The following is a 56,599-nucleotide window of genomic DNA, read 5'->3' on the forward strand; positions in this document are numbered from 1 at the left end:
TGAGGCAAGCCTACCAGAAAACCAGAGAGGCGAACGGCCGCTCCGGGTCAGAGCCCCAAACATGCCACTTCTGTGATGACCTGCATGCCATTTTAGGGGGTTCAGCCACCACTACCCGAGCCGTGTTGTTTGACTCCTTCAATGGAGATGGAGGCAATACGGAAGCAGGTTTTGGGGATGAAGAAGATGATGATAGCTCACAGCAAGCAAGCGGAGAAACCGGTTTTCCCGACAGCCAGGAACTGTTTCTCACCCTGGACCTGGAGACAGTACCCCCCGAACCCACCCAAGGCTGCCTCCTGGACCCAGCAGGCGGAGAAGGGACCTCTGGTGAGTGTACCTTTTAAAATACTATACATGGTTTAAAAGCAAGCATGTGAAAGGATTACTTTGCCCTGGCATTCGCAGCTCTCCTGGAGGTACTCCCAAAGCCTTTGCAAAAGGTTTCTGGGGAGGGCAGCCTTATTGCGTCCTTCATGGTAGGACACTTTACCACTCCAGGCCAGTAACACGTATTCGGGAATCATTGTACAACAAAGCATTGCAGTGTGTGTTTGCTGGCATTCAAACAACATCCGTTCTTTATCTCTCTGTGTTATCCTCAGGAGAGAGAGAGATCATTCATGGTCACCTGGTTGAAATAGGGTGCTTTTCTTCAGGGGACACTCAGAGGAGCCCATTCCTGCTGGGCTGTTTGCCTGTGGCTAAACAGAAATGGTCCCCGCTGTTAGCCACAGGAAGGGGGGAGGGTTGAGGGGGTAGCCATGCGGTGGGGGGAGGCAAAATGCGACCTTGTAACGAAAGCACATGTGCTATGTATGTAATGTTAACAGAAAGGTTTACCCTGAAAGAGTGTAGCCACTGTTTTATAAAATGTGTCTTTTTAAATACCGCTGTCCCTTTTTTTTTCTCCACCAGCTGCATGTGTTTCAATGATCACAGGATCTTCTCCTTCCCAGAGGCTAATGAAGCTTAGAAAGAAAAAAAAATGCACTCGAGATGAAATGTTCTCCGAGCTCATGCTGTCCTCCCACACTGACAGAGCACAGACGAATGCGTGGAGGCAAATAATGTCAGAGTGCAGGAAAGCACAAAATGACCGGGAGGAGAGGTGGCGGGCTGAAGAGAGTAAGTGGCGGGCTGAAGACAGGGCTGAAGCTCAAATGTGGCGGCAGCGTGATGAGAGGAGGCAGGATTCAATGCTGAGGCTGCTGGAGGACCAAACCAGTATGCTCCAGTGTATGGTTGAGCTGCAGCAAAGGCAGCTGGAGCACAGACTGCCACTACAGCCCCTGTGTAACCAACCGCCCTCCTCCCCAAGTTCCATAGCCTCCACACCCAGACGCCCAAGAACGCGGTGGGGGGGCCTCCGGCCAACCAGCCACTCCACCACAGAGGATTGCCCAAAATAAAAGAAGGCTGGCATTCAATAAATTTTAAAGTTGTAAACTTTTAAAGTGCTGTGCTTAAAGTGCTGTGTGGCATTTTCCTTCCCTCCTCCACCACCCCTCCTGGGCTACCTTGGTAGTCATCCTCCTATTGGCGTGATGAATGAATAGAGAATGCATGAATGTGAAGCAACAATGACTTTATTGCCTCTGCAAGCGGTGATTGAAGGGAGGAGTGGCGGGTGGTTAGCTTACAGGGAAGTAGAGTGAACCAAGGGGCGGGGGGTTTCATCAAGGAGAAACAAACAGAACTTTCACACTGTAGCCTGGCCAGTCATGAAACTGGTTTTCAAAGCTTCTCTGATGCGTACCGCGCCCTCCTGTGCTCTTCTAACCGCCCTGGTGTCTGGCTGCACGTAACCAGCAGCCAGGCGATTTGCCTCAACCTCCCACCCCGCCATAAACGTCTCCCCCTTACTCTCACAGATATTGTGGAGCACACAGCAAGCAGTAATAACAGTGGGAATATTGGTTTCGCTGAGGTCTAAGCGAGTCAGTAAACTGCGCCAGCGCGCCTTTAAACGTCCAAATGCACATTCTACCACCATTCTGCACTTGCTCAGCCTGTAGTTGAACAGCTCCTGACTACTGTCCAGGCTGCCTGTGTACGGCTTCATGAGCCATGGCATTAAGGGGTAGGCTGCGTCCCCAAGGATACATATAGGCATTTCAACATCCCCAACAGTTATTTTCTGGTCTGGGAAGAAAGTCCCTTCCTGCAGCTTTTGAAACAGACCAGAGTTCCTGAAGATGCGAGCGTCATGCACCTTTCCCGGTCATCCCACGTTTATGTTGGTGAAACATCCCTTGTGATCCACCAGAGCTTGCAGCACCATTGAAAAGTACCCCTTGCGGTTTATGTACTCGGCGGCTTGGTGCTCCGGTGCCAAGATAGGGATATGGGTTCCGTCTATGGCCCCACCACACTTAGGGAATCCTATTGCAGCAAAGCCATCCACTATGACCTGCACATTTCCCAGGGTCACTACCCTTGATATCAGCAGATCTTTGATTGCGTGGGCTACTTGCATCACAGCAGCCCCAACAGTAGATTTGCCCACTCCAAATTGATTCCCAACTGACCGGTAGCTGTCTGGCGTTGCAAGCTTCCACAGGGCTATCGCCACTCGCTTCTCAACTGTGAGGGCTGCTCTCATCTTGGTATTCATGCGCCTCAGGGCAGGGGAAAGCAAGTCACAAAGTTCCATGAAAGGGTCCCTACGCATGCAAAAGTTTCGCAGCCACTGGGAATCATCCCAGACCTGCAACACTACGCAGTCCCACCAGTCTGTGCTTGTTTCCCGAGCACAGAATCGGCGTTCCACCGCATGAACCTGCCCCATTCGCACCATGATGCATGCATTGGCAGGGCCCATGCTTTCAGAGAAATCTGTGTCCATGGCCTGATCACTCACGTGACTGCGCTGACGTCGCCTCCTCGCCAGGTATCGTTCTGCTAGGTTCTGGTGCTGCATATACCCCTGGATAATGCGTGTGGTGTTTAATGTGCTCCTAATTGCCAAAGTGAGCTGAGCGGCCTCCATGCTTGCCTTGGTATGGCGTCCGCACAGAAAAAAGGTGCGGAACGATTGTCTGCCGTTGCTCTGACGGAGGGAGGGGCGACTGACGACACGGCTTACAGGGTTGGCTTCAGGGAGCTAAAATCAACAAAGGGGGTGGCTTTACATCAAGGAGTATTTCAGGCAGGACTTCACGGAGGGTTCCAATAAGAAATGGTGCACCTAAGTTATTGTTCTTATTGGAACAAGGAGGTTAGCCTGGCCTCTGATTGATACATGACTAGATTTACCTCGCTGCAACTTCTCTGTGAGTGACTGCAGTGTGACCTAGAGGAATGAGTCCCCTAGACGGGGGAGGAGGCAAATGAGTACAAAACAAATCTGGTCTATTTCTTGTTTTGACCCACTCCATCTATCTTTTACATCTTTGGCTGGCAGCAGACAGTGCAGAAGGACTGCATGCCATCCACATCTCTTGCCTGCCCGGCAGAAGATGGTACAATACGACTGCTAGCCATCCTCATCTCTTGCCTGCCTGGCAGAAGATGGTACAGTACGACTGCTAGCAATCTGTATCGCCTGCCTGCTCACCATAAGACGGTTCAATAGGACTGACTGCAGGACTAAAGAGAATGACCTGGTCAAGTCACTCCAAATTTAGTCCCTGCGCCCATGTCTGCCCAGGTGCTCCCAGCCGACATGGCCAGGAGCACCTCGGACATGACGAGGACGGCTACCAGTCGTATTGCACCGTCTGCTGCCAGAAGGCAATGGGTTGCTGCTACTGTGTAGCAATGCCATACCGCGTCTGCCAGCAACCAGGAGACATACGGTGACGGTTACCTGAGCGGGCTCCATGCTTGCCGTGATATGGCGTCTGCACAGGTAACTCAGGAAAAAAGACGTGAAACAATTGTCTGCCCTTGCTTTCACGGAGGGAGGGAGAGAAGGGGGGCCTGACGATATGTACCCAGAACCACCCGCGACAATGTTTTAGCCCCATCAGGCATTGGGATCTCAACCCAGAATTCCAATGGGCAGCGGAGACTGCGGGAACTGTGGGATAGCTACCCACAGTGCAATGCTCCGGAAGTTGACTCTAGCCTCGGTACTGTGGAAGCGCTCCACCGAGTTAATGCACTTAATGCACTTAGAGCATTTTCTGTGGGGACACACACACTCGAATATATAAAACCGATTTCTAAAAAACCGACTTCTATAAATTCAACCTTATTCCGTAGTGTAGACATACCCTGAGTTGTTGTACATATTTGCAATACTAATTGTTCTTGTTTCAGACTCTTCACTTGATGCTGCTTCATTCTAATTGATTATTTCCTGATTAGATAAAACAAATAATCTTAAAATTCATTTACTTACTAATACATTGGGAGCATTTTCATTGTGGCTGTTACTCACTTGTAAGACTGTCTCTCTTTAAAACAATCAACACGTTTTATTGATTACTGTAACAATGACTCTCTGATCTGGTTTCTTTGAGTAGGATACATTGAAGATGCCTTTAGTGGCAAACCACTTGAAAAAGCAACACTTAGGTCATAAAGATCAGCTAGTATTTTCTTTTAAATGTGAATTTTAATGCTAATGAAAAATGCCACATTGATAGTGCTAGAGCGTAAGGTATTCTGTAATCCACAAAAAGTGCGACCCGGGCAGCAATAAAGCAAGATTTACCACCAACGCGTCTCTCTCCTGACAGAGGTGTCATTTATATAATTGAGTATGGTGGTAGAAAGGGGTTGGATGCCAAGTAATTTTCAAAGTAAAATTACCAAAATAAAACAATTATCAAAATTAATAAGGAGAAAACAATTAACTAGATTACATTATTCGTTGATTCTCCTATGACTAGTTCAGGAAAACCAACTCAAAAGATGGAATTATTGATGATTGTTATTGAGATTGCATTCAAGGAGCAGTGTCATAAATATAAAGGGAAGGGTAAACCCCTTTGAAATCCCTCCTGGTCAGGGGAAAGCTCATCTCGCCTGTAAAGGGTTAAGAAGCTAAAGGTAACCTTGCTGGCACCTGACCAAAATGACCAATGAGGAGACAAGATACTTTCAAAAGCTGGGAGGAGGGAGAGAAACAAAGGGTCTGTGTGTCTGTCTATATGCTGGTTTTCTGCCGGGGATAGACCAGGAATGGAGTCTTAGAACTTTTAGTAAGTAATCTAGCTAGGTATGTGTTAGATTATGATTTCTTTAAATGGCTGAGAAAAGAATTGTGCTGAATAGAATAACTATTTCTGTCTGTGTATCTTTTTTGTAACTGAAGGTTTTGCCTAGAGGGGTTCTCTATGTTTTTGAATCTAATTACCCTGTAAGATATCTACCATCCTGATTTTACAGGGGGGATTTCTTCATTTCTATTTACTTCTATTTTTATTAAAAGTCTTCTTGTAAGAAACTGAATGCTTTTTCATTGTTCTCAGATCCAAGGGTTTGGGTCTGTGGTCACCTATGCAAATTGGTGAGGCTTTTTATCCAACATTTCCCAGGAAAGGGGGGGTGCAAGTGTTGGGAGGATTGTTCATTGTTCTTAAGATCCAAGGGTCTGGTTCTGTAGTCACCTAGGCAAATTGGTGAGGCTTTTTACCAAACCTTGTCCAGGAAGTGGGGTGCAAGGTTCTGGGAAGTATTTTGGGGGGAAGGACGCGTCCAAACAGCTCTTCCCCAGTGACCAGTATTAGTTTGGTGGTGGTAGCGGCCAGTCCAAGGACAACGGGTGGAATATTTTGTACCTTGGGGAAGTTTTGACCTAAGCTGGTAAAGATAAGCTTAGGAGGTTTTTCATGCAGGTCCCCACATCTGTACCCTAGAGTTCAGAGTGGGGGAGGAACCTTGACAAGCAGCCACATAAATTTCACCAAGGATTCTTTCTCCTCTACACTAAGGGATGCCCCAAAATAAACAATTGAACTTGACTTTGAAATAAAGAAATGTTTATTTAAATCAAAATGATAAAAAACCCCAAACAATTAAATCAACAATGATTAGGCAAATGTGATACACCAGATAAAAAGGTAAATAAAACAAGTGATTAGCAATAAGTAACAAGCAATATTTAAAACAACACAATTGTAAAATATAAAGTACAATAACACAAAATTGGCTAACTGTATTGAATGGACTAGTAGTATACAACTGAGTATAAAATTCAAAACCTATAGCATCAACCACAGTGGTATTCACTTAGGATACTAACAGCATCAACAGATAGTCTTAATTACAATAAACAAACTAGCAGCAAACATTATTAACATCATCTAACAACTAAGCTTAATACTTTGTTATATACTATTCCTTTAATGAAATAACTAGATTACAGAAATTATAATTCAACTTTACAGCAAAACTCTTAAACTAATGAATGAATTAGGATGAAACTAGATTGAATAGGACAATTTAATTGAAAGTAGTGTTAACTTAAACAAAAGCTAGTAAAACCATTACTACTTCTATTACTTCTGTCTTAAGAAAATAGTAGTCTGAGGCCTGGTCTACACTAGGAAATTAAGTTGGTGTATAACTACGTCGCATAAGGGTGTGAAAAATCCTCTTGGCGGGGGTGGAGTACCTGTGCTGACAGGAGAACTTGTCCCATTGGTGTAGGTAGTGTCTTCGCTGACGTGCTGCAGCTGTGTTGCTGTAACGGTTTATGTGTAGACATACCCTGAAGTTAACCATAATTCTTAAAGCAAGTTCACAGTCATATGACCATTACAGCTCAAAATTAAGCTGTGTTTAGAAACATGTACCTAGCTGGAAATATTACCATGATGCATACAAAGCTGAAGTACCAGAATCGCCCCATGAGAGATCGGCTACACTACAGCTGATGTCGGCAGAACTTAAGTCACTTGGGGTGTGAATAAAGCACGCTGCCTCCTGAGTGACATAAGTTACACTGACATCAGCGCTGGTGTGGACAGCGCAGATATACCTCTACAAGCGGCAGAAGCTAGTTTTGTTATGCCGGATAGGGAGAGCTCTTTCTCATTGGCCTAGGGCGTCTTCACCAGTCGTGCTGCATCAATTCAGCTGCGTCACTGCAGTGCTGTATGTGTAGACATGCCCATAGATACAACAGCCCAGAGCAGATCAGATGAGTCAATAGTCAATTTACAACTCTAAATGTTTAGAAAGCAGTTTGATTAAGCAAGGTATTAAAATTAAAGTTAGTTAAACAGGTTGAGGGAGTGTTCGTAGAGAGTATTGAAGGGAGATCCTGGAGTCTGAGTTAATTGGCAGAAGAAATTATTAAAGGTAATACTATGCACTTGTTTAAACACTGCAATACTTTTCTGTATTTAAATATTATAAAGTACCCTGCTTTTGGTATTTAAAATAGACAAAGTTAAGATAGTCACTAGTTAGGTTGCCTCATCAAGATTGGAAGAAGGCTAGTGTGGAATGTAAGGTATAAAAATACATTAGATAACTTGTTAGTTAAAAACACACACTGTTCTCTCATTGCTTCTCTCACCGACAAGTAACTTGTGTTATTGTAGCCATGTTGGTCTCAGGATTTTAGAGAGAGAGAGAGAGAGAGAGAGAGGTGGGTGAGGTAATATCTTTTATTGGAGCTTACACAGAACTCTTTTTAGGTCCGGAGAAATATACGCAGAGTGTCACAGCTAAATACAAGGTGGAACAGACTGTTTAGCAGAAGTAGTTAACAGTTATAGGGAAGAAATGGGGGGAAGGTTATATAGATTGTTGTAATAAGCCATAAATTCAGTGTCTCTATTCAGTCCATAATTTTTAATATCTAGCAAATTATGAATTTAAGCTGCTTGTCATTTGAAGATGTTATACAGGTTCCTTTAAGGATAAGGACTGATAGGTCAGATACAGAGTGATCGTTCTGTGCAAAATATTCACTCACAGGTGATACGGTGTTTTTGTCTTCTATCATTTTTCTGTGTGAGTTCATTTGAGAGCATAGTTATTGCCTGATTTCACCTACATAGTTGTTGTTGGGGCATTTAGTGCATTGGATGAGGTACTCTGTGATAGGCATGGATCTTGAAAGATGTGTTGTGGGCAGTGTTGATCATTGTAGCTGTGCAGATGTGTCTACAGGTTTTGCATCAGTTGTTGTGGCAGGGTCTGTTGCTGCTTTGAGTTGGTGTGTTTGGGGAGCTTGCTTCTGAGCTTGGAGGCTGTTTGATGGCCAGAAGTGGGGGCTCAGGAAAGATTTATTTCAGGATGTGGTCCCCATCAAGTATGGGCTGTAATTGTTTGATGATACTCAGTATGAGTTTCAGTGTGGGGAGATACATGACAACTAGAAGTGTGTGGTCAGAGGGGGTTTTATTTCAGTATTGTAGCAGGTTTTCTCAGGGTATTTGGGTGGCGCATTTCACAATACAATCTACTTATCTGGTGGGATATCCTTGTTTGGTGAAGGCAGTTTTAAGTGTGTTAAGGTATATATCCTGGACTTTCTCTTCAGAGCATATTCTGTGATATCTGAGTACCTGGCTGTAGCTAAGAGATTTCTTAGTGTGTTTGGTGTGGATACAGGACCTGTGAAGGTAGGTGTGGTGATATGTAGGTTTCTTGTATATTGCTGTCTGTAGGATTCTATTGTTGAAGCTGATTGTGGTGTCCAGGAAGTTGATTCTAGTGTGGGAGTGTTCTAAAGGGACTTCACTGGTGGTGGTTGAAGTTTTGGTGAAAATTTATGAGGCAATTTAGGTTGTCTGTCCAGAGGATGAAATCTCATTGATCTATCTCAGGCATATCACTGGTTTCATGGTGATTTGTCCAGAAATCCTTCTTTAAGTTGGATTTGCTAGATACTAAAAATCATAGGCTGAATAGAGACACTTGATTTACAGCTTATTATAACAATCTATAGCCACTTACCTCCCTACACCCAGATTTTTTTTTCCCCTTTCCTCTCCTCTCCTCCATGACTGGGCCACTTCACCTTCAATGGTCCCTTGTTGTAATATGGTTACTAGTATGCTAACTACTTATGCTAAATGATCTGTTACACCTTGTATTTAGTTGTGACACTCAACATTTCCAAGACCTGAAGCAGAGCTCTGTGTAAGCTCAAAAACTTGTCTCTCTAACCAACATAAGTTGTTCCAGTAAAAGATAGTACCTCAACTAACTTGTATCTCAGGTAACTTTCACTCACACATGCAAGGCAGCAAAGCAAAATTAACCATTAAAAATGAATTTCTACAAAAATATGATAACTCTCTTAACTGTACATGTTATGTACTTATCAAACCAAAGATTTTAAGGTTAGCTCTCAAGTAGTAAGCCAGATAATTTTGTAAGCCAAGTGAAGTGAGCTCAGCACTAAACACCAGGTGTGAACAGTAACTCTCACAGTTACAGGTGACAGCATTGGCACCAAATCAGTTTTAAGTACAACGGTGTTTGATTTAAATCCTGTAACTTAGTCCAGTTATGTTTGTAGGAGAATTTCCCCAATTTTAAGCTACTTTAAGGCTCTGTTTCATTTTACATTTCATGTCTACTGTAATTCTATTCTTTGGCTTATTTGGAATCAGGTTATCTTCTAGTATCTGTGGAAACTGATACATTTATGACTTTGGTATTTTCCAATGAAGAGGATTTTTTACCAGCCTAAGAGTCTTGTTTTATGGAATAGGGCTGAAATCTAATGGGTTCAGTGTTCTAGGAAAACAATAATTATGCTCTTCAAGGCCAAATTCTGACTTCCTTTGAAGCCAGAAATAACCCATGGAATTTTAGCAATAAGCATTGATTTCCTAAATCTTTCTGCACATTTAAGCAGGTGGAATTTCTCACTCTTCCTTCTGTTGTTTGGTGTGCAGTCTTCTTTTTTGTGGTGGGACTTAGGATTCTGTCTTCAGGGAAATCTCTTTCCCCAAGATGCTAATAATTGTGATTCTGGATGTTAGTTTTCCAGGATCTAAGATTTGTTCTTAGTGAAGGACTCTTAGTTTAAAAAAAAAAACCTCTCTGAGTTAAACAAACACTTTTATTATGTGGAATGTCCAGCTCATTGATCTGCTGAAGGTAGGCTTTGCTGGACAAAGATTTGAGCTTGACAATCCTTTCTGTGTATAAATCTCTCCTTTGGTTGCACTGGGGAGCTTGGTCTACCCCAAAAAGCACATATTTGGCAATTTTCCATTGGCCCGTTTTCTTTTGGGGAGGTGGTTGTTGATTAACTGGATAGGTCGAAGTGTCATGGCAAGTTTTCTGCCCATCCAATAGACGGCATTCAAGCCTCACACAAAGTTCCTTTCCAAGGGCTTCCAGCCTTTCCTTGGAATCCTTAATGTCTTCTTTAGCATAGTTAATTAAAATATACACTAAAAGAATACTTCAAAGTGTCTTTTGGATCACATTTTGTTTCTAGTTCTTGAACCACCATTTAACAACAGAATAAAGCTTTCTCATATTGTAACTAGGTAATTATCTTCCAGAAGTTGTATTCTTCTTACTCTTAAAATTTTCCTCAAATTAAAGTTATTCCAGCCTACTTCTAAATGTGGGAAGAAATTACCCCCCATTTGATTCTAATTTACAACTTCCAGGTTCATTATAAAATCAGTATCTTAACTCCAAATGGTTAGACTAGATTAGCTGGCTTTAAGCATTACCCCTGATACTTCAAAACACTAGCAAAACAACAAGAGTGCTCCTTCTTACTAATAATGGCTTCTAGTGTAATTTAACAGTTGCTCCACTTAACCTTTTTATACCATGTTTCTAGATTTATTAATATGTGAGCATATACTACAGTTCTATATACCAAAATCATCTTTTTGTTAGTAAAAAGATATTTTCATATATATGTTTGTGGTAGTGTTGTAGCTGTGTTCATCCCAGGATATTAGAGAGACAAGGTTGGTGAGGTAATATCTTTTATTGGACCGACTTCTGTTGATGAGAGAGATGAGCTTTCAGGGGTGCTGGAACTAGGGATGAGACCCACACCCTCTGGCTTGAAGTAGTTTCCATCATGTACAGGGTTTACAGTTTTGTTCAATGGCTTTCAGCACCCCCCCACTATAAAAATTGTTCCAGCACGACTGCAAGCTTTCACAGAGAAGCTGTTGGTAAGGAGAAATGAGTTTCTCTGTGAAAGCTCATCTCTCTCACCAACAGAAGTTGGTCCCCTTAAAGATATTATCTCACCCACCTTTCTATATATATATATAATATGAACTTATTCAGTGATACAAAAACTTACTTTATTAGAAAAATCTTTGTTTGATCACTTTAAACCAGGGGTCGGCAACCTTCGGCACGTGGCCAATGTAAACAAAATGTCTTGCAGCCCACCCGCGGATTACCCTGATGGGCTGCATGCTGAAGGTTGCTGACCCCTGCTTTAAGCCTTAACCAAAAAGTCATAATGTGATTTGGTCTTAGAGTTTTATGGCTCTCTAGGTGGCTAAAACATTCGTTGTTTACTTTTGTTCACCTTATGAACTAGGGAATGTTGTGAGATTACTTATTAAGTAATTTATTTATTTGCACATTGCTAATTGTGATGGAATCATTTAGTTTGCTCCAAGTGAAGAAATAAGCATTTCCAAAACAATTTCGGAGATGTTGATTTTAGAAACACTTGGGTTTATAGTCCCACTTTACTGGGACCTTGACTCATTAACAAGGAGATATTGCTGGAATGGGAACAGAGAAAACAGATTGTAGCATCCTTTGTGAGTAGGTTTCTGTGTCACTTATGAGGAGATTAATTGAAACATTTGTTTTGATATTACCTATATTTTGAGAACTCTTTGGCATGTTACCTTTTGTTTCAGACTTCATTAGTGATTTAGTTTAATACAGGCTTATTCAAGATGTTAATAGAAATCTAGATGAAAGCGGGGAAGGACAGGTTACTCTTTAAGGATCTTGAATGTGTGGAGATATGAAGGCCTGGTCTCCACTGCAAAGTTAGGTCAACATAAGATGACTTGGTGTTGATCTAGTTGTGCATGTGTCTATGCTTAAATTTGTGTCCCACCCTGGGTGGCGGGTGGAACCCCCCTTTGGAGAGGCTAGCCCTTGGCTCCGCCCTTTCTGCCTGTGCCCTCCCCATGGCTGAAGCCCCCAAACTCCCTGCGGCTGGAGCCACTAGCCCCCTCCACCCAGAGCACAACCCCCTCCCTGGGCTACAGGAGCCACAGGCCAGCTGCAGCCTGGAGCATGCCACCCCACCCTTGGCTGCAGAAGCCCTGGGCTGGCTGCAGCCCCGAGGCACTGCCCTCCCCTCCGGGCTGTCTGAAGCCATCTGTTAGAAGACACTTTTGATATGCCCCATGCAGGTTCTGGGGCAGCTGAGGAGGCATGCCTCCTCAGCTGCCCCAGAACCTGCATGGGGCATAATAAAACAAACCACCTCCAAACTCTGCAACCGGGGGTCTGGCAGCCACGTCAAGGGAGGCAGAACCTCCCCGGCTTATTATTCCCACCATCCATCTGTCCCACCATGTAAGTGCCCCATTACAGTGAGGCAGTAAAACCACCTTCCTGAGCAGCGGTGAGCCATGGTCAGTGTATTGAGGTCAACACAGCATGAGTGTAGACTCTGCAGTACTTATGTCAGTCCTCTAGCAGCTGTCCCAGAATGCCCAACACTGACCACTCTAGTCACAATTGTGAACTCCACTGCTCAGGAGTCACAGACACCAGAAGCCGCCTCCTCCCCCCCGTCCCCTTTTAAAGCCCATTGAATTTTTGTCTTTTCCTGATTGTCCAGCGTGGTGAGCACACCTTGCAGCTCTCTGTTGTTGTGAGGAGCTGACCCTGCCGGCGACACGCTCTGGCTTAGAATAGACAAGATATTGGATCTCTGCTGCCTGTGGGCAGAAGAGGCTGTCCACGCACAGCTATAGTCCAGCCATAGAAATGTGAACATCTACCAGCAGATTGCATGGGGGATGCAGAAGGGCTATGACAAGGACCAGCAGCAGTGACGTGTGAATTGAAGGAACTGCGTCAGGCATATCAGAAGGCCAGGGAGGCCAACACTGCAGTCGATCCAGTGCCGAGCCACAGACCTGAAGCTTTTACAAAAGGCTGCATGCCATGTTTGGCAGAGACCCCACCTCCACCCTGCAGACCAGAATGAATACCGCAGACCAGACTGAATACCACAGCCCCCTGGCATGAACCGTGAGGAGATGGAGGAGGAAGATGTGGGACATACAACCAAGGGATCAAGTTATGCCATTAGCCAGAACCTGTTTGAGACTCTCCCACAGTCCAATCAATCCAAGCAGCCAGGCATGGGTTAGCCCAATGTAGGGAAAGGAAGCTCAGGTAAGTGTAATTGTATTTCCCATTGCAATGACATACTGATGGTGCCCCCAACTTAACAGGATTCATTAACTTTCTCATACTAGAACAGGTTGCAATACAACAAAGAGAGGAAGAGTTATCTCCTTTTCATTCCCCTGTAGAGTTGGGCAAGATGGGTCATGCAGAGCAGTTTGTTTGTTTATATACACAGGGGTGTTCCTTGAATCCTCCTGAGAGATCTCAATGAAATTTATGTGACGGTACTCTGCAGTCCTCTCCCCACTGTTTCTAGGGTTGGCAGTCTTATTTCTTTCTCTGCGGTAGGATGCTTCCCCACACAGCAATCACTTCAGCAGGCACCATTGCAGCACGCAGCAGGCTAGCAGCATACGGGCCCAAGCGGCTCCAAGAAGCCCGCAGAAGCTGTGCTCTCTGTGCCCTAGTTACCCTCAGGAGTGAGATATTAACTAAAATCACCACTACCTGTGGAAAATGGTGCCAGTGTTTAGTGCCATTGTCCTATACTTATAGTTTCATGTAACCAAGCAATTCCCTCCTCTTTTCCCTCACCCCTGGTGGGCCATACTCACCATGGCTGATACTGTGAGTGGTGCCATACACGAGCACTCTGACGCAGATGTGTCAATAAGCATGTCTTGGTTAAAACTTTAAAGGGAGCAAGGGAAGGGGGAGTTCAGAATCTTAAGTTTCACTTTCCATTGTGACTATACTGGTAATACTGTATCTGTGTTTTTATCCGAAGCTGCTGCTGTTGCAGCCTTTGGGGGTCCCTAGAAATGGGGGGGCCATCAGTATTAGAACCATGTCCCACCCCCCACTTGCTCCTCTCTGCCCACTTCCCCCATTGCTTGCCCATAAGGCAGGAAAAAAATGCACTCCCACTTCTGTAAGTGATGGGGCCATGGCCCCCCTGTTCAGATGCCCCTTAGCTGAGTTGCTCCAGCATCAGCACATACAGCCTCTCACTGGTTTGGCTCAGCTGTGGGACTCCTCCTGGTGTGTGTGGAGAGCCCAGAACAACTCAGCTAAAGGGTGCCTGAATGGGTGGGAGTGGCATAGAAATGTAGATCTTTCTGTGGCAATGTGGTCTGGTGCCAAAAGAGGGACATTAAAAATGTATGTGCAGGGGCCAAAATCAGACCCTTTAGGCACTCCAAGTAATTCAGCCCCTATGTCTATTAATCCTAGGAACTTCTGCCAAGTTTGTAAATCGGGTAATGGGTGCTTTTGTCTGACTATGTGAATATTCATCCACCAGTACCTAGGATGAGATCACCCAAACATTTTGTAGAGGACCCAAGCAGGTGATAACTAATGTTGATCATTAAATCAAAGCTGGATTTGACTTGGTGACCTAGAGGTGTGTAATCGCTGTGAAATATGATGGACTAGGTGGAGCACTGTTCTCTTCTCAAATTTCTGATTCTCTGAAGGACTAGGATTGCACATCTCAAGCACTAAAGTATTCTCCCTGGCTCATAATACAAGAGTAGAGGGACATTTAATTATATGAAAAGGTGGTAAATTAAAAACTTATAAAAGGACTTTTTTTCACAGGTGTGGTTTAAGTGTGAAACTTACTGCTTTAGGAAGTCACTGAAACCACCAATTTAACCAGATTCAAAAAGAGACTGGACATTATTTATTGTAACTCTGGGTATTTTTAATAGCCATATAAATCACTATGAAAGAATTGGAAGAGATATTAAACTCATGCTTCAGGGTTTAAACCAGTCTCTATTGGAGACCAGAATGAGACCTGTGTTAGGGGCAGATTATCTCACATCTGCCTACTGCAAGGCTCTTACACTTTCCTCTGAAGCATCTGGTACTGGCTGCTGTCAGAGACAGGATAGTGGACTAGATGGACTTTGGATCTGATCCAGTCTGGCAATACCAATGTTAATGCATCTTGCACATCCTGGGTACACAATTCTTTAGTGACTTTGCTGGAACATGTTTATCCTCTAATTATGTGGGGGATAGAGAGGGTGAGGTTTCAAATGTTCACCCAGGATTTAACATGCATGTGATCTTCACACCTTATCTGCATTACTCCTAGGACTGATTTAACAGTTCTTCATCATCATCATGTAAGACTCCTCTTAATCTCCAAATCAAATAGTAGATAACAGTAACTGACATCTTTCTGCCATTCAGTGCATAGCGCACTAACATTGTTTCCTCCTCCTTAACATGTGAAAGTCCTGAAACTGGCTATTAGATGCATCTGAACTCAGAAATAATACAACAGTAGAGGATATGGGAGCAACAGCGACATTTTGTCACATTGCACGGAGCCAGAAAGGGCTCTATGTTTCAAAAGGTTTGTGCTAGGAGCTTTAATTGCAACAAAATACCAATTACTGAGTACAGTACTTTCAATATTAAAATGAGAAGTGGGGGAATCTAAACAATGTTTCCCACTGGTCAATAGGGCAGTAAAAATAAAAGTAAATGAAGTGATCTCAGATTTCATGGATGGATTGATACCTATATTTTAGATTTTAAAATACCATGTAAAATTATCTGAACATATAAGTCAGTCACAGCTCTGTGATTCTTGCCTTCTGTCAAGGTTCCTCCCCCACTCTGAACTCTAGGGTACAGATGTGGGGACCTGCATGAAAAACCTCCTAAGCTTATCTTTACCAGCTTAGGTCAAAACTTCCCCAAGGTACAAAATATTCCACCCGTTGTCCTTGGACTGGCCGCTACCACCACCAAACTAATACTGGTTACTGGGGAAGAGCTGTTTGGACGCGTCCTTCCCCCCAAAATACTTCCCAAAACCTTGCACCCCACTTCCTGGGCAAGGTTTGGTAAAAAGCCTCACCAATTTGCCTAGGTGACTACAGACCCAGACCCTTGGATCTTAAGAACAATGAACAATCCTCCCAACACTTGCACCCCCCCTTTCCTGGGAAATGTTGGATAAAAAGCCTCACCAATTTGCATAGGTGACCACAGACCCAAACCCTTGGATCTGAGAACAATGAAAAAGCATTCAGTTTTTTTACAAGAAGACTTTTAATAAAAAATAGAAGTAAATAGAAATGAAGAAATCCCCCCTGTAAAATCAGGATGGTAGATATCTTACAGGGTAATTAGATTCAAAAACATAGAGAACCCCTCTAGGGTTCTTAAGTTACAAAAAAGATACACAGACAGAAATAGTTATTCTATTCAGCACAATTCTTTTCTCAGCCATTTAAAGAAATCATAATCTAACACATACCTAGCTAGATTACTTACTAAAAGTTCTAAGACTCCATTCCTGGTCTATCCCCGGCAGAAAACCAGCATATAGACAGACACAGACCCTTTTTTTTTTCTCTCCCTCCTCCCAGCTTTTGAAAGTATCTTGTCTCCTCATTGGTCATTTTGGTCAGGTGCCAGCGAGGTTACCTTTAGCTTCTTAACCCTTTACAGGTGAGAGGAGCTTTCCCCTGGCCAGGAGGGATTTCAAAGGGGTTTACCCTTCCCTTTATATTTATGACACCTTCACTCTGGGTTATCAACATACTCTTAAAAGTTTTTGTACACAGATAATTATATAAAAGTACCTGAAAATTGTAAATATACAGTGGCCAAATTGAGTCATCCCTGAAATAATGAAATATGAATTCAGCCATCCCTGAAATGGCTTCTGTCTCATTTTAAAAGTAGGATTAAATGTCCTCGGAAGGATACCTGAAGGAATATTTCATAAGTGGTTCCACACCCACAGGGGAATCCTGAAATGCAGTGTTTCTCTATTGACTCCTTATCTGTGGGTACGTACTAGGCTTGTGATGAGGTGTTTTGGGCAGGTAGCTGACATGGATATTTTTTTAAAATATCACATTCAGATATGAGGAGTTGAGAGGTGCGACACCTATTTGGATTTTGCTGATTGCTTGATATTTATATTACTGTAGCATCTGTGATTATTGAGCCATGTTAATACTAAATCATTTTTTGTTTGTTTTAAAGTATTTAAGATACTCAACAGCTTTCAGGCATGAGTGCTTTTATTCATTAAAATGTGGTGTAACTTGCAAAAATGTTTAAAAATTAGGTTTAATTGTAGATTTACCAACCTTGACGGTATCTCTTTAAGGTAATTCCTGTATTCATGAAGTTTTTCCATTTCAACAGTTAATTTTGATACATTTCTGATTATTGCTAATGTAACCCCCTGGTCAGTGTGTGTTATGAGGTACACAGGCACACAGAGGGTAACAGAAGGTGTTAATAAGTTACAGCCCTGATCTACAGCACCTAATTCAAGTTGCCAAGACTCCTGCTTTCAGCTCTGGAAATCCCCCTGGTTCAATCTTTAGGTTGGTGAAGATGGCTGCCATCACACCAGCCGTATGGTGGGTATAGTTAATGACATAGCTCAGATCATATTGTTAATGGATGCGTTACATATATATCTGCTGTGGAGCCCATTTCAGGCTTAGAGAGAGCCATATGAGCAAACCTCTGTTTGCAGAGAGTTTCAGTAGGGGACTGTACAGGTGCAGAGTTCATTGTAGGAGTGGAGCCTTAGTTATTAACACCTAAAAATATTAAAATTGACTTTTATTGTCCATGCTGAGATGGCTGACAAGTTAAAAAAAAAAAGCATAAATATGGTAAAAAGTAAAATAGAGACTTAAAAATGGTCAATTTAAAAAAAAAACAGTTAAAAGTCTTGTCAGGCTTGAGAGTAGAAAAGTCTGAACAGCATAGTTTCACTTTGGTTCATAGCCAATTTGTTTCTACTATTGTAAACTATTAAATGTCAGGTTTACAAATAGAGAGACAAGGTGGGTGAAGTAATACTACAGCCAAAGTTTTGTTTTAAAGTAATTGTTTATACTCGCACTAAAACAAACCTATAAAAAAAAACTTCTTCTACCAGTTCTAAAAGCATGATTTTACCATGGCCAAATTTGAGTTGCCCCTTAACTTGTATGGGTTTACAATCAGATTTTCCTGTTTTAAAAAGTGTCTTTCGCAAAGTGTGAGGGAGAAACAAATGCACTGTGAAACTGGCCCCAAGGTGCTCTCATGTGCACAGAGTAAGCTGTAGCTCACGAAAGCTTATGTGCAAATAAATTTGCTAGTCTCTAAGGTGCCACAAGTCCTCCTTTTCTTTTTGCCAATACAGACTAGCACAGCTGCTACTCTGAAGAGTAAAACACTGTACATTTCCCCCCCTTCACTCACTCATAGTAACCTTGTAACAATAGAAAACAAATATCACTTTTGCCCTTTTTTTTTAAAAAAAAAAGCTGTAGGTATCCCTGTAGCAGGACCCATCTGTGTTCAAACACAACAGGGGCTAGGAGACGTTTGGCTCCAGTGTGGACATGAGTTAGCTGCAACCAAGATCCGCGTGATGAAATACACCCGTGTTCACTCACTATTTATGGTAAGACAGTGGGAAGGGGGTGGGGGGCTGCTCCCTGGTCATTTCCTGCACAGGCTGTGAACACCCTTATTAAAAGTGGTGGGGAGCCAGCCATGAACAACGGCGCTGGCTGCTGCAGCAGCACCAGGGAGGCTGGGCTTGTGCGGGGCCTTGTTCCCCTCGCAGCAGCAACTTGCTGCCCCGCCAGCACAAGCGCCGTGCGAGGCGCTGAGGGAAGGGGAGGCCCGGCCCACGTGGGGAGCCACTGCAGCTGGGCCTGCGCGAGACAGGTGTCCGGCCCGGCCCCCGGTCCAGCTCCGCGTTGGTCTCCTTTCGCCTCACACCGACGCGCTTTCCCCCCCCTCCCCCGCACCGCGCGGGTCCTGCGCTGCATCCTGGGAACTGTAGTCCCGCCCCACCGCCCGCGCGGGCTCCCGTCGCGGTAGGCCGCCTCCAGCTCCCGCGATGCTCCGCGCGCGGCAAACCCCGGCTGTTCCTGGCGCCGGAAGAGAAGCGGGTCTCTTTGGGGCCGGCCATCTTGTGGGGTATCGCGAGCAGGGGGCTGGGGCCTGGGCAGCATCGGAGGAGGATCCCGCCGAGAGGGGCCCATCATGCCCGGACACCTGCAAGAAGGGTTCGGCTGCGTCGTCACCAACCGCTTCGACCAGCTCTTTGACGACGAGTCGGACCCCTTCGAGGTGCTGCGGGCGGCCGAGAGCCGGAGGAAGGAGAGCGGCGGCGGCGGGAGCCAAGGGGGCGGCGGCGGCGGGGCCCGCAGCGGGCAGGCGGCCCAGGCCAACTCCTCTGGCGGGGTCGGCAGCGGGGGCTCGGGCCAGGCTGGGGGAGGCGGCGGCGGCGGCAGCAGCAGCGCGGCCAAGCAGCTGCGCAGGGAGTCCCAGAAAGAGCGCAAGAACCCGCTGCCCCCCTTCGCTGCCGCGCCCGGGGGCGCCGGCGACCGCAGGGAGGAGGGCAGCGGGCAGCCCGCCGCGCCGCTGAGGAAGGAAGGTGAGCGGGGACGGCGGGCGGGGAGGCGGCCCATGCGGCCCGCGCACAGTACGCCAGGGCGGCGGGAGTTTGAGACGCCAGACATGCGCTCGCGCTCCCTGCCCTGGTGTGGGGCCCTGGAGGGTCCGGGCTCAAGCCCCCGCCGGGTTCCCTTGGGGAGGGAGGCTCCACAGCCGAGTAGGGTTCAGACTCTTTAAGCCCCCTTGGGTCTGCAGAGAAGCGGCGCATCTCCCTCCTGGCCTGCTGAGGGAGAGCTGCCGCCCCTGGGTGACAGCCCGTCCCCTCCACACGCGGCCTGGCAGCGCAGGCTGAACTTCGTGAAAGCCCCAGGTGGGCCAGCTCCTGCTAGATCCCCTCAGAGACACCACCTGCTCCTTGGGGTGGCGGGGGGGAGTAGTCGCAGGCCGGGGCCGCTGCTTCTCTACCCACGTGGGGGGAAGTGAGGCCTGTCGCACATGTTTGTTGGGAAAGAAGGGGCTGCATCCAAGTGGGGGCGAGGGGGTGGGCGGAAGGAAGGGGTTTTAACAATGTTAGTGGCCGGGGGTGGGTGGAGGAAGCTCGGGGTGACCCAACTTTGCAGGGTTAGGAAAGAGGATTCAGTAAGGTCTGCTGGTGCTTGTATGTTACCCAGTACTTGTGGCCCCGGAGCATTGCACCGACAGACTTGTGGAGGCTGGATGACCCTGCTGACGATAAGAGTCTGGGTGGGATGGCAGCAGGCGTGTGAGGACGAAAAACTGTCCGCAGACTCTGTTTTTCCAAAGGGAGTTGCATCACTTTTTAAAGCACGGTAGCCGCATGTTCGTGTTAGTGCAGCTGTGCTAATTATACCTGAGCCATGTGCGTTTTCAGTGTGTTGTCGATCCCTTTTTCTTAACGCAGTAGCCGAAGCTATCTGCCGCCGCCTTCCACCGCCTGGGAAGCTCAAAATGGAGCCGTTTAATTTGTGGTGCATCTGATGTCTTTATTTTTGTATGTTTGGACCCAGTTATGATAAAATTTTCATGGTTGAAGTGGGGTACCGATCTGGCAAGAGAGGCATGAGTAAGGAAACATATTTGGGAATATGAATTAGAGACCGATTAATAATCGACTGTTAAGCTTAAAGTGCATCTCTAAGGACATGTCCCATTTAATAGTTTCATTCTGAAATACTGTTGGTTCACTAAGGATAATTTGGATTGAGATTAGTAATAAAAGTACATTCTTTCACATGCATTATTACTGAAGTTACACTCTTATATAAATGTATGGTAAACATTTTTATGGACTGTAACAAAGTTTAATTTCTCTTATGATCAAGTGAAGGAATACGAAAACATAGTGACATTAAAATTAATGTCTGATTTACTTTTTTATGGGTTGATTCTGCAAAAATTATACTTAATTTTAAGCATGTGTATAGTTCATTGGCAGATAATGTGGCACACTAGATCTCAAAGCACTTTAGGGAGGAAATCAGTATCATTTTCCCTGTTTTACAGATGTCGAAACTGAGGCATAGGGAGGGAAGATACTTATCAAGGGTCCCCTAGCAGGACAGTGGTAGAGGGCTTTTTATGTACATAAACTTCGGCACATGCATGATTGAAAGATTGTGGCCTAAATTTGTAATGCTCATCATATAATTTTTGAGTGCATTGAAAGTGCTTGGTAATATTTGGATAAAGAACTATTTGGCAAACTGATAAGATAATTATTACTTAACCAACACTAAAGGAGCTCTTAAAAATCTTACTCCCCAGAAGAGTAGAAATGATTACAGTACTAAAGATTAACACATTGCATTTCTTTTAAAGAAAAAATACATTGCAATATTGTCTCGGGGTGCTTTTTTTGAACTTTGGTAAGAGCGAAATTATCTTTAACAAAATATGTCACTTTAACCAAGGAAATACTAAGTAAAGCATTTTTTGTGAAGGACAAATAGGAAATAAAAATCAAAAATGTGTGTTTTACATTACTGTTCCTATGGACATCTTGCACATCAAAGTCTGGTAGTTGGATTTTTTTTCTGAGCTCTGGAATAACAGGTTCAGAAAATACCAGCTGACATTTACTAACCTGGTAGCTTTTTTGAAAGACCAGGTATCATAAACTTGCTCTGTCTTCCCTCATGAAATAGATTTTTAAATGTGGGTAATATTCTTGAGTAAAGCTACAGAACAGAAAGATTTTGACCCTTAAGACAGCTATCATATTATAAGGGCCTGACTTACTTCTGTTTCTTCCTGACCAACATGGGTATCTACAAGTTCTAAAAATTGTCTCAAAAGTGAACAGTATCTATATGGAAAGAAATAACTCAGTATTTCGGGGATTTATAATAGAAATCTATTACACAAGGGCAAATCCATTCACTGGAATAATAAAGGTAGAGGGAGTTTTAAACTTGGCATATTGTATTAAGGGAAAATTCACTCAAGTTTGTAAGCATGCCTGATTTTCTATAGAACACAATTGTTTTATTTCACTTTTAATGACATGCTTAATTTTATATTCCAAGTAAATTTGTATATTGGTACATGTGTAAATACAAGCGCCAGTCATGAATAGTCATGACATTGTCTAAACTGCATCCCCAATATATTAGTCTCCAAATATAAGAGCTGATGAACTGCACCTTCAGGAACTCATAAAAAAGGCTGCTAGAAATGAGAATTTTGTGGTGAAAGCACTCAACTTGTACTTTTGAGATCTTAATTAAATTCCAGGTTCTGCAACATATGTCCTGTACGGCCTGAGGCTAGTTACTTAATTTCTCTTCCCTTCACCTGTGCATCTGTAAAATTGAGCTAATACTACTTTTCCTCCAAAGAATTTTATTAGAGTAAATCTCTGTGAGTTTAACGTCTATCTTTTCATATGGAAAAGGATTATTTATCAAGAGTTTTGGGTCTTGAAAACATGTTTGTAGGGTAAGGAAGTTATTGTTCATTTGTGTGTGTTTGGCTTGGATATCATTACAAATGTGCCAGTTCTTATATCTCCACCCAAATATGGCATTGCTTGTTCTGCAGGCGTTTGTTCAGCTGGCTTATAGAGATTGAAATTTGGCAGTTTTAAATGTTGGGATCAAAGACAACATGGCTTGACTCTCGTAGGCTCTTATTCATAAAACAGTATAGTAGGTTAATGGGGAATATGGCTGTTTTCATAGCTGAATTGTGGTTTTAAAAAAAAGTTTAAAAATTACAGTTTCTGTGGTTTTGTTGCTTTTTTCTAATGCTGATATACATTGTTTTCCTGCTTGTTTTGATTTTATGTTAAAGCAGCTGATATCTCATGAAAATGTGTTCTTTTTTTTTTAAAAAAACAGCTTTTGTATATTTTTAGCATTCTGAACTTTGCAATACAATACAAAAGAAATTTTCATAAAAACAGGGTCGCTTCTTCCTTGAGTTCTTTTGTCCCTTCTGATCATAACTTATGAAGTAATAATGGTCTTTTTGACATAATCTAATTTTGAAGATATCAATTAACTTCTTTCCACATGAGGAGCGAACAGCATGAGGATATTAATACAAATAAACAAAGGTCCCTTTTTCATGAAAATAACCTTAGTAGCATAAAATAGGGAAATGAAATATCTAAAATTCTCTAACTAGAATGTGTTTAGGAGAGAATCCTAGAAATCAGGGTGTTTCTGTTGCTTTGAAATGGTTTGTTATGGAAGATAATGGCAGAGTGGAAAACAAGCTTAAAACAAATTTGTTCTGGTGACCTAACTGTTTTCATTCTAAAGAGCAGTAAGCTAACTTTTTCTAAAAGAACAGTACCATACCATTGTCTATTTGAGTTCTCCAGACATACCACAGTGAAAAACTGGTAATAGCCCTTTAAAAGTGACCTGCAAATGGGAGTGGGGAAAGTGAGCTCCTGCAGGAAGAAAATAAACTTACAGCTGGTGGCACAAAGTGTTCCTAAAGCTTATAAAGGTTTGGGTGAATCTTGCGCTGTCACAGAGCCAGAATAGCTGGTTCTACGCCATTTGGTGGGCAGAGGGAAAAGTTTATCCGGTGCATATCACAGTGGGGTCTCTATGACTAGGGCTCCTAGGCACCACAGTAATACAAATAACAAACAATAATATCTGGGGTAGGAGGATGCTTGGTTAGAGCACATGGGGCCCTGGCAATCGCCAGCCACTTACCAGTTCCTAGGATGAGTGAGGATGCAGCAGAAATGTGATGTAAAAGCACTTTAATTTATCCACATCTCAGAGCAGAGCTCCAGTGCATCTGATGCAGATGCTAACTTACTTTCTCTAATGTGCACCAAAGCAGTGACACATCTGAAGCACAGTTGCCAACTTTCACGTGGTGAATAAGCACCCTGACTTTCACAATAAGCCAAAAATCAAGCTAATCCCATTTCAAAACAAGCCAATCCCTAAGAACCCCAACACTCCATGTGACTAGATCCCCTGGGCGTGCAGTCTGGGACTGGTGGGTCTGCTGTACACTGCTGCCCCCCTTTGCCCCTACTTGCCAGGAGCCAATTGTTCCCTCTTTTTTTTTTTTTTTTTTTTTAAACAAGCTGCTACATCGTGGTAGTAAAAGGACAAAACATTACTTGTAAAAGGAAATCCTCCCAAACCCCTGGCCATCAGGAGATTGGAAGTAAAACCTAAATGTCAATTCTGTATTGTGTTTTGTTTTTTTGCTGGTAGAGTCACAATTTCTTGGTTGCTCAATAATTTGCTGATGCAGATTGTCTACTATTTTAGGTATAAGACGAATTGGCAGACGGCCTGATCAGCAGCAGCCTCAGGGTGAAGGCAAGCCTATTGAGAGGAGACAAGAGAGACGACCGCCTCGTGAACGCCGATTTGATAAACCTGCTGAAGAGAAGGGTGAAGGAGGGGAATTTTCTGTGGAGAAGTAAGACTTTTTCATCTTGCAAACAATCTTTGTGGTGATTTGGGTCAGTACTCTTATTTCCATCTACTGGTATACAAAATTAATAAAATCTTTGAGTTGATTGGATTAGAACATTGGTATCTTAATTTTGTTAACTTCATCAGAAAAAATGTGTAATCGTGTAAAGTAGAATAACTATCTTTATCATTATTGCATGACTTTGTTTATATACTTGACCCAAATTATTGTGGACCCAACGTTTAGTGTAAACAGATAGTTGAACTGATTTAACTAAAGATGTGTTTTTTTTTGAACTTGTGCAGAACTCTGTCCGGACGCTGTTACAGGTCTAAATCAGTTTAGCTTATGTCATTCAGTTTATAGTCAAAAGCTAAACTTATAGATCAAGTTTTAAGCCGGTATAAGTATGTCCATACGGGGGATTCTGTCAGTTTAATTAGAGGTTTTCAAACTCATTTTAGTTAGACCAATGCAATTTGTGTTGTAGACAAAGCCTAAGTTATGTGAATTCCAGAATTGTGAGTTTTAAATACAGCACTACTAGGTATTATAATTTTTAAGCAATTGTGCCACAATGAAAATATAAAGAAATAAGCTAAGGGGAGAAAGACCATTATTAAAGAGAAAATGTAGTGCTTGTGATATTTGTTGTATTACTTGCAATAATATGGCTGATTACTAGATGAAATAAGGTAAGCAGTTGACTTTTTAAAGCATTGTTTCAAGATTTTAGAACTCAGGCAGCATTTAAAGTGCTATTTTTTTCAGATAGTAATTAGATGGTAGTATTCCTAAATGGATGTTTATATTTGACGAACAATATACAGCATAGAGTTTAAAAACAAATATATTGAAAGGCTCTGTGAGCTGTGCTTTACATTTTGGAAATGTACTATTTAATGGCCTCTGTTCTGTGATAGACCCATTATTGACCGACTTATACGTGGTCGTGGTGGTCCAGGCGGAAGAGGTGGACGTGGTGGTCGTGGACGTGGAATGGGCAGAGGAGATGGCTTTGACTCCCGTGGCAAGCGTGAATTTGACAGGCATAGTGGAAGTGATAGATCGTAAGTCTTAAATTTAAACTCTTCCTATTGTGTTTTTCACTAGCCTTTAATAGAATACAATTCTTAATTTGCCTTTGAATTTCTGTATCCAGACACTATTATGTTAACTCAGTTTTGTTAGTTCTCTCTCACATTCCCATTTCAGTGGCCTAAAGCATGAGGATAAACGTGGTGGCAGTGGATCACACAACTGGGGAACCGTCAAAGATGAGCTAACGTTAGTAATTTGTAATTTCTTGAAATTTTAAAAATTAGAAAAGTTTAAACAGGTCCCCCTGTTTCCATTGTTTATAAAATATAAAAAATGTATTTGCCTCTCTGGAATTTGTAGTTTTTTGTGGGACTTCTTAAGTCTCCAGTGTTAGTGGAAGCAGCATTAGTTTGTTTTCTTAAACTCAGTTTTGAAACTTTATTAACACTTGCCAAGCAAAAAGTTACCTAATAGCTTGCTGGTAACATATGAGGTTACTTGGACTTTGACTCTAAGTTTAAACTGATGTTTTTCTGTTGCACATTTTGAAAAACTGTGATTGTCACTTTGCATCATTTTACAGCTACACTTTCTCAAGGGCTTCATTGTCTTTCTAGTCCTCAATTTAATGCCTGGGTCAGTTTTACGTTTGAGGAGGAGGCAGGACACTTGAAGTATTGGGGATTGATACTAAGAGCAATACAAATCTTGGGGAAAACTGCCCAGAAAATTGCAGCAAATGGCCTTCTTAAATCTATAAAGAGACTCTCATTTTTCATGAAATAGTGAGAAAAGTTCAACTTCATGACTAAGGCTCTGTTTCACACAGATTCCGTGACCTCTCTTGTGACTTCTGCAGTGGCTGGCCTGCCTGGCCCGGGGGGCTGCCTGAGCAGTGCGGGCAGCCTCTGGGCCAGGTGGGCCAGCTGCTGCTGGGGCAGTCTCGGGCCCCCCGTTCCCCAGCAGCAGGAGTTTGGGGGTGTGTGGGGTCTCAGGGCTGGGGATTGGGGTGGGGGTAGTGCTTATCCGGGGGGGCGGGGGCGGCGCTTCCCGGACGGGCGACAGCAACTCCCTTCGCTCAGCTCCTGCAGTCACTGGCCACGGCTCCCAGCCAATGGGAGCTGCAGAATCGGGGTTTGGGGCGGAGTGGAGGCAGCAGGTGGAGCTAATAGCTGGGGTCCCTGCTTCCCAGAAGCAGGATAGGGGGGAATCAGCACCCCCCCCCCCACCCCCGAGCACCCAGGCCATGACTCGCGGTGCCCCCAGGGCTGCCATCCCGAGTTGCCCCCCCCCCCCCCACCCGCCCCCACCCCCCAAGTTTTACTGAGGGGTATATAGTAAAAGTCATGGACAAGTCACAGGCCATGTATTTTTGTTTATTGCCCGTGACCTCTCCATGATTTACTAAAAATACCCGTGACTAAAATGTAGCCTTACTCATGACAATTAAGTGAATCTGAGTTAGAGATTCAGTAACATCTTAGTAGTTTTAAACAGTTAGGTGCTGGTTTGGAGAAAAATCTCTTAATTGCAGTGATTTGGATCAGTCAAACGTGACCGAGGAAACACCAGAAGGAGAGGAACATCCACCTGCTGATTCTGAGAATAAGTGAGTACTCTTCTTTTTACAACTTTCTCCAATTGCTTCACGTACCATTTTTGAACTACACCTCTACCCCGGTATAATGCAGTCCGATACAACGCAAATTTGGACGTAATGCGGTAAAGCAGTGCTTCGGGGAGCGGGGCTGCTTTACCTCGGTATATCCGAATTCATGTTACCGCAAGCAGTTCCTTTGCGCCCACCCCCCCTTACTTGCTGTGGCCCCCCCGCACCAGCTCACCTCCGCTCCTCCTCCCCTGAGTGCGCCACCGCCACTCCGCTTCTTCCCCTCTCCTTCCCCCCAGCTTGCTGCGAATCAACTGTTTGGCACGGCAAGCCTGGGAAGGAGGGGGGAGAAGCGGAGCGGCGGCCGCCGCACTCAGGGGAGGAGGCGGAGGCGAGCTGGGGCAGGGAGCGGTTCCTCTCCCTACCCCAATATAACGCAGTTTCACCTATAAGATGGTAAGATATTTTTGTTCCCGAGGACCGTTATATCGGGGTAGGGGTATATTTTACGCTTTAGTTTCTTGGGTTCTTTGGCCAGGGTGCCATTAGCATGAGCTGTTACCTGTGGGACCACTGCTATTTCTTCCCCAGATATGTAAATGGTCACAGTACTGTTGAAAGACTGGGGAGAAGAGAGGCATGTTCTAAACTACATTTATTTCTAGATGGTTACATGTTGTTGGTTCATCAACTGCTAGGCCGCCTTTAGATTTATTTTGCTAGTAATCAGTTAAATGATAGTTTTAATATGCTTCCAAAATAAGATCTTCAAATCAAAACAGAAAAACTTGAAAGCTACCCAGCCACATCTGAGCAGAGTAACTACGCAGGAGGAAATAGTTGGTAGGCAGCACGTTTTTACTTCTGGGTTTCCAAAGTAGTTGTATTGATGATGGCCAAACTTTTGAGGAAAATATTGCATGTCTCCCCAGTTCTGTTGTTGTGTGTTTGTAGGGTTTGCAGATTAATTTTACTACTTTTAATTTAATTTAACTTGACCCTCCAAGAAAGAGGGAACCAGAGAATTGGAAATCAGTGATTTTAACAGCTGTTGGATTGGTTTAATAAAAGCAAGTGGCTATAGGAAACAAGATAATCAGTAGTGGGACATGGGGTTCATGAAAACGTAATGTGAAACTTTGATAAAATGATAAATGTAGCAGATGAATGAAATGTAGTTTGTCAATTTTAGTATGGCATGTGATACGGTTTCATGTGACAATGTCATAAGAAAATGACAACTGGATTAGAGGGCATCTCAGAGTATACATTTGTCTAAGAAAATTCTAATAAGGGACGTAGTACCAGTCAGTTTTCTCATTAATGACTTTGTGGATAGTCATAAAGAGGAGGGCAAAGTTATTATTTAGTGAGGGGAAATTAGATAAGAACATGAGAATTGTCAGACCAAAGGTCCATCTAGCCCAGTATCCTATCTTCCGATAGTGGTCAGTGTCAGGTGCCCCAGAGGGAATGAACAGAACAGGTTCTCATCATTCCTTGTCCCCCATGATCCATTCCTTGTCCATTCCTAGATTGAATATTAAAGGCCAGTTTTTGCCCCTCCAAGGCTGTGGAAGACTCTGGTACAGCAGAAGTGCAGTTTGCCCCATGTCCCATGCATCTCTGTAGTGGTGAAGATCCCCACCTTCTAGTATGTAGGTGAGCAGAAGTGGGGTCAGTGGATCCACCAGCAGATTTCCCGTGCACTAGGGTTGGTGGGGAAACGCTCAGGATGTGGAACATCTTGGTTGGTCCTCCAGAGCCTGAGGCAAGTGTATGTGATGCATTTTCAGGGATTTCTGGCTCAGTCTAACCACTTGCTGTACGCTGGTGTTTGAGATTTGGCCCCTAAAACAACCAACAGTAACACAAAAATCTGCTGTGGAAGGGAGACTTACTCAACAGGGAGGGTTTACAGATAACCACATTTTCCACAGTGCAGCAGAATTGAGTATATGATGCACTAGATTCCCACTACCCAAAATGATAAATCAGTTCTTAATATAAAAATGTTCTTTAAAACAGATTATCTCTGAAACACTTGATGTGAAGTTGGGTGGATGAATGAATGAAACTACATGCTTAAATGTTAACGTTTTGTTTTTTACCCAAATGTAGCTCCTGACATCACCCAAAATGCCCAACTAGTAAGAACAGGGGTGTGGTTATTTTTGTTTTTTAAATCAGCTTTGAGAGCAGTAGTATGACGAACATATTACTGATCAGGTTATTTATTTAAAATAATTACATTGACACAATTGAAGTTTTGGAACGGAGTCCATTACTACTTGTTACAGCTGTTTAGACAGTTTGGTTCATGTTGAAAATCATTTTTACAGTGTGAATCACATGGAAGTCTTGCATTAGCCTCTCAGAAGTTCATTCAGTATATACTTTATAGGAAAACAACTGTTAAATTAAAACCACTAATTTCTGTAGCCGTAATGTTAAGCATGTTTTGCTGGATATGTTAGAAGCTTACAGTTTTGTCATTATTAAAGCTTGTGTTAAAAATCAAGTGTTTCAAACCAAAACAGACTAATGTTACTAATATTAAATATGTTTAATAGTTGATCAAACAATTTTTGCTTCTCCTGGAAGTTATTGGAGTAATATCCTATTCCAGCATGCATCTGAGTAGCATACTAGTGTGAATCTCAGGTTAGCTGCATTTAATGAAAATCAGGTTTCCCCTGTAGCATGGAGTAGCTTAGGTACCTTTGAAGCAGATCTGGAGTATAGAATGCTAAAGTAGGAGAAAGAAGTCTAGTCATTTTATTTTGGTCAAGTTTAGGTAAAAGGTGGGTGGGATAGAAAATAAGAAAGAAAGTTTGCAAGCTCACACACTGCTGTACATCTTCAAAGAGCAGTACGTAAGTTTATTAGTGTTCTTATTGAATTAGGATGTGTTTATATTGAACCATGGGGTGGTTTACATAGAATTTCACCGTAAATTGGAATAGCAATTTGTAATCTGTTTAAATAGCATGTAGGATACTTTCCGTAGGTAAAATATGTAGAATGCCAACAGAAGGGACATCCTTAGCCAAATAGGGACAAATAGGTAGAAGGTAACTCAGACACGGGGCACTGGTCAGTAAAGTTAACTGTGGATGTGTTAGTCTACATAAACTTCATGGACCAGATTGGAAGGGAAATTATCCATTGGGAAGCTGCCCCCACCACTTGAGACAGCATAGAAAGTAGCATGGAAACTGGAAATTATGCAAAGAAGATAAGAGGTGGTTGGTCAAACAGGCTTGAGTGGGAGCATAAGAGATGTCTGTCTGGATGAAAATGGAAATGATGTGGATAAGTGGGTACTGATGTTGTGTTCTCATGTAAATGGGGCTTCTGTTTGTACAGATCTATTTATATATCTTGGAGTTTACACTGAACTCGTTTATTTACGTTAGATTTATTTTAAATGTTTACTCAACACTCTGGAAGCATGATCATACATTTCAATGTTTTTTTCCTTAAAAATGTTCTTTAAACGATCAAATTAAAATTATTTACCCCTTGTTAGTGAGACAGGTTTATAGATTAACAGAAAGCTCTCTGAGGTTTTTAAAATTTTATAATGAGGTATTTGGTAAACTTCTTGTTGGAAACGGAGATGAGGGAGGGAAAACTAAACAAATCCAAACTACTTTGCCACTAATTTTTTTTTTATTATTTCTTTCATTGTAAGTAAAGACTTTTGAATTCAGTTTTCTCCTGATTAATCTCATACTGAAGCCACTATGGCCGTATGATATTAAGGAATTGATTGCCACAACTGATGACTTCAGTGTAGCATGAACTAACAGGAGAGGAATATACTTGAATTGAGAAAATCCTGGCTTGAGCGCTAATAACTTATAAAGTCCTTCTTTAGGCACATCATGACCTACTGGTATTTGTTAGAAAGGGCCAATGCGGTGACTTACTGTAGCTTTTTGTATTGATAGAGAATTTTCCAGTGCTGGAGAAAGAGAGAAATCTCCTGGATGTGTATTTGATTTACGAGGCATAAAGCTGTCTGATTCAATGGCAGCATGTATTCCATCCAAAAAACCTACACTAAAAGAACATTAAGGTTGCAAAATCAAGTACTCAAAATTAGAAAATGCCAGAATTAAGGGTACCTGTGGAACCTTAATTTGACGCTCTTCTGTGTATGCATTGTGAAACAGTCCTTAACTATAAGAGCACATGACCCTTGCTTCATGCACAGGACAGACTGTGTCCTGGGGGGTGAATCAGGGTTTTGTAGTTGTCTGTAAGGACCCCCTACCTCGTTTGTAGTGGAAGTTAGAAGATGTACAGTGAATGAGGCATGGAATTGCAGGTAGAGAAAGAATGTGGTTAATATAGTTGAAAGCCACCCTTGAAAGATGGATTCTATCCCTGCCTCTGCCAGAGAGGAGTTATAGGATTCTGGGAAAGTCATGTAAACAAAAATTTTCATAAGTAGTTCTAGGTTTCTCATTTTCTGGTTACCCTGTGAGTTGCAGCGGTTGGGAGCACTCAGAACTGCAACTGTTGTAAATGGGGGCTCTCGTTTGAATGTAAAAGTGCTATAAAAAGCTAAGTAATATGAAAAAACAGGCCCTAAATGTAAATGAGGTACTACAGCAGACCCTCGCTAGAGCGTGCATCGCTAGAGCGCGGATTCGCGTATAGCGCGGTTGCTGCGCTGTATCCCAAATTTAAATATTTAAATTGGGATCCATGGTAATGCGGCCTCCGCTGTAACGCAGTACCATGCACGGATCCCGAACCCTGAGTTCTAGCGAGGGTCCAGTGTACATTAAAATAAATAATTAAAATTTGGTGCTCGAAATTAGTTTACATTTCTGACAGTTTTGGCTTTAATCTCTGTCTCAGTGGATATAATGCTACTTCGCTTCACACGCGTGTTATGACAATATACTGCATGAAGGTAAAATGATTCATAAGCGCTATAGAAAGGGTCCAGAAGAAATTAATGATACTGTTTTCAGCACGGGTTTGGATGAAGATAAATAGAAATATTGAATAGCTTCCTTGTTAGTGAGTGCTGTCCATCTTGTGTTGAATGAGGCTGGGTCATATGGGGGAAAATAATATGTGATCATGTAATTAAAGACAAGATCATAATGCATATGTACCAGAGGGGCTAATGCTGTACAAGCAAACTTAATTTTGGAATTTCCTAACTTTTGAGTGCTTGACTTAGCAATGTTAATGTTCTTTTAACATGATTTCTGGATGCAGTTTCCGAAGGTTTTTTATTTTTATTTTTTTTTAAAGCTTAAAACTTGAAGTTAAAAAATCACGTGGAACTATATTGACTACCCTGCCCATGAGTCATCAGCAGGTTGGGATCTTTAAATTCACAGTAGTCCTCTACTGCTTGAGCTAATAGAGTAACTGTGGTAACAGAAGAAGGTTGTGTATCTGTGTGTACCTGCCATTAGAAGGATATGGGGAGACACTTTGCTAGTGGGTTTCACAGCTGTTTGCTAGACAGTAACAGAAAGTTCACTCAAGAATCATGAAATCAATTCTAGGTTCTCTAAAGGCACATCTACACTACAAAGTTAAGTCAACCTATGTTAGGTCAACTTACAGCACCCGCAGTAATTACTGCGGTTTTTCATGTCCACACTGCTGTCCTTCTGTGGGTGCTGTGTCTCCTCACTAGGAGGGCTTGCACTGACTGAAGGGGGCGGTGTGGGGGGCTGAGAGCCCGGGCTCTCAGCTTGGCACCTCGGTCAAGCCGGAAGCTTGGCTGCTACCCAGGTTCTCAACTCCCCAGGGAGCTCCCAGTTGGAGGTTGGGTACTACCGGGGCTCTCCGCTCCCCAGTCCGTGTGGCAGACAGTATACAGATGCTGCGTCACTCAAACTACATCAACCTAAGCTGTATGCCTCTTGTTGAGGTGGATTTACTAGGTTGTTGTAGCAGGCAAGTTACTGTGGCAGGAGGAACACTGTAGTGTGTACGTTTTACATAGTTAAGTTGGTGTAAGCATGTCCTAAGAGAATGTGCTTTAGTGGTTACAGATCCTTTTGCCCTTGATCCCTGCCACTTCTGCTCCTGTCCCCTCCGCCGCTACTCCTTGTTGCCTCTAGTCGTCTTCCCCATGCTTTTTTCCTATCTGCCTAGCATCACTTCCCCTATCATCCTCTTCTGCATTTGAGCTGCTTCATTTTCCATCCATGCTCCATGGGCACCAGGAGCGGGTAGTATTGCGGGTGCAAGACAGGCATTCCTGTTTTTGGATCCAGTGCCCCTAGGGATAGCACATGCAGTCTGATCTCAGGAGCTGTGCTGTGCTGAGGAAATGGAGCATGCTGAGTGCATACAGAGTGTTTGGAGAATTTAGCTGCCAAACTGTAACAAGCCTCTGCTGAACATGTGCAAACTGAGATATTTTTGGAGGCTTATCTTTGTACATCTGTGCAAATTTTCACAGAGATGGCAAAAGGCATATTCCTGAAACCTGGGTGATCCTCCTCGCCAAATTTCAGATCCTTCCTCCAAAGCATGGAATAGTGGAGCTTCTCAGCAGAGTAGCTGAAAACAATTTTTTTAACATGTCCAAACATATTTTTCCATAACCGTGTTCTTTGAAACAGCTGAACCATTTCAGCTGAGTACTTAAGTCTGAGTCTTTGTTTAACATAAAAAAAAACCTTTCCATTATCACACCAAAAATTAAGGTTACTATATAACAAGAAACTTTTATTTATCTCATTTAGTTGATGCTTTTATAGTATCTTACATATGCCTGTGTATACCATTCTCCCAAAAAGTCCAATGAAATGTAAATCCTGAATGTAAGCGGTATCATTTGCCCTATATAAACATACTAGGTGAAATAGGTACAGAGTTTTAGTGTTCTCAATATGGGTAACTAGAGCACAATCTGTTACTGAACACAGTGATCGAGTATGTATTTAAGTTACAAAATAGTTTTTTTGGTTCGGATCAGAGACACTTAGTGAAACTGCAAAACTTAGGAATCAGATCTTAAGTTGTTTACAATTACTGTTTCAAGCCAGGTGAAACTATAACTGTGATCAGCTGGTGGAGGTGTAAACCATTTTGCGCATTTTAAGATGGGAAATTGAATGAAGAAACAAAATTATTAAAATACGTATTTGAAAAATTGCTAAGACTGAGAACAGCATGTGACAGTGTCCCTCACTTAATTTGCTTACCAGTCTTATTTTCATCATCTACTATGGGACATCTGAAAAACTGATTCCATGGCAAAAGATAAAAATCTCATTTGCAGTGAAAAATAACGTTAATGCTTATAGGGATACCTTGGGCCACCACTAACTTGAAACTGTTTACTGTGCTATACTCCCGTTTTGTTGTTCAGAGGCACCTTGCTCTGCTGTTGCTGAGTGTTTATTGGTTGGTTGCGGTGGACATCCTATCTTACTTTTGAAAAGCAATACACCCTTTCTGTAGGGCAGAGTTCTAAAGATTTTCTACTCTGTGTCCTAATAATTACTACTAAATCTTTGACCTAATGAATTCCCATGTATTCTGACACTGATGCACTGTTTTTGGATTTGCTATGCATAGTTATTTAAAATATTAATGAATAGAAATTAAGTAATCATAATAAAAATGAATTTCATTCAGAGAGAATGAGGTGGAAGAGGTTAAGGAAGAAGGCCCAAAAGAAATGACCCTGGATGAATGGAAAGCTATTCAGAATAAGGATCGTGCAAAAGTTGAATTCAACATCCGTAAACCAAACGAGGGTGCTGATGGGCAATGGAAAAAAGGATTTGTTCTCCATAAGTCAAAGAGCGAGGAGGTAAAGTAAAACTTAATGGTATTCCAAAGTAGCTAGATCTCATGCTGTTAAAATATATTTACTGTTTGACTTGCAGATTTTACTTCTTGACATGTGAAGATTATGGCAATAAAACTGCTGTTTAAAAGCAGGAGTAGGGTGCTTTGATACTAAAATTTTTAAGCAGCATAAATAAAACAATGTTTAGTGCAGTCAGTTTCCGCTACTGGGCTGTCTCTTTTTAGCTTAGTGGGTATTATATTTTTATCCATAAAAGTAATGTGTTAAACTCTGGAGAGGTAATGCAGTTTTGATAGGTTCATAAGGAAGCTCTTTTTGAGCATTTAAAATAAAACCTTACCTTATCAACATGTAAGTGCATTTAAACAAATTATATCTTAAACTTTGAAAGGCATTTGATCAAGTATCAAATAATACATTCAGTAATTTTTTATTGTTACTATCATGCCCAAAGGTCTCAGTCAGGATATGAGCTCATTGTAGTAGGTTCTGTACAAACGTGTCTGAAGATATGGGCCCTGTCTGAAACATCTTAAAATCTAATAGAACATCTAATTTCATAATGTTGGTATCTTGATGTTTTGCAGTATAACTGCATGACTACCTGGAGTGCCTGTAAAGAATATTAAATTCAAGAAACCATGGAGTACTTGCTATTTTTCTGTAATGTTTTATGAATCAGAAGCAGGGAAGTCCTGTGTTGTGAAGAATCGCAGTATCCAATTCCCACAATATCTAGCGGATTATTGGACCTCGCACACCGATTTTAGAAGAGTCACAGATGCAAATTCCTTTAAGTTTCAGGAGAGGAAGCAAATTCAAACTGCATCGTTTTCTAATGCAGCCTAGCCAGTGGTTTAAAACAGCTTTGAAAACAGCTGTTAAGGGTTTTTTTTAGTTGGTCTTTGTTTTAAATATTAGCTTCAAAAAAGGATGAATGACCTGGTCTGTGACAAGCCAAGGATCTAGACTTTTGTTCCGTAGTTTGCACTGACTCCACTAAGCCAGTATATTGTCATTACTCTCCTTAGTTTTTCTAATTGAATAAATTGATGCTCTCAACTTTTTACATCTGTCACTCTTGTTAAGTATACATACCCAGTTTATTTTTCATAGAATTTAAACTACATGTGTGGATAGATGAGCACTCTAGCCCCAGTTCATTGTCTATAAAATGAGGGTACTGATATTAGCCTCTTGTTGAAGAATACATTCTGAGACTAGGCAGTACTTGGATAATACTGTGATTGTGGCTATATAAGTGCTTAGATCTGTGCGCTGTTATACACTCAATACTTTCCATTTTAGTTAAACTAAAGAATATTTAAAATTTGTCAATAAAAACACTTGAATGTGATTGGCATCAGTAGAAAATATAGGTTTTTATAATTTAGTTTAAATTTTACCTCGCAGTATAGAAGTAAACGAATTCACTCTTTTGAAAAGCCTTTTACAATGACATCATTGGGAGTCCATATTTTATGGGGAAAATAAGTTGTAAGCGGGGGGGCAGTGACTATCTTTTTATTCTGTGTTTATACGCTGCCCAGCACAGTGGGGTTCTGATCCATCAGTAGGGCTCCTAGATGCTACAGTAACACATAAAAAATAATTTCCTGGGTTAATTTGTTTCTGTAATAAGACCCAGCCTTGCTAGAAAGGCTAAATTGTGAATGACCTGAGATTATACTGAGAAAAGCTGACTTCCAAGGCATATATATCATCTAATCCCTTTAGAGTTAGTGGCAGAGAGAGAGAGAATTTTCCAGTGATAGATTGATTTTTATTTACCTATATGTTTGTGCGTTAAGGCAATCTAATATGGTTTTGGAAGTTTAGCAGCTCTTGAAGTCATGCAGACAGGCTGGAATCTTTTTCTCTAAACCAGATTGGTTTGGTGTCTGGCCAGGGAGACTTGAATTTTATTGTCTCCTCTAAAAAATAAAATAAGGGTAAAATACTGCAGCGATACTGTAGTCATCTTAGCAGCACATGCAAAGGTACCTACGTACTATATCTTTTATCATAATTAGTAACTATTTGGTTACCTACGTACTATATCTTTTATCATAATTAGTAACTATTTGGTTTTCTGGAGTTGCAGTTTTCAATATTTAAAAATGTTTATAAAGACTCTCAGTATTTCAGCCCAACAAACATCTCTCCCCACCCATATTGATCTGTCATTGAGTCAAAGAAGGGAGATAAATTTTTGTTAGCAAAATATAGAAGGGGAGCTTTTGATAACACAAAAGTCCAGAATAGCAGTTGCATGAGCTCTCTACCAACAGATTGAGGAGTACAATAATCCAAAAGTGGTCAAACAAAATCCAGAAATCGATTATTTCTTGCTATTTCCATTCTTCCTTCTCTCATACCACCTGATCAACCATGAAAACTGATGACGTGATATGGAATAGTTCACATTTAGGCCACTTGTGCAAACCTTGCTCTGGTCGATAGCAATCAAAACTTACCATGCAACAGTGGTTTGACTTGTATATAGGTTTGAGGTTTCAGTCCAGGTCCTTCTGGACTGTTGTGGACAATACAGATGATCACAATGTGTCTCAATTGATAGTCTTAACAGAGTAATCAGGGATTGAATGGGCTTGGTGATGGATCAGTTTTCAACCCTTCAGCTACATTTTGAGGTAATTGGTGGGCAAGTGCCACCCCGAGCCTTTTTAAGGATGGAGGACTAAAGTGTCCAGTGTTCACCATCTGCCTTAAAGTTGTGAAAGAATTGTCCCCCATATCAACCTCAATTTTCTTTTTTGCTATTTCAAGGAGTTACAGCCAAGTATTTATCTAGCTGTTTTATCCTTTTCACATTTTCCATGAAACAGTAAAAAACCAGTGGATGTCTAGTAAAATTCACTCAAAAGTGTTTCTCATTGTTAGATTTAAGATGAGATCTGTTGAATTTTGGGAATCTTGATCCAAATCCAATAAAACCCTTTGCACATACACATTAAATTGCATTGTGTGACATAAAACAAGTCTCAGATGTTTCCTTTCAAATTTGCTTTACTGAGTCAAATACACAAATTCTGTTGACGTACTTGAAAAATCAAAATGTAAATGGCATTGTGAAAAGCATTTAAAGTTTCAGGTGTAAATAGTTTTACTGGTGAAAGACTTGCTTGCTGGAAAATCAGTCTATATCAGACATGTTTGCTATGCTTCCAAGCTTTCTTGCCTCTCCTAATTTTCATCGTGAGAGATGTAGTGTGATGGGAGGTACCTGAAAAAGCTTTAAATTGTTTGTTGGAAAATACCTGATATCTTTGAAAATTTAGAAAATAGTAAGTCGTCTTTGAAAACTTTTTCTTTGGTTTTTTTTATGACCCTTTGTGGAAAAACACAAGATTTCTTACATTGAAGGCTTATATTGGCCTTACAGTTGGAACAGTGACACACAAATCCAAACTGTATGTAAATATTCTTTTACCGGATGAACAATACTTTAATCTACCAACCTAGGTTCTTATACTGTACCACTCACTGTGGTGGCTGAGAACCTGAGATGTGAATTTGCATCTTGGTTTCCTCACAGGGTTTGCAGTTGTGGTATTTTAAATTTGATCGCTGTTGAATCAAGATAAGTCACTCCATCAGTCTTCTTTGTGGGTACTTGTGTAGCCTTTTGTTGTTTCATATACTGAGTGACGTATGTATTCAGTGGTTTCACTTAACCTTAGTGCCTGGTATTTCTGTATGTAATGGAGTCTCATTTCTTCCTTTCGTTTTTATATCTTGGGTGTGGACACACAACTTGCATCAGACAAAGGGGATGACAGAAATGCCGGGGAGTCCGCTGGAGTCAAATGAGGTACCTGATCCTTTATATCTGTAATTAAGGAGGTCACATCAAAACATAAATATCACTAATCAGCTAATCATTAGATGAAAACATTTATATGTAAGGAAATTAATAACAGTAGAGTATATAAATATATGGTATACAACTCTTCTGTCCATGCCCGGTGCCTTGCTGTGTATCATGTATGACCGTTTCACAACTAGCATGTTTGCTTCCTAAGTGTCTACTTGTCTGCTTCTTTCATAAGTTCCTCTTACTTTTTTCATCCAATACCTTATACACAGAAGCCACTTCTCTGAGACAGCCCATAAAGTTCTTTTTCACAGCCCACCTCAGGACCCACTTCTGCCGTGATGCCTACAGGAAACCATCAGCTAATAATGGCGAGATAGTGCCAGAGAGAATTGCTGATTTTTTTTCATACTTAGAATAGCTTTCATAATGAGGTGGAAACATCAAGCCATGCATATACAAGCCTGTGTAATCATATGTTCTTATTACTATTACCCTCATCCCTCTCCTGTTTTTTACTCTTTTGTTAGTTTGTCTTAAATTAGATTGCAAGTTCTTTTGAGCAGGGACAATATCTTCAGATATGTTTGTATAGAGCCTAGCACAATGAGGCCTCCTTGATCCTCAGTGGGGCTTTTATGTGCTACCACAGTTTACTAAAATAGATTCACTTTTTGATGTGTTATATGCAGCCTGTGGTTGTTCAAGCCATAATGTGTATTTATTGCAATAGTTGAATCCCACCCAAAAAAAGCATAGTAGAAAATGATCGTTGCACTGAAGTTGACAAATATTTATTTTGTCAGCGAAAAAGGGGAGATTATGTTCTCTTTGAAATTAAATTATTTAATGTTAAGTATTGCTAACTGACAGTTGCTGTTTATGGCTCTTTATTCTGATAAAATCTGTTTTTGAGTAAGCTAACTGTTTTATTAAAACTCATTCTTCTGGTGGGCCATTAAGTTTTCAGTTACAGTAAGCACATTTCAGGAAACCAGCTCAAAAAAGATGCATGTAAATGGCTTTTTAATGTTGATACAGTTTTCTTGACTTCTCACTTTTTTTTTTTTTTTCGGTTTTTTTTAATGATTAATTGTATTATGTATGTGTTTGTTAATAACACCCCCCAACCTTACTGACTTGCCAATATATATTTTGGTACTGGAATTTAGGATTTCTCAGCACAATAAATGGTGAATACCTGAGGGATCAACTAGCTCCAGAAGACTTTTTTTTTTTTTTTTTTTAAGTATATGCTAATATGGCACAAGGTTGGGGCTCTTGTGTAATTTTCACTATAGCTCATGATACCAATTTGTTCTTTATTTAAGCATGGTATATTAGCTGCCATCATGGTTGCAGTATATTGTGCATACATCTCATCCATTGGCCATTGTGGCAGATGGATTGTATGGTGAATAAAGTACTATAAAACTTTTTTCTTGGCTTTAGATAGTACAGCGGGATATACAAATGGAGAAAGTTAAAAAGCAATCATGTTAAATATGCAAAGGTTATTGACGCTGAATGAATAACAATTGAAATATAGAACTAGCAGGAGTCCTGGAAGAGGACTTTTTATTGTTTTTAGTGAGAAACATACGGATGTTAAGTAAATTCTTTCAGTTCTGTTTTCAGAAAGCTAAATCAGCTCTTGTTCCTTTAATGGAATACAAGAAAGATCTAGGAATAGCCCAGTGTGTTTCATTTAAAGTTCTTTTGGTAAATGTTTCCTTTGCTGTATGCTAGCTAGTATGTTAGTGGAGTTCCTGTATTATTCAAACAAAGTTGATATATTTCTCACAAGGAGAAGAACCTGCTGGTTTCTTGATCCTTAGACTCTGAACCTAGCATACTTTTGTACTACTTGCTTAAAGCTAAGCTTATAGATAGGTGATTGTAAGATTAGGGCTTTAAGTTGGACAAAAAAAGTTAAGTGGTGGTGGATGCTCTCGTTTTAATTTTAGGCTCATGCTGAAGACTCTGTAATGGATCATCACTTCCGTAAACCAGCAAATGATATTACGTCCCAGCTGGAGATCAATTTTGGAGACCTTGGTCGCCCCGGACGTGGTGGCAGAGGTGGTAGAGGTGGCCGGGGACGTGGTGGAAGGCCCGGGCGTGGAAGCAGAACTGACAAAGTAAGTAATCTGTGCTTAGATCCACAAATTATTTTCTTTTTAACAGTCTCTTTTCCGGCAATTTGGGTTAATAAATAAATAAAGCTTTTCCAGAAATCTTTGCCATTTTTAGAGAAGCCATTATTTTTACCATGAGAGTAGTTAACAACTGTAACAGTTTATCAAGGGGTGTGGTTTTCCATCACTGACAATTTTTAAATCAAGATTGGATGTTTTTCTAAAAGATATTTTCTAGGAATTATTTTTGGGAAGTTCTGTGGCCCGTGTTGTACAGGAGGCCAGACTAGAAGATCACAGTGGTCCATTCTGGCTTTGGAATCCGTGATTTATGTGTATTCTTTTTATAGAGATCATTGTTTTAGTAGTCCATCCTTTTTCCTCCTGCTGGAGTGGAGAGAGAGCCTGTCACAGCTAGGAAACATATAATTAGCACTTGTATGGTACTTACACGCTAATTGTGCAGTTTATCCCTTTAAGTTTCAGGTAAACTAGCTTTCTACTAGAACTTAAGGATGCAACTTGGTAATGTTTTCGTTATTGGCAAAATTGACTCTAAAATGTTAGTCTCTCTCTACAGGGATTCTTTCAGGTTTCATCACAGGTTACACAGTGCCTAGGAATGCTTTGTCATCTCTAATTGTCTATATTATCCCTGACACACAACTCCCAGTTTATGGTTGCATTTTCTCCATTGACTCAGACATGTTCCAGAAGATGTAAATTTTCCTCTAGAAAAGTATGTAAAGTTAGCAGACTGTAGAAATCGGGTCTTCATGTTTTCACCTAAAATACTTCTTAGTTTCCTCTACCTTTTCTTGTCCTTGTTAGACTTCTGTCATTACTGTTTTAGTAGTTTCTGTTTTCCTGGTTTCTGCAATAATTCTCTCACTAGAAAGCAAAAGCACCTAGGGCTTGTCTGCACTGGAAGAACAGTGTAACCCTAAAGCAAATCATCCCTACTATAGGTACAGTACGAGCAAGTTTAGTTGGTCATTTAACCAGTTTAAGTGCATCTGTGCTGGAGGTTTTCACCTTTAAATTTATTTAGTTGCAGCCCTGGTGCAGTTTTTCAAATGGTAGGCCTGCTTGTAGTCACGCCTTATTCAAAATACCTTGCTCACTTGCACCACTCACAGAAATGTGGTTTTCTTTTCTCTTCTGTATTAACTCATCTTGGATGTTCAGAGTTAGTAGTTGGGAAATGGTTCTACAAATGCAGTTGAATTGGGTTTTCTTTCCTTAGAAGCATGCCCAAAATCCAGGTATTTCTTGTTCTAACTTGGTACTCCAGTATGACATCTAGTCTCTTTGACTGTTTTTGTGATGGTATTCTTAAAGGCTTTCGGGTCTTGCAGCTATTTTGTGTTGACTTTGTGTGTTTCCTTCCAGTTGGTGAAGGAGTTTGATGTGATCCACACACCCAATCAGGTTGGTGATTTACAATGATAGTGTTTTGTTCATTTTATCTTTGAATTAGGCTAGCCTATTGTGGAGATAATTGGTTTCTGCGTGGATTGGCTTTTATGGCTAATCTTTTAGTTTTGATGGAATGGAAAAAGGGGAGGGCTAGCGACCTGTCGTAGCAGATCCTTGCCCTACTGATGTCCAGCAATGTATATGTGTGTATGGAATAGGGGACTACTTTCTTGCCTCAGTCTTATATTTGCTTTTTGGCATTTCTGTCCCCTCTGTTTGTTTGAAATTCCTTCTTGCTTGCAATTGCAGTTTGGATTTTTGGGTTGCGTAATAATAAATAAATGGTAACCTATACTGTAGTGCTATAACTAAACCTCTTTGCTCCTCGTGAATGAGTATGACCTTTTCTCTTCTCCCCACCTCCCCCACCCTTTCCATCCCCTACAATATCAAGGGGTTAGAAGCCTCTTAATTCCTAATTTAGTCATTACATCCTTATTCAGGTTCAGCCTAGCAACCTTCTTCATAAAAGATGGTTGAAGATGTGCTTAAGGGACCATTTTTTTTATTATTAAAAGTTCAGCTTTAGATTGCCAGTTGTTGCTTGGTGTATTTCAACTCTAGTATATGTTAGCACAGGTTTCCACTTGAACTCAGATTCACATTTAACAGAATTCTGTTCCTGAAAAACTAATCTTCCTTAAAATTCTGTGAATTCCCAAGAAACCTATTTTTCTCCAGTTCTATTGTATATCTCTGTATTGGCATGAATAGTTACATATTTTAAAGTAAAAAAAATTTATATTTTTATCTATGAATAAAAACTATACAGTCAACAAAACAGTTGTGACCCATCCCTTCATGCCATGACAAGACTTAGAATTTGTGTCAATATATAGCCACATCACAGGTTGTTACTTTGTTCGTGTCTTAGGTTGTACTTCTAATAGAATGGGATCAGCCATCTGTAAGGTACTTCACACACAGAGAGAGTTGTTTTATACCTTTTGAAAAACACATGGCACTATGAGAGAGAGGTTCTATAAGTATAGTGAGTAGGTTGACCAGATGTCCCGATTTTATAGGGACAGTCCCGATATTTGGGGCTTTTTCCTTATATAGGCTCCTGTTACCCCGCACCCTTTGTCCTGTTTTTTCACAATTGCTGTCTGGTCATGCTAATAATGAGGCGTGAACATGGTTAATAGATGCCCAGAATGGGTAACTGAATAGTGGAGTAGCAGCAGTAAAATGTTAGTGTGAGAGATCTGACAATACTTAGCCTAAGTCTCAGTGTGATTTACTGTGGGGAAAAAAATCATAGGAAATTTCAGTAATTTTATTTTGACTGTTTTATATACTACTTTAAAATGCCAAACAATGGGTTTTCAGCCACTTTTCTTAATTTTCAGCTTCCAACTTGCTAGATACAAGTGTATCATTATGCATAACATTAAAAAAGATGAAAAGTGTAAAGATTAAAAACTTTGTAGTTCTCCAGTTAATTTCTATAATATGTTTTTCTTTCAGTCAAGTGCTTCTGCTCCTGATGTAGATGACCCAGAGGCTTTCCCAGCTCTGTCCTAAACTGGATGTCCATAAGCCAACTTTACCCCCTCGCTGGGCCCTCCTCTACGAGGCTTGCATGCTTAAGGATCCTAAACAACTAAGAAATTTAAAAAATGAGACTGTCATTCATACCATTCACACCTAAAGACTGAATTTTATCTGTTTTGAAAATGAACTTCTCTCGCTACACAGAAGCAACAATATGGTAGTCAGTTTTGTATTTAGAAATGTAATGGTAGCAGGGATGTTTTCATAATTTTTTCAGAGATTATGCATTCTTCATGGATACTTTTTTGTATTGCTGCTTGAAAATATGCGTTTCCAAACTTGAAATATAGGTGTGAACAGTGTGTACCAGTTAAAGCTTTCACTTCATTTGTGTTTTTTAATTCGGGATTTTAGACGTTTTCCCCAAACTACAAACTGTTTTTTAAATATTGCACATTATTTCTGTTTCCTTTAGTACCTACGTAGCAGATTTTTATCAACCCATGGTCAGTTGGGATATGTAGAATTTAATTTGGCAAATTGTTAGTACCATGTGGAATACTATTCTGGAATAGTTTAATTTAGTTTTTAATACTTAATTTCAGACTTGGAAAAACAGTCATTTTTCATCTATCTTTGGTAGTTCGTTGTGTTTGCAGAATCTTTATACAAAGTTGATATCAAATACTTGAAAAATAGTCAAAGCACATTGGTTTATAGTCAAATACCTGCATATCGATCCAGCAGTGATGTGCAGATGATTGGTCTAAAAAGTTTTTTAAAATTATATTACACCCTTCACTCACCCTTTTTTCCTTTATTCCTTTCTCCTTTCAACAGAACTAGATACTTTATTGATAAAAGTTGTTTATCCTACTGAATATTATTCTTTGAGAAAGTATCCTCTAGACTGGGGTAATTCTTTCTGTTCTACAGGACTGGGAGGTGAGAAAGAGAGCATCGTCTATTTCTAATACAGTCTATTTAAATTCCATTTGGAATATGGAATTTTGGCAGTGCAGTCTGTTTATATAAATACATCACTATCTGACGTATTTACGCACTGTTCCATTAGCTGCAGTTCTTATTCTGAAGAGGAAAACGACACCATCTAGGTCTGGGAGGAGAATATTTGACTCTTAAGTCTGAGAACAAATCCCTTCAAAAGGAGACATCTGTGGTCTACATGGGATACAAACCAAAAAAACCTTACCTTTTTGCTCTAAATTTTGTTCTGAATTTTTGTTCCATTTCTTCACCCTTTGGTCTCTGATTACTCGCTGACAAATAAATGTTTTTCAGAGGGTGATTGTAAGAAGACCCGCTACGCCTTGTAGAAATTCCTTCTAGGTTAATTTAATCCCTGTGAACAGGAACATTACCACTTTCCAAATATGAAAGGACTTGAGAGAATGACTAATAAAAAAAAAAGATTTCTTAGGTTTTTTCTTTTGTCTGCAGCATTTGTTAGGAGACTAGAAACAGGTTGCTCATTTTATTTAATGTTTTATTCTTAGAGCAGTTTATAAAATATTTGTAGTTTCTTAACCAGGTAGGTAGAAAACAAATGGTAATGCCCTATTTTTTTAAAAGCTGTATAGGACAGGCAAAAAGTATTGGAAGCCTTTGGATATGAAACTTTTGCTGTTTAGCTGGCTTGCTTTATCTAAACTATTTTCTACCCAAAAAACCCCAATACACATTTGTGCTGATTTAAACAAATGTTAATACCATTGGATTAGACTCTTGTAGTGCACTCACTTATCAGTTTAAAATAGAAGGCTGTGTGATGGAGTAAATTTTTCCAAACAGTGGATGGTAACATTTTTTGTTCCTGGGTCAGATCTTCTGACACTAAACACGTTTTACACAGGTGCTTAGCATTGGTGTATTCCAGTTACTGGCACCAAGAAGTAAACCTTCATTAATTACTTTTGCTCCCTTTGCAATTGCACATTCCACACCATGGAATGTGTTGAAGGTTGTAATGGCATCTGTCAATTAGGAATACAACTGATAATACAACTGTGCAAATAGCTTGATTTCCAGAATCACCTTAATTGGAAAGCTTTTGCTGTAAAAGAACCCCTTCCACCCAAACTATATATTTGCGCTCTCTACCACAAATCTTAACTCTTTATCCAGACTACTCCTGTGCCAGTCGAGCATTTTGAGCCTTGCTACCATGACTTTGTCACAGAAGTTGTCTGCCTCTTTGCATATCAGAGTATAGAGCAATACCTTGAATAACATGTCAGATATAATACACCTTTTAAAGACAGCTTGTACATAAAGTTGGTCCATCTGCTGTTCTTCTGATAGATGTAAATTTGCCTCTTTTAGTCCATTTATGTCAAGAACTGAAACTGACGTTATCTCTCTCTAATATTAGTGGGTGTTAACTGACGTAAAGGTTTATTTTCATGCTCTTTTAAAAATGTCCTGAAAACAGATATAAGAATCCATTTAGGTTCAGGCGTCTCTTCTAGTTTGTCCCAAGTGTTCTAAATCTTACGGAGGTAGTGCCTTGGCATATCCATTGCCAGCAGTGGACTTTGGGTAAATGTCTCCCTCCATTGAGTAGTTCCAATATTTGCTATTGATGAGCTTCTCTTCAGTAACTTGTCTTGTCCTCTTGCTTGCTCATCATGCTGCCATGCTGTGACTAGAGCTTGTTCGTATTTAAAAAAGCTGGGTCAGAACAGAAAAGTTCACTTAATGTTTGTGGAGGGAAATGGACAGAATCACAGTACAAATTGGCTTATGATTGTACTAATTCAAAGGCTTGAGCATGAAAGTTCATCTTATAACCTGAATACCATTGATCCTGGTAGAAAATATTAAGATTGATAGATAAATACAAGTGTTGGCCTCATGGAAAAGGGCATAAACTATTTGAAGGAAAATTAAACAAGGATAAAAAGCCTTTTTTGTGGATATGGTGTTTGCACCTGTTACTTTCAAAGAGAAAAGATTTACTGTCATTTGACCCAATACCTTTTGCCCAGTGACATTGATTTGTATACCCATGTCCCTTAATAAATGCAGTACATCTGCTTAGGACTGACACTTCCAAGCGTTTTCTAACCTATTTTATGATTGATTATAGGGATAGCGTCAGTATCCCTCCCACGCCTGCATTTATTTACACTTGAAAAATTGCTAGTTGTAAAGTTAAAAGCTACCACTTTTGTGTGATGTGATTAACACACAATCCAAGTCTGCATAATGCTCTACAACAGCACTAATGAATGCACAGATTCCTGCTGATCTCTTATGATCCTGGTTCACTGATCCATACACCCAGGCAGCTGTGTTGGCTTTGCAATAAAAACAGAAAAGTAACATTCTTGGTAGTGAAATAAAGAAAAGTTGGGGAAAGAAATGTTTTATTCTCACGAGCATTTATACAGACTATGGAGTTTAAGTACTTTTATCTCTGGGTCTGAATGGATTTTATGATTGATGCCAATCAATCTTTCAAGCTTGAAATGAGGCTTTTAAGCAAGTTTCACATTGAAACTGACTACTGGGTCAACAGACTTCATAGATCTTAAATTCTATAATAGCAAAGAATATATTAACTGCTTAATTACAGTTATTGATGCTGAACTTCTAGAATCAGCTAGCTGTACTTGAAGTGATGTGCAGCAGTATGTAAAGCCTAAGTGGTTGAGTGCTAGGAGAATGTTTGTCAAATAAAATAGCTGTTTTTAGACTCCCATTCTCAAATGATTTATAATACAGGCATCTAATTTGGTTGTGGGAAGATGCCATAAGGTACTTACCCTGAGGTACTAATTTTTCTTTGACATGCCCTACCAGAATCTTCTACCAAAGTTATTAACGAATGAAATATGTGGCTCTTGAAAAGGGTGAGATCTTGGATGTCATAGCCAAATATGTTGTATTGTCTGACTGTTAAGTCTAATGATAAACCATTGGACACACAGGACTGAAGACCTTTGCATGTACTCCAGGCTGTGTGTTGCTGTAGAGCAATAAACCTCTGGGACCTGAAAATGAAGCAGATAGGGTAAAAAGCTGGTAGTATTTCCTTAGGGAGAAAGTGTCTCTTTGTTTTGCAGACCGCTTTCATTAGAAAGTGGTCCTGTATAAAGCTAGGACAAACTTCAAATGTAGTATTGGCTGTCTGCAAGGCTGCTTGAAGCCATGTGGCGTGATGATTTAAGTGTACTTTGTTCACAGGTGAATTTTCACTTCCATTGTAAAGATTGCTCTTCCTTCAGAACAAATCTTTGTCCTGACATGAAGCTATTTTCATTTTGCCTTCAGCAAGCTTTCAGTTCTACATAGAAGAAGAGTAAAAGAGCAGTCATTTCTGTTCTTGTCACTAGTGAAGTAGTTGCAGTGCGCACTGCTCTGATAACCGGCCGTCTGCTCAGTCCTGGGACTGTCAGCGCTGGTCCAGGGTAAGATGCAGTAGCAGTCAGAAGAGGCTTGCAGGATACCACACACCTGCACTACTAAGGACCCAAAAAAGCGGCAGTTCCACTTTGACTAGTTGTAGCCTCGCACTTACACATGAGAAGTCAGCGCTCTCTATCAACATTCCCACTGCTGGCTGGAAATTCAGTGGAAACTGCGGTGTTCAGCATCTCTGACATGCATTTTAGGGACCCAAGTAGAATTCTGGCATCAAATTCGAGGGTTATAGTCTACCAGGGTTTCAGGCAGCTAGGTCATTATATGACCACTTCTATTCAAAGATCAAAGTATTGTTTGCTGGCTGCTGTGCTTTTTGAGCTGAAAAGAAACCATTTTAATATGCTATGTAGCCTCATATATACTTGTCTTTTTAAAATGAATTTAGCAGTGACTACAAATACTAAACGTTTTTCATTTTTTTCAGCTCTGTGGCAAAACAGTGCTGGACATACAGTATACCTGTTACATGTGTGTGAACAGTTTAAAATAAGGCCATTCTTTATTGGATGTAATGACATAAAACCACTTCTGTGTCTGAGAAAATTTGTCTATGCACCAAATTCTGTAACGGCCAAACTTATTTCAAATGTTTAGTCTTAGACAAGGCCACCATGCTGCTTAATAGTGCCAAGTGTGGGTGGCTTTACTCTTGCCAATGTTAGCACTCTTACTTACATAAACACTGAATTTTCCCAGTGTTTAATGGTGGGGAGAGTATACAAGTGACATGGGATTGGTCTCAGGATATTGCAGTTGAGTTAATTAACATGTGATCAGTATATTAAGCAACCTTTAAAATGTGCACTTCAGAGAGTTCACATTGTCTGTTGTAATTCACTTTTTATACAGAACACGGAACAAAAATGAAGACTTCACTGTTCTCTCTGTGATCACAAGGCAACAGTTGCTCAGTTTTTAAAGTCTGATTAAATCCAAAATGAAATACTGGAATCACAAGATAAAATGGCAATGAGCAATCCTGTTCCTTCAGCAAAATGGTAGCATTGAGACTTGCATTGCTACATAGAAGATTAACTTTCTAACCATAGATATTTAAGACTGTTAAGGTGAAAAGAGACTGAATTGTCCATTGCTGGTGATAGTATAAAATAAACATGCAGGTTTGGGGGTTTTTTATAAAAAAAAATTTCCCCTTCAAGCCCCTTCTAATATCACTACAAGTCACCATCTTTTTGTTCTGTTTGTATATTACAATGGGCTTCTGGTCCATGACCTGGTTTCCTAGGTGATAATACAAATATGTTCTAGAGTTCAAATACCTTTATGTTGTACTCGAGAGAAAATATGCTTTGTCAGTAGCAGCACAAACGTGATGGTGATATTCTCTCTCATTGCAAATTTTTGTGAAACCACTTAGCAAGCAAATTTTTTGGGAATGAAACGACCAATTTATTGCTGCATTCGTTTTCAATTGCTATGACTGTCTCCATCCTTAGCTATGGTTTGGCCATCCTAACTGCAACAATAAAATGAATATTGAAAGTGATCCTAGTGATCTTAAAACACTTGTTCATCCTGACTCCCAGGATCAAATGGTTTGGGGGAGGGGGAGATCCAGGTTCCTCCCACTGATATCTGTGGGAATATTCTGATCAGGGCTAATGGGTTTGGGGCATAAATACCTTGCATGTCAGTGGGAGTATACACCCCAAACACAAGTGGTGGGTAGTAGTAATTATGCACATACATTGGCATGGGAGGGAAGCTTGCTTTCTGCCTTTCCTTAGTCTATATATTGTGGATAATTTCTACAACATGCTTGATGACAATTACAGTGTGAAGTGTTTTGACAATAAGCATAAGTAGCATCTGTTGTCAAGGGAGCACAATACACTTTACAGTACTAATAAATAGCCTTTACAACAGCTGTGAAGAGTAGAAATATTCCAATTTTACCATGCAGAAACAGGCTAAGGGACTTGGCCGGGGTGGCACAGCGAGTTGGGGATTGAACTTGTCTCCTAACGCTGGTACTGGGCTTTATATTAAGTTCCAGTCATAGCAGATTGAAACTCTGTGAAGCCCTTGACACAATGAATGTCAAGTTGTGTAGTTCCTCTGCTAAGGCTTGTGATTGCAAATGAGCATGGTCTTTTTTTGTATTGGAGCGGTGGCAAGGGAGCCATTACAAAGCTTTGTGAAGATTTCCCCAGCAATAAAGCACATCACTAATTTCCAAATTAAAAAGCGGACTGGAAGAGTTCTTTAAAACTGCTCTGTCCCCATTTTTCATTGCAGAGCAGCCTAAAATATGCATAGGAAAGACTTTTAACCCTTGTATGATTTGAGTGGCTTTGAACTCTCTGCTGATGGCCATTATCTGCTAAGTAAGATATAAAATGAGGTTCCTTTGTAGAACTTCACGCTATTCCAGTGTGCCATTTTGTGGTACAGTTATTTTGCTGAAAAGTTTCTGGAGCTTCTAATTTTGTGTAATCCATTTTCCTGTTCCCAGATTTCCTTCCAGCTCTGAAAAATTGCCTCTCCAAATTACATATAATCCTACCTCTTAAAGGCCAGCAGACTCCAGATCTCCCGAACGTTAGTTCAAGCCCGAATTAGGTGTAGAAGAGAGACCATGAGGACAAGGTTACTTATTTTTGTCTCAGTGGCAATTGGCAGATGTTCAAAAATAAGACTTTAGAGCTGCTAGACAAGCTTTGTGATATATTGGATTCAGCTGTCATTCATTGATCAGATATTAAAACCTTAGCTCAAATGTCTTTAAAAGTGATTGTAATCTTTTCTACCTATAAAGGACCTTTCAACGGTGGGGGAAGAATAAATTACCAATTCTAATTTTGAAGTTCAGTGACCTATTGCAGACTAGCAGAAATGTGTAGCACTGAAATAGTAATGTTTGAGAAGCCATTGGTTACTTGCGATCAGACTACTATACAATTTAGAGATGGAAAGCATCAGTTGAAATCTTTCAGGCCACCCACTGCAAAGGTAGGTTATAGATGGGATAAAACATTAAACAGACACTATGCCTGATGTTAACCAGAAGGCCAAGGAGGAGCAATTATTGAGGTAGTCGGGTTGGTCACATTAAGCCTTGTCTACACAAGGAAATTACTGATTTAGTTAAATTGGGGCAACTCCTTTGTGCAGAGACTTGTACTTTAGTTAGAGTACAGACCTTAGGCCGAATGTTGCAGCTTCTGTTGTTGTTATGGCATTCATCTGGAACAAGATGTACTATAGCAGTTCATGTACATTTGTCAGTTTTAGTCCTCCCTCAGGCTTACTTGTTGATTTATACCAAAGCACTTTTTTAATGTATCAGTTTTGCTACCCAAATTTAAAAGTAGGTGTTTAAAAAAAAGACTAATAAATATGATGGAAATAAACTTTCTTCAAGACTGTAGAAGTATATCGATGACAACTGGCTAGATTTACTTTATTTGTATGTAACCTATTTTCATAAGCCTAAGTTATATTCTTGTTCGTTAAGATGCCATGATTGGTTGTATGACGGTAACACATGCACATGTCTAATCGTATGACAGAAGGAATTTGATGTAAGGCTCTTAACTGAGTCTTCTTCTCAGCCCAGAAATAAAGAGGAACAAGATGACAATTTTTCGGAAGGGCTTGTTAAAAGCAAAATGTATTTGAAACCCTGCAGGAACCATTTCAAAGGTGATCATAATTTGACTATTTTAATTCTAAGACTAAAATTTGCTTTAAAAGAAATCTTGCGGGCATTGGAGCCTCATTCTGCTGCTAATCTGTACAGCAACCGGAAGGGCACTCCACCTGAGAACCTTCACATCTCTTCTTTCCAATTAAAAAAAAAAAAAAGCTAAATAAGCTATTTTTCAATATGTAAGTTATTTCACATGCACAGCCTCTAATTTAATAAAATGAATCCCTATGTACAAGCAATATCAAACTATTAGAGTGATGTATAAGATCATAAGATAGTATTTTGTTGCTGCTAATTACCTTTGATTGTTTTGATGCTTGACTACAGACCAAGTGCAATGACTATAGGGAAATGTGGATTTTGCATGAAATACAATCACACAGGAATGTCATGACACATCTTTTGATGTTGAGGACAGATGTGCTAGGTTCCACAATGGTAAGTTTCTATGTTGATAAAGAGGCAACAGTTGGAATAAAGAGTCTTTTGGAACTGTGCAGACAAATAAAGGGCTTCCTCCTTGACCTGCAAGAGTTACTTGAGTTTAGGTCCTTCACTTCTGAGTATGGATGCTATGTTGGTCTCAGTGGAAAAAGCTATGCTTCAAATGCAGCAGTCTTTTGCAATAATGGTGTGTTTCTACTACGTGGGGGAGAGGGGGGAGTATGGGAAATTCTCCTTTTGTATTATTGCTTTGGGAGTATAGATCTCTGCAGATTCACTGAGGATTGTTTCATGAGGAAATTAGAAAATAGCATTTCAACAGTCGCAGTTTGGGATAGTATTGAAATAGTTGCAATGCAACAAGCTAAAATCTTAATCCATTTGTTGAAGCACTTGCTTTACCTGCCTTGAAAGGGGAACTGCTGTTATAAATTGTGAGTAAAGAAGGTCAAAGGAACACATTAAAGGTAAGTCAAAAATCTGAACTACTTCAGATCTGTTTGAAATGTCTACCTTTTAAAAAACCTCATATTAAAAACACAATCTGGCTGTAGCCCAGAACGTGTGATCAGTCATACGGCAGCTAACAAGTCAGTATCCAATGGAAAAGAAGATTATGTGAACAAAGCAACTTCGTTTTCAGTTTTCCAAGATTTTAAGTGAATAAAATCACAGAATGTATAGAAAATATTTTAAAATCTGTATCTAGAATATTTTAATAAACAGTCAAAGATTTTGCTGTTGGCAGATTCTTGTTGCCTGTTTGTTCATTCCTGGAAACTATTCCTCCTAACCGCCATTGGTTCACCCAAAAAAGCAAGATCACTTTTGCTTAGTGATTCATATAACCTGCTGCAAAAATGTAGTAGGAAGCCCTTTCTCCAGTTACCCAGGTACACCTCTGTAATACAGTGGCCAATGGCTACACGATACGTAAAGTTGAGACTAGTGTACTGCTTAACCAGGGCAAAAGAAAAAATCAGTGAAGTGCTCTAAAATTGTGCATATTTCCGGTGCCTTGCAGTGAACTGTGCTTCAGCAAGGCTCTGGGTGTGGTCTAAGGCTGGAGTTTGAGCGTGGTGCTCTAGTGTCCTTAAAAATATAAAGACCATGTGACCTCAGTTTTACAGTGGGTTTTTTTGCTCCTATTGGGGCTCAAAATGGTGATACTGATTCACACACTCAGCCTGGACTCAGCTCATGTCAAGCATTCCTCTGCCCCTTTGGCGAAGCAATAGTTAAAAAGTTATGCAGGGTGAAAGTTGGATCTGCAGGTGGCACCAGCCAAGTTGATGTGAAGTCATTTTGTGCATGTGCAGCAGGAGAGGGATTCAGACTGTTAGCAGGCTCCTGCCATCAGAGGAACCAGAGCAACACCCATGTACTGTGAGTTCACATCCTCCCCTTTGCACATGACTATTCTGCCTGTACTCGAATGGTAAATGCAGTTGAAGGGCTCCGGCACTGAGAGCTTAAACAGCCTCATTTTTCAAAATGAGGAGCTCTGAGGAGTACAACTCCCTACCCGGCCCTGTTTGCAGCTGAGTTAAGGTGGGACCTGCATTGCTGTCAGCTCTGGCCTCCAAACAGTGCGATGGGCAGTGCTAGGGCTGTAGTGCTCCTGGGAGCCCAGCTCTGCCCCAGTCCTCAGTGGTGCAGCTCCTGGCTGTGGCAGGAGAAGCTGGGTTGTTCACAGCCTCTCAACTACCAGAGACCCTTCTGTCCCTGCCCCCACCCCCAAACCTGATGGGGCACAGAGGGGGAAGCTGAGGGTTGCAGGGCTCTGAGGTCTGTGGTTCCCAGCCATTCCTGCTGGTCCTGATGATGAACTCATCCATGGCTTTACTAGATGATGAAAGTCGTGTGTGTGTGTATATAAATAAAACAGAGGTAATTTACTGTCTGTGTCTTGTATGTTTACTTTATAGTACTGCTGGCAGTAAGCTGACTCTGAAGTTAGATATTGCAGGTGATGGACATTCATAACCCTCTGAAACAAAATGGCAACAAAGGTCATTCTCACTCTATTACTTAAGTACGCTGCTTTTTAAAAAAAAGATTGTAAATGAAAGATTCCTCCTACTGCAAGCTGTCTGTACCACTGTCGAGGTGATATAACTTATTCTAAGCCCAGTTTTATAGGGAAAATAATAAATTGTAAGGACTATCAAAATCTATTTAAACCCTTATCTCTAGCACCACACCAAACTGCTTGGAGGAAAAAAAAAATCTTGTTAAAATTCATAAAAACCTAATAAGACCTTACTTTCAAACAGGAAATCTTCACTTGAGATTTATTTGTACTGAGCAATAAAATTCATTTCAGAAGTCCACCAGTAACAGTAAAAAGGTAATTCCCACAACAAACTAACGTGACAATTATATTTTGAAATTCAAATGTGTAATCCACACAAAACACAAATTGATGCCAATCCTCAGCAGTAAAACATGGTAGGCAGTCCATAAGAATAGCGCAAAAATTAAGTTTACTAACCAGCTGATCCAGATTGTTCAGAGATGTCCATGTAATCATAGTCAAAGCCATTACTTCTGAAGAGCATTTTTCATGTTTCATTCGGACAATCAGGTCTTGCATCTGTTTGTTTACGTGTGGTATGTGTTCCTTTTTTTTTACCCAGAGGTCCGGGCATTTCTTGAAAACATTCCCAAATAAGGTCTTTTTTTTTTATGACCTGCCAGCCTTGGTAGTTTTTTCCCCTATAGTTCCCAGGTGTTGAACTCACACTAGAGGCTGCAATCTCAAGACTTTTGTCTCTTCCCCATGTCTGATTTTGACACCAATGTTGCTCCTTTCTGGTTGCATACTTGCTGCTTCTCCCTTGTAATGCAGCTCTCCTGCCCCACTCCCACCCATACCCCCAGAAAAAACAAAAGAACTAACAATCCAGGACTTCTGCTGATGAACCCACATGTCGTTTGCATGGTAGCATTTTGTTTAAAGCAGTGGTTTTCAACCTATTTACCATTGTGGGCTGCATATACAGCTCTGTATATTCTCATGTAGGCTGCATCCACGCTATATATATATACTCCCTGTATGGCCCTGAGGATGTCACATGGGCTGCAGCCGTGTGCTGATTGGACCACAGGTAGAGAACCATGGGTTTAGAGATGGAGAGGGCAGTTGAGAAATGGATTTCTTTGTATCTCTGTCAAGGTACAGGTTCAAGTAGACAAGTGCCCAGAACCAGCTAGAAGCAAGGACTGGTCGTTTCTGAGCAGATCAGTGTTTCTCCATGGGCTGGAGAGTAAGTTTCCGTGGTAGATGGGGTCACAATTGGAGAACTGAACCAATCGGCACTCGGGGAGAGAAGCTATAAAATAGGAGTATGAGACCACCCAGTGGCTCACTGTATGATCCTGATGAGATGATACATAATGGTGTCTCCTGGAGTCAGAGGCCAAGTCCCGATGCCTGTGATGACTTTGCCAGGGTCTTGCAGCCAGTAGCACAGCGCCTGGGGTCCTCCACAGGATAAGTCCTTAATACTGTACAGGACCTATTTGTGCCATATTTATAAAACTTGACCTCAAAAGTTAGAATCGGGGGGGGGGGGGGGGGATATCCTTCATCTAGCAAAACAGCCTTTAAGTTTTAGGTAGAGGCTCCACCATGGATTCAGCATATTTATTTAAAATGTTTTAAGAGATTATCATAAATTTAGGCTTTAACATAATTCGTATTGGATTCAGATTTAATTTTAAACAGGGTTTTTTAAAAAAAAAATCTAAAATATTTAAATAAAAAATCCAATTGAAATAAAAACCAGGTGGTTGGGGTCCCCCCACCCCCAAAAGAAATCAATTATTTATTTATTTATTTAACATCACCCTGGTGGGGGTGGTTTCTCCTCCTCTCCTTATGGCTTTGCCCCATCAGAGAAGCAGCCCCTTTGGTGGTGATCTCTTATGCAAATTTTGGAGAAGAGGCGTGCTAAGGGTGAGGGAGGAGCTGTCCCACCAGGGACACTTCTGGGGCGGCAGGAGCAGAGATGAGTCAGAACCTAGAGCCCCTTCCCCTGACACTCCCTCTGTCACACTCAGGTGC

General features: G+C 41.0%; 1 protein-coding gene across 2 annotated transcripts; it reads left to right on the plus strand.

Moving 5' to 3' along the window:
- Window positions 1-19,154: 19,154 nt before the first annotated feature.
- On the plus strand, window positions 19,155-47,033 carry SERBP1 (SERPINE1 mRNA binding protein 1). Of its 2 annotated transcripts, none has more exons than XM_073357395.1 (10): window positions 19,155-19,672; window positions 24,402-24,555; window positions 25,476-25,622; window positions 25,768-25,839; window positions 27,128-27,202; window positions 34,835-35,012; window positions 38,800-38,847; window positions 40,818-40,991; window positions 42,381-42,419; window positions 43,938-47,033. In XM_073357395.1, the coding sequence occupies exons 1-10, from the start codon at window positions 19,279-19,281 to the stop codon at window positions 43,992-43,994; spliced, it is 1,338 nt and encodes a 445-aa protein (XP_073213496.1). In that variant the 5' UTR covers window positions 19,155-19,278; the 3' UTR covers window positions 43,995-47,033. The 2 variants fall into 2 exon arrangements, with proteins under 2 accessions (XP_073213496.1, XP_073213497.1); XM_073357396.1 differs by having other exon boundaries at window positions 19,156-19,672; window positions 25,744-25,839.
- Window positions 47,034-56,599: the final 9,566 nt, after the last annotated feature.

Source organism: Lepidochelys kempii, chromosome 8, assembly GCF_965140265.1.
Source record: "Lepidochelys kempii isolate rLepKem1 chromosome 8, rLepKem1.hap2, whole genome shotgun sequence".
In the NCBI taxonomy this organism is placed as follows: Eukaryota; Metazoa; Chordata; order Testudines; family Cheloniidae; genus Lepidochelys; species Lepidochelys kempii.

Excerpts from the sequence above, each read along its gene's own strand:
- SERBP1 (XM_073357396.1), top strand. The coding sequence starts at position 19,279 with ATGCCCGGACACCTGCAAGAAGGGTTCGGCTGCGTCGTCACCAACCGC. Across the intron at positions 25,623-25,743 it reads CATAGTGGAAGTGATAGATC|TTCTCTCTCACATTCCCATT; the intron begins GTAAGTCTTAAA and ends CAGTTTTGTTAG. Across the intron at positions 27,203-34,834 it reads CCTGCTGATTCTGAGAATAA|AGAGAATGAGGTGGAAGAGG; the intron begins GTGAGTACTCTT and ends AATTTCATTCAG.